We start from the raw sequence: 70,463 nt of genomic DNA on the forward strand, positions 1-70,463 counted from the left end.
ACCCTAAACCCTAAACCCTAAACCCTAAACCCTAAACCCTAAACCCTAAACCCTAAACCCTAAACCCTAAACCCTAAACCCTAAACCCTAAACCCTAAACCCTAAACCCTAAACCCTAAACCCTAAACCCTAAACCCTAAACCCTAAACCCTAAACCCTAAACCCTAAACCCTAAACCCTAAACCCTAAACCCTAAACCCTAAACCCTAAACCCTAAACCCTAAACCCTAAACCCTAAACCCTAAACCCTAAACCCTAAACCCTAAACCCTAAACCCTAAACCCTAAACCCTAAACCCTAAACCCTAAACCCTAAACCCTAAACCCTAAACCCTAAACCCTAAACCCTAAACCCTAAACCCTAAACCCTAAACCCTAAACCCTAAACCCTAAACCCTAAACCCTAAACCCTAAACCCTAAACCCTAAACCCTAAACCCTAAACCCTAAACCCTAAACCCTAAACCCTAAACCCTAAACCCTAAACCCTAAACCCTAAACCCTAAACCCTAAACCCTAAACCCTAAACCCTAAACCCTAAACCCTAAACCCTAAACCCTAAACCCTAAACCCTAAACCCTAAACCCTAAACCCTAAACCCTAAACCCTAAACCCTAAACCCTAAACCCTAAACCCTAAACCCTAAACCCTAAACCCTAAACCCTAAACCCTAAACCCTAAACCCTAAACCCTAAACCCTAAACCCTAAACCCTAAACCCTAAACCCTAAACCCTAAACCCTAAACCCTAAACCCTAAACCCTAAACCCTAAACCCTAAACCCTAAACCCTAAACCCTAAACCCTAAACCCTAAACCCTAAACCCTAAACCCTAAACCCTAAACCCTAAACCCTAAACCCTAAACCCTAAACCCTAAACCCTAAACCCTAAACCCTAAACCCTAAACCCTAAACCCTAAACCCTAAACCCTAAACCCTAAACCCTAAACCCTAAACCCTAAACCCTAAACCCTAAACCCTAAACCCTAAACCCTAAACCCTAAACCCTAAACCCTAAACCCTAAACCCTAAACCCTAAACCCTAAACCCTAAACCCTAAACCCTAAACCCTAAACCCTAAACCCTAAACCCTAAACCCTAAACCCTAAACCCTAAACCCTAAACCCTAAACCCTAAACCCTAAACCCTAAACCCTAAACCCTAAACCCTAAACCCTAAACCCTAAACCCTAAACCCTAAACCCTAAACCCTAAACCCTAAACCCTAAACCCTAAACCCTAAACCCTAAACCCTAAACCCTAAACCCTAAACCCTAAACCCTAAACCCTAAACCCTAAACCCTAAACCCTAAACCCTAAACCCTAAACCCTAAACCCTAAACCCTAAACCCTAAACCCTAAACCCTAAACCCTAAACCCTAAACCCTAAACCCTAAACCCTAAACCCTAAACCCTAAACCCTAAACCCTAAACCCTAAACCCTAAACCCTAAACCCTAAACCCTAAACCCTAAACCCTAAACCCTAAACCCTAAACCCTAAACCCTAAACCCTAAACCCTAAACCCTAAACCCTAAACCCTAAACCCTAAACCCTAAACCCTAAACCCTAAACCCTAAACCCTAAACCCTAAACCCTAAACCCTAAACCCTAAACCCTAAACCCTAAACCCTAAACCCTAAACCCTAAACCCTAAACCCTAAACCCTAAACCCTAAACCCTAAACCCTAAACCCTAAACCCTAAACCCTAAACCCTAAACCCTAAACCCTAAACCCTAAACCCTAAACCCTAAACCCTAAACCCTAAACCCTAAACCCTAAACCCTAAACCCTAAACCCTAAACCCTAAACCCTAAACCCTAAACCCTAAACCCTAAACCCTAAACCCTAAACCCTAAACCCTAAACCCTAAACCCTAAACCCTAAACCCTAAACCCTAAACCCTAAACCCTAAACCCTAAACCCTAAACCCTAAACCCTAAACCCTAAACCCTAAACCCTAAACCCTAAACCCTAAACCCTAAACCCTAAACCCTAAACCCTAAACCCTAAACCCTAAACCCTAAACCCTAAACCCTAAACCCTAAACCCTAAACCCTAAACCCTAAACCCTAAACCCTAAACCCTAAACCCTAAACCCTAAACCCTAAACCCTAAACCCTAAACCCTAAACCCTAAACCCTAAACCCTAAACCCTAAACCCTAAACCCTAAACCCTAAACCCTAAACCCTAAACCCTAAACCCTAAACCCTAAACCCTAAACCCTAAACCCTAAACCCTAAACCCTAAACCCTAAACCCTAAACCCTAAACCCTAAACCCTAAACCCTAAACCCTAAACCCTAAACCCTAAACCCTAAACCCTAAACCCTAAACCCTAAACCCTAAACCCTAAACCCTAAACCCTAAACCCTAAACCCTAAACCCTAAACCCTAAACCCTAAACCCTAAACCCTAAACCCTAAACCCTAAACCCTAAACCCTAAACCCTAAACCCTAAACCCTAAACCCTAAACCCTAAACCCTAAACCCTAAACCCTAAACCCTAAACCCTAAACCCTAAACCCTAAACCCTAAACCCTAAACCCTAAACCCTAAACCCTAAACCCTAAACCCTAAACCCTAAACCCTAAACCCTAAACCCTAAACCCTAAACCCTAAACCCTAAACCCTAAACCCTAAACCCTAAACCCTAAACCCTAAACCCTAAACCCTAAACCCTAAACCCTAAACCCTAAACCCTAAACCCTAAACCCTAAACCCTAAACCCTAAACCCTAAACCCTAAACCCTAAACCCTAAACCCTAAACCCTAAACCCTAAACCCTAAACCCTAAACCCTAAACCCTAAACCCTAAACCCTAAACCCTAAACCCTAAACCCTAAACCCTAAACCCTAAACCCTAAACCCTAAACCCTAAACCCTAAACCCTAAACCCTAAACCCTAAACCCTAAACCCTAAACCCTAAACCCTAAACCCTACACCCTAAACCCTAAACCCTAAACCCTAAACCCTAAACCCTAAACCCTAAACCCTAAACCCTAAACCCTAAACCCTAAACCCTAAACCCTAAACCCTAAACCCTAAACCCTAAACCCTAAACCCTAAACCCTAAACCCTAAACCCTAAACCCTAAACCCTAAACCCTAAACCCTAAACCCTAAACCCTAAACCCTAAACCCTAAACCCTAAACCCTAAACCCTAAACCCTAAACCCTAAACCCTAAACCCTAAACCCTAAACCCTAAACCCTAAACCCTAAACCCTAAACCCTAAACCCTAAACCCTAAACCCTAAACCCTAAACCCTAAACCCTAAACCCTAAACCCTAAACCCTAAACCCTAAACCCTAAACCCTAAACCCTAAACCCTAAACCCTAAACCCTAAACCCTAAACCCTAAACCCTAAACCCTAAACCCTAAACCCTAAACCCTAAACCCTAAACCCTAAACCCTAAACCCTAAACCCTAAACCCTAAACCCTAAAACCCTAAACCCTAAACCCTAAACCCTAAAACCCTAAACCCTAAACCCTAAACCCTAAACCCTAAACCCTAAACCCTAAACCCTAAACCCTAAACCCTAAACCCTAAACCCTAAACCCTAAACCCTAAACCCTAAACCCTAAACCCTAAACCCTAAACCCTAAACCCTAAACCCTAAACCCTAAACCCTAAACCCTAAACCCTAAACCCTAAACCCTAAACCCTAAACCCTAAACCCTAAACCCTAAACCCTAAACCCTAAACCCTAAACCCTAAACCCTAAACCCTAAACCCTAAACCCTAAACCCTAAACCCTAAACCCTAAACCCTAAACCCTAAACCCTAAACCCTAAAACCCTAAACCCTAAACCCTAAACCCTTAAACCCTAAACCCTAAACCCTAAACCCTAAACCCTAAACCCTAAACCCTAAACCCTAAACCCTAAACCCTAAACCCTAAACCCTAAACCCTAAACCCTAAACCCTAAACAGTTGTAATAACCCTCTATCTAACAACCCAGCCCACTAGTTCACTGCAACTAACTCTACAACTCAACCTACTAACTCTATTGCAACTAACCTTCTAACAAGGCCAAAGGCCCCTAATCCAATACCCAATATCCCTTATATTTGTCTCTTAAAACATTCCAGTGTAAGAAATATATTCTCGTTGGCTGAGCCAGGTCACCAGAGAGAACTGATTGGACAGCATTGCACAGTTTTCTTTTACAAAGAGGGGATTTGAATACGGACACTTCCCCATGTTCTAGAACAGGGGTCACCAAAGGCAAAATACATATATCAGCATTTAACACTGCTTTAAATAACGCATCTTCTTATGATCCTCACTTTACTCTTCTAGACTCTTCTAGACTCTTTCCCAATGACACAATATTGTCCGCTTTTGGCTCTCCCAAACCAGGCTTCCCAGGAGGTCACCCATCCTGGTACTACTCTTGCAGAAGCACCCTTAACTGCGAAGTTCTGATAGGTTCATCGCCATCACGGCTTTAAAACGCGTTGTGTCATGAAGGGTGGGTCGTTACAAAATATTGTCTGCTTTTTGCTCCCCAAATCAGACTTCCCAAGAGGTCACCCATCCTGAGATTACTCTCGCAAAAGCACGCTTAACTACAGAGTTCTGATAGGTTCATGACTATCACGGCTTTAAAACGCGTTGTGTCATAAAGGGTGCATTTATACATATAAGCACATCCCCATTCCCAGACGATGTGGGACGTCACAATCACCCCCTTTTTGGACCCAGCGTCCCCGCTGGCATCCCTCATTGGGCTTGTGCACGCTCCCACCATCTCAGGCTGGGCAATGGCTCTGATACCATTTGTAACGACCCACCATTCATGACACAACACGTTTTAAAGCCGTGATGGTTATGAACCTATCAGAACTCCGCAGTTAAGCGTACTTCTGCGAGAGCAATCCCAGGATGGGTGACCTCCTGGGAAGTCTAGTTTGAGGAGCCAAAAGCGGACAATATTGTGTCATTGGGGGTGGGTCGTTACACTTATGTTTCTTGTTAATCAAATCTCTATCTTTTTCTACCTTTCTCTATCCTTCTCTATTCTTCTTCTATATTCGGTATTCAATATTACAGAAAACAAGAAATACATTACAAATTTGAAGGCATTCACTTGTATCCTAACTTTGTATCTAGAAAGGACTAGATCCCCTTATTGCCTTGATTTGACACATGGGGATAACCCGTAGAACGAACACATGTAACGGGATATAATATCCCATTAATTACTCTCATTCTACAGTACTGCACTTCTTTAAGACGATATGAATAATTTTGTAAGTTGATGACCATAGGATCATATGTAACTGCTATTCATCTTATTATTTTAACATCATGCTTAGACCCTATGATAATCAAGCCTTCAAAGAGCTCATAAGTTTGTGGCCATGAATTCAATGACTCCATGAATTCAATTGCAACTAGTGCGATATGATTATCATTTCCATAGTGCCGGGTGGAAGTTTTGTCCCCTGCTGTACATCTCAGTGTTGTCTTATTTCTTACAGTGGTGCTGGAATATATCTTTTGTCTCTTAATGCGTTCAAAAACATAGAATTAATATGCTTCTTAATTACTTGCTTTTGCAGTTGTTCAGTATGAGGCACGCTGAAGAAGAGAATTGGGAAGGCATGTGGACAAATTGCATATAATCTTTCATTGTCTTCCGGCTTCGCTTCTGGCTAATTTTAACACTGTAGTGTAATGTGATCAATTAAAGAACTTCTTCCTTAATGAATGCTTTTCCATGCTGCATAAAACATACTATTTGTAATTTTTTGTTCTTAAATACATCTTCCTATTCTGGACTTCTGCTTAACTGATGCAATCCTCGCCTTTTCTTCAGCTACACAAAATGCTATCTATTGTAGTATGGTATAATTGGTATTCATCTGATTTTTTGCAGGGACAAGCTTAAAAGAATCCGTCCATTTTTCCTCATATATGGTACTGAGTAATGCAATGTTATACACCATCCTCTCATCTCCCATTTATCTCCTTAAACCCTATGTGGCGTGGTTCTTCAAACCAAAAAATCAATCTCCATGCATCAAATACTATGGGGGACCACGTGACGCAACATAGGCTTTAGAAGGATATGGGAGTAGTGTATAGCATTACTCATATGGGGCCATACAATACTCTCTGTCCCCCACCCTTTTTGTTTTATTTGGGCGTCCAGATTGCTTGTTTACATAAATTGTAGAAACTGACCAATCTCATGTCTATTTTTTATAATATAAATTGATTTCCATAGCAGTATCAAATAACTCTGTAGCGTTTAGAAATGACTCACTCCCTCTACTGACCGTTTGTTTGAACTTTTAACAAAAGCTGCTATCAAATTACTAGTATAAAAGAGTAATGTTTTTTATTAGATTAGTAATTGTCATACAATTTAATGTTATCATAGTGAAAATCTGTAATTAGATCAATACTTATAAAAACAATTAATTTTATTCAATAACTTCTTTTCACTGTCATGTTATATTAGTTGTATGATAAGGACAATCATATAGCAATCCACAAAATAACATTACTATATAGAAAAAATAACAAAAATTAGCTACAAACTGGTTTGTAGCAATTAACTATAAGGGATAATTGCATCATTGATCCCTGTGGTATGCCATAATTATTTTTCACTCCCTATGGTTTAAAAAGCTCATGGTAGGTCTTTATGTTAAGCAATAATTACAAATCAATCACTTGTGTCAAATTCCGTTAAAATTTTTGACAAATTTTGTTAAATGTCACGCCAGCGCCACGTCAGACCAATAAGAATGCGACACATGTCCATTTCAAAAAAAAATTATTAAAAAATAAATAAATATACCTATTTTAAAAAAAAAAAATTAACGGAATTTGACACCAATGATCGATTTGTAATTATTGCTTACCATAAGGACCTCTCATAAACTTTTTAAACCATATGGAGTGAAAAATAATTATGACATACCACAAGGACCAATGGTACAATTATCTCTAACTATGAACTAGTCTAATAAAATGATACGTATTTCTAAAGCATGTGAAAAGGCACATATTTTCTTATTAATATTATCCTTGAATGAAGTTTGTAAGAGAGTAATGTCACTTAACTACTTTACATAAATGCAAGGAATTATTTAAGTAATTTAGAGCTTCTTAATTAATGATTTCATTAAATTTAATAAATTGTGTGCCAAAACCTAGTAAAACAGGTAATAAAATATCAATTATAAGTAAGACAATTACTAAAAGGAAAAATTCAATTAACAAGTGCGTAAGGAAACCAAAAAGAAAAAGGATTCACGTTTAAAGAAAAAGATGTTGGGGGTGGGGGGAACATGAGCCTATGAGCCCAATTTCATTAATTAATAATAGGGAAAACTTTACAAAAATCTCTTACGAATTTTCACTCATTTTGAAATGATCTCTTTAAAGTTTAAAAATACTTAATTTCACCCATCAAACTTTTAATTTGGTGCAATATCTCATTCCGTTAGGGTTTGGCATTAAATCAAGCAGCAAAATAGGTGAAATGACATTTTATGCCCATGAAACTTTTATAAAATTTCAAATTTACCCTTACTTTTAATTTTTTTTAAAAAAAAAAACAAAAACAAAAAATGAAATTTTAAAAAAATAATAAAATAAAATAAAAGTTTAAAAAAAAAGACAAGACCCAACACGGTTACCTTGCCATGGGTTTTGTTGGTACAGTTTCCGATATGGTGTGAATCTGCACGTTCCTTTGATGTTCTTCACGCCTCTCAATAATTCTGCAAAACAACAAAAACTAGGGACCCTTCCGAGGGTCCCGCTCCGATGTCTAAGTTAGCTTCTGTGAGAAAATAATGCTCTATGCATAAAATTCTGAGACTTAGTTTATACCTGGGGTATGAGCCTATTTATAGACAAAGTGGTGGAGTCAAACCTGGATTAAAACTCCTGCTCCTTGTTGATCTAGAACTGCTGTCAAAGTTCTAATTGGACTTTAATCATTTATTAAACTTCTAATTAGATATCTTCTTAGACTTCTGATCTGATAATTCTTCTTATTTGATTGGACCATAAGTCTTATCTCAATTCTCTGATTTATCTGAAGTAGTTGTTAAATGTCTATCTCCTCCTTGGATCGGGTTGAGTGGAATTTATCCCCAACAGTTACCCCTCAAATTCCCTTATCCGAAGCTTGCTTGAATAATGGGAATTCCATGTCTAAGGAAACCCGAGCTTTGTCTCCTTCTGAAAACCTGCTAACCTGCAAAACCTGAGGGTTAAATCTTACCCCCCATTACCTTCTTGTTTTTCCTTAGGGTTTTCTCCTTGTTCTCTTGAAAAACCTGCAAAACCCGAGGGTTAAATCCGACCCCCCTGGCTCTCTTTATTTCTCTCTCTCGGCAAGGATTGATCCGAGAATGCTTTCTTCTTGCTCTCGGCTAGGACTGATCCGAGATTTTTCTTCTTGCTCTCGGCTAGGACTGATCCGAGACTCTCGGCTAGGATTGATCCGAGAGGCGCCTTCTCGGCTATGACTGATCCGAGAAGTTTTTTCTTGCTCTCGGCTAGGACTGATCCGAGAGGCTCCTTCTCGGCTAGGACTGATCCAAGAAGTTTCTTCTTGCTCTCGGCTAGGACTGATCCGAGAGGCTCCTTCTCGGCTAGGACTGATCCGAGAAGTTTTTTCTTGCTCTCGGCTAGGACTAATCTGAGAGGCTCCTTCTCGGCTAGGACTGGTCCGAGAAGTTTCTTCTTATACTCGGCTAGGACTGATCCGAGACTTTCGGCTAGGACTGATCCGAGAGATTTCTTCTTGTACTCGGCTAGGACTGATCCGAGAGGCTCCTTCTCGGCTAGGACTGATCCGAGAAGTTTCTTCTTGCTCTCGGCTAGGACTGATCCGAGAGTTTCTTCTTGCACTCGGCTAGGACTGATCCGAGAGGCTTTACCTACAAAATAAGCGACATCAACGGGTTCCCGGTCCCTAGACCGGGAACACTCCGATACTTAAGTCAGCTTTATTCATTTATTCTGAAAATACTTATTCCCAAAATCTGGAGAATTTTCTGTCTAGTCTGAATTAAAAATAAAAGTCTAGTTCTTTGCAAATATAAATGCTAAAAAATAAAAGCAAGCCTGAAATTCCCGAGAGTCCTTTTTATGGGATCACGGGCAGATACTGCTGTTGCCTTGGCTCTCTATGCCTAGGGCTTCTACTTCCTCGGTTTTCTCTTCTTTCTATGTCATCTCGGGGATCATTCTCTTGATACCTCTCACCTAGTTGAGGTCGGTCTCGGGGATAGTAATCCCGTGGCTGCTGATCTCGGGGCTGATAGTCCTGATGATTCCAAGGCCTGTTATTTCCTTTCTGGTTCCGTTTTTCTCCCAAGAACCGAACCAGCTTGCCATTCTTTATGAATTCTTCTAACAACCTTAGGGTTACGCACCCCTCGGTGTAATGACCTACTTGTTTATGAAAATCACAATATTTGCCTGCATTCCTGTAAGGAGAATTACCTGGTATCTTTTGTGGTTCCCGAAACGCCGGATCTCTCTTGATCTCCATGAGGACTTCTGATATCTCGGCATTGAGAGGTGTAAAGTTGTAATCTTTGAACTTCTTTACCTGCCTCTGCTCTTCCCCATCAGCTTTCCTGAATTCTTTCCTTTTCTTTTCTGGGGCTGTCTCTTGGGGTAGTCTAGAATTGGCCATAGACTTCAGCGTCTCTTCCTGATTAATGAATTCTTCTACCTTATCCATGAGGCCCTGCAAGGTACTCGGTTGCTTCCGGATCAACTTCTTCATCAAAGGCTCCTCGAGTGAAATTCCTTGATAAATGGCAGCAAAGACCATATCCTCGGTTGGATCTTCGACCGTTACCTTCTCTCGGTTAAACCGAGCCATGAACTCCTTGAGACTTTCGTTGCTTTGCTGGTGCAATGATAGCAAATATCCCGAAGGCTTCTTCCTTGTTCGGAAAGCTAGAAATTCAGTTAGGAATATTTTGGACAACTCTTTGAACTAATCAACAGAATTCGGGGGCAGCTTCCTGAACCAGTTCCGGGCATTCCCCGAAAGAGTAAGGGGGAAGGCCCAACACGCTACTTCATCGGGTGTCCCATGAAGGTCTAGATGAGCTCGAAAATTCTCTAGGTGATCTAGAGGATCTCCGTCTCCAGCATAACTTAGAATTTGGGGTACCTTAAACTTCTCAGGTAGCCGATAATCTGCTACTCGTCTGGTGAAGGGTGAGTCTGTACCCCTTAGGAGCTTATCCACAACTACAAATCTGCTTTTGCCATTCCTTTCCATCTCCATGTGTGTGCACCTTCTCTCTAGCTCGGCAATAACTCTGCTCAGATCTCCTTGGTGGTCATCCTCCCTCCGAGGATTAGTGTTGTTGTTGTGATCTTCTTCCTCACACTCATCCCTGTTCATCTCGGGATTGGGCTGTCTCGGCCTCATGCGTAACAATTCTGCATTTAAGTCTTCAATCTATGCTTCTAACGCTGCTATCCGATCTTGGTTTCCACCGGGCGGTGGAGGCTGTGGATCATTCTGAATAACCGATTCCTGTGGGGCCACGGGCTGTCGATTGGTCTGGCTTCTGGAACGTGTGTTCATCACCATGTTGGATCTTCTTTTTCTTTTATGAGGAACGAAACATCGTTCCCACAGACGGCGCCAAACTGTTGGTACAGTTTCCGGTATGGTGTGAATCTGCACGTTCCTTTGATGTTCTTCATGCCTCTCAATAATTCTGCAAAACAACAAAAACTAGGGACCCTTCCGAGGGTCTCGCTCCGATGTCTAAGTTAGCTTCTGTGAGAAAATAATGCTCTATGCATAAAATTCTGAGACTTAGTTTATACCTGGGGTATGAGCCTATTTATAGGCAAAGTGGTAGAGTCAAACCTGGATTAAAACTCCTGCTCCTTGTTGATCTAGAACTGCTGTCAAAGTTCTAATTGGACTTTAATCATTTATTAAACTTCTAATTGGATATCTTCTTAGACTTCTGATCTGATAATTCTTCTTATTTGATTGGACCATAAGTCTTATCTCAATTCTCTGATTTATCTGAAGTAGTTGTTAAATGTCTATCTCCTCCTTGGATCGGGTTGAGTGGAATTTATCCCCAACAGGTTTGGCTGTGGGTAACCTTGTGACCCAGCCGGTACCCATACCAATTTTTTTTTTCTAAAAAAAAATAAAAATAAAAATAAAAAAATTCTTGAGAATATTTTTGTCATTTTCCAGAGTGGCATTAGGATTTAACGCCAAATACTAACGAAGGGAGGACATTGCATCAAATTAGAAGTTCGAGTGGTAAAATTAAGAATTTTTAAATTTTATGAGGGTCATTTCAAAACGATGGAAAGTTCAAGGGTTTTAAGAAGTTTCCCCTTAATAATATAAACAAATAACAATAATTTGAAGAAGAAAAAAAAAATACTACACACACTCTCACTTTCATACTTTCAAGTACATACTTCCTAACGTGGCAGTCAAAATTATTATTGGATCCAAAATTCAACAGTGATCTATTTAAAATCTAATGATAATTTGTCATACCACATCAAGAGTGCGCACTTGAAAGTGTAGAAGTGGAAGTACCTATAGCATTTCTGGTTAAAAAATAATAATAATCATAAAATAAAATAATAATAATAAAATAAAATTACAGCAATCAAAGCATAATTTTCTAAAGTTTATACAGCATTCGCCACAAATAATTGCAGTATGATTTTGACGTAATTAGCAGTCGCAGGAGTGACATAATCAATGCCTGTAGATCATCCATTCCCTTCTGGGGCAAAGGTGTGCTATAAATTTTGTTCGCCTCAAAGGAATCTTACTCATGGAGGAAACACCAATTAGGAACACTAGAACACTAGTAAAAAGAGAGAAACATGATCTTGAAGGTTTAGAACTGTCCGCGTTCCTTTAGAGAATTGAGATTTTTATGGAACTCAATAGTTCTTGTAGTCTCCCACCAAACCTTCGAAAACTAGCAGTACACAGTTGGATATTTCAGATTGGCTTCCAATGTTACAAATCATATGTATGAGGCTGCTTTGACAGTAGTTGACTAATTAAACTCTGTCCCTCGTGTTCTTGGGACGTTATCTTGTCTGACTGTTTCCCGAATTCCTCTGTCTATATTGTTAGTATTGTAAGTCATTAAACGCTTAAGCTTTTCCTTAGGAGAACTTCTACAAGTTTCCATCATAATGCAGAATATGGAAACAGAGGGGGTGCGGATATCTTATCCAGGTGATCAATATCATCATCACTCAGATTCAGAGATCACTGAGAGTGAAAGCAATGTTTACAGTGGTCCACTGAGTGGACCTCTGAACAAAAGAGCAGGAATGAAAAGCAACTCCAGTGCTTCTTGCAATATTTGTGACGATTCTGTTGCTGCTCAAAGTGTTAAGACGTCTGCTGTTGCCTCTGATCTTGAAAAAGATCCCCAGTTGACTTCACCTGCCAGAGGCCTCGAGAAGAGAACCTCGTTTGGTTCCTCAGTCGTAAGAAGCGCTTCTGCACGCATCACGCAGGTCTCTCAGGAACTGAAGCGTCTCACCTCTTTCTTGAAACGGGCCCCTCCAGCTCGCTTTGATCGGACTAAGTCCGCAGCAACTCAGGCTTTGAAGGGCCTCAAGTTTATCAGCAAGACAGATGACGACGCTGGGTGGCCTGCTGTTGAGAAGCAATTCAACAAGCTCACAGCTTCCACCAATGGCTCTCTCCCTCGTTCGCTCTTTGGCAAATGCATAGGTGTGGCACAGCCTCACGTCTCTCTCTCTCTCTCTCTCTCTTTTTTTTTTTCTTTTTCTTTTTTCGTGTGTATCAGTTAATAAAAGAAAGTAGCTCTACCTCTCTTTTTCTACAATCAGTTTCAGCTCCTCACGCTGTACCTCAATAATCATTTGCCCTTGGAGCTTATATTTTCATTAATTCTTCAAAGATCTCTGATATGTAATGGCAGGAATGAATGAAGAATCGACGGATTTTGCGGGCAACCTTTTTGATGCACTGGCTCGGGAGCGGGGTATGAAGGGTGACTCCATCAACAAGGCCCAGCTGAAAGAGTTCTGGGACCAGATTTCTGAACAGAGCTTCGACTCCAGGCTTCGAACCTTCTTCGACATGTTGTTCTTTTTCTTTTCTTTTCTTTGTTTCTTCTTTTTCTTTTCTTCAATAAAAGCTTGCTTGAATGTCTCCGAAGAATTATTCCTTTATTTTTCATCTACTGCCTACTAATAATCAATGAGCTTACAATTAAATGCAGGGTCGATAAAGATGCTGATGGTAGAATCACTGAAGTGGAAATCAGAGAGGTATGGCATATTGGATGCAGGACTAGATAAATCCAAAGTGGATATCCCGAACGTTAATTAACTCCATGCCTTATTTTACAACTCCAGCAATAATAGTTAAAGTAACTATTAAAAAAATATAACTCTCTATTTTTGCTACTACTTTTTCTATATCTATTCTACTCTCTATTTGCATTTAAATATTATTTTGTGTGAGAAAAAATGTAAAAGAAATAAGAAAAGAGAGAAAGAGAAAAAAGGAAAGGGAGAGAGAAAATAATAAAAAATTCTTTGTAGTATGAATAGTGAATAAGCAAAAAAAGCCTATTTACTATTTACACTAGAAAAAAATATATATATATTTTACCTATTTTGCTGGAAACAAAAAATGGCTCATAATAGTCAAATTTAAGTATTATGAACCATTTACCTATTTTATTGGAGATACTCTTATATTTTGGCAATTAATCAAATTCATTATTTATATTGAAAAGAAATGTACTTCAGCAAGAAAACCAACTCCAGAATGTGCTTCCTCAGGATAAGATTGTTCTAAACCAAAGTGATAAATTACATTTACAGATTATCTGCCTAAGTGCTTCTGCCAACAAACTCTTAAATATCCAGAAACAAGCGCAGGAATATGCAGCCCTGATCATGGAAGAGTTCGATCCAGATCATCTTGGATACATCATGGTAAACAACCTGAAAAATGATCTTAAGATTAAATTAGGAGACAATTCATTCTTTTGGTTAATTATAGAATTCCCATTATAGAGAAATATTTTATGGTCATCTGACTTCACAGTTACTGGAACTGACAGATAGACGACCTGGAAATGCTTCTGCTGCCAACACCAAACCAGTCTTTAAGAGGTGGAGATAGCCAGAACTTGAGCAAAAAGTTGAGCAAGAAGCTCAAGTATACGAAGGAGAAGAACCGATTAAGGAGATGGAGTCAAAGCACAAAGTATTTCTTACAGGACAACTGGCAGAGAGTTTGCATAATCGCACTGTGGATTGGGGTTATGTGTGGCCTCTTTGCATACAAGTTTGTGCAGTATCGAAACAAAGCTGCATACGAGGTAATGGACCATTGTGTATGCATGGCCAAAGGTGCAGCCGAGACACTAAAGTTGAACATGGCCCTTATTTTACTTCCAGTTTGCAGAAACACCATCACCTATCTCAGGAATAAGACAACACTAGGTGTTGTCATCCCTTTTGATGACAACCTCAATTTCCACCAGGTAATTTTTCAAATTTTCTCATTTTTATGCGAGATGAGCGTGAAAGATCTCTGACTAGGCAGTAGGCACCAAAAGCTAAAGCCAAAACTGACACTGACAGCATCTTTCTCAGATGATAGCAGGGGGAATCGCAATTGGAACTGGAATACATGCAATTTATCATTTAGCTTGTGATTTCCCTCGCCTTATTTATGCAAGGAGTGACAAGTACAAGTTGATGGAACCTTTCTTTGGGGATCAACCATCAAGCTACTGGCGTTTTGTAAAGTCAACAGAAGGAGTGACTGGGATCGTAATGGTAGTGTTGATGGCAATAGCCTTCACGCTAGCTTCCCCTTGGTTCAGGAGAAGTGAGCTCAAACGTCTACCCAAACCCCTCAAGAGTCTCACTGGCTTCAATGCTTTTTGGTATTCCCACCACCTCTTCATCATTGTCTACATTTTGCTGATTCTACATGGTATTTACCTCTACCTGATTAAGGAATGGTACAAGAAAACGGTTAGCACATCTCACCTCACATTACAACTCTTTTTGCACGTTCTTTTGATTGTTTGATTATTACGAATCTGTGCGTATATTACACTTGGCAGACCTGGATGTATTTGGCTGTTCCACTAGCCCTTTATGTCTGTGAAAGATTGATTAGGGCACTCAGATCCAGCATCGAGCCTGTTACAATACTAAAGGTAATCATTATTTTTTTGTCACATATGCATATATGTATACATTTGGTTTATATCGCTAATATAGAAGAGCATCTCATTCTTTCTTACACTGAAGGTCGCTGTTTATCGTGAAAATGTCTTGTCACTTCACATGTCCAAGCCCGAGGGCTTCAGTTACAAAAGCGGGCAATACATGTTTGTCAATTGTGCTGCTCTGTCGCCATTCGAATGGTATACATCTCTAAAACGTTGTTACTAAATATGCTATACAGTGTTATTAAGACACACAAAATTTAACTTGCATGTCTGTATGATATCTGTTTCCTGTATGTAGACCTCACCTCTTTATTACCATATCCAGAATTAGAAATAAGGTTGCACTCATCACCACTTTATCTTGGTGTTTCTTTCCCCCATGTCAACAGGCACCCATTTTCCCTCACCTCTGCCCCTGGGGAAGACTACCTAAGTGTTCATATTCGAAGTCGTGGTGATTGGACGCAACAACTCATCACAAGGTTCTCAAAGGTGCGTTATCCTTTTGAGGAATCGGTGCCTCTTTTGCAGATAATTGAATCTGCATCAGCTACTCCATTTTTTAGGAAAAATTACCATCTTTATTTCTTGAATTTCCTTAATGCCTCTACACACCATTCAATAACAATATTGGTAAAAATTGCTGGTCATGTGGCGGTAGTATACTCTTTTCATTACTAAACTTTCTCTATTGCTTGCTTGTTTGTCTAATATTGCACGTTCCTTTCGGCACGATGGTAACAAGAAAGATGGTCTATAAATAGGAATACATGCATGTTGAGCGATGTGGCAAGGGATATTTAGAGTAGTATACAGATGAAATTGCATACTACAGATTAGGGAAGAGAGCCATCTTCCTGTAGCTAACGTCCCTTGAAATTGGTTGTTCTAGGTGTGCAAGCCACCTCCTAGTGGGGAAAGTGGACTCCTCAGAGCTGACTTCTTGCAAGGTGATAGCAATTCAAAGTAAGTAAATTTAGTTCTATCAAAAAATCCAATGAAAACAGATGTTTTTTGGGTAAAAGGCAAAAATCTATGTATCACTCGCTGTATAATATAACCAGAGCCTCCGAGAAAAGGTCATGATGAAACATCATATTTGCCAAAGACAGTTCCATAAGTAACAATAAATTTTATTGAGGGGATCAATAGGCTTATTGTACACGAGAGGCTTTAGGTCTATCTCAGGCTAAAGTGGGTGTTAGATGTTTGGTAGTTGGTACCACTCTTTCACGTTGTTGCTTTACACAAGTGAACCAAATTATTTCATCACTTTCTAACTCACCTTTGGAGGCCTCATTACCTGCTTTCACCCCGCTTTTATGTGGTCTATTCAGACTTCAGCGATGAACGCATTAATAATGTTCGAGTCACATATGTAGCCCTGCAGGCATAGAAAGGCGGGATCAGATAAGGCTGAACTTCATTAATCTTGCCCGTTAACTCAATGGCATGTGATGTGAGAAACCAGATGGGTTCATCCTTGAATCAGAAGGACAAGGATCTTCTCTATTTTTTCGTTTGAAATAAAAAGTATCTATTTATAGATAAAATTTAGCTAGTGTATCTAATGGTGTATTTAAATTTTTTAAAAGACGTATTAACATTAACTTTATATGCACTTTAGATATACCAACTTTAATTTTAAACTATGAAATAGATACTTTCTATTTCAAATAGATTAATAGAAGATCATATTCCTTGAATCAGGGTCTACCCATGAAAAAGTAGATGCTTTAATACGGCAGACCACTTTGAGCGAGTTTTCTTATCTCTAACCTGATTAATTTGGATAAGGGATTGAGAAAAGCTGTCAATTGCGGAGTCCACTTGGTCACTAATAACAACTTCCTTTTTGGCCTTATTTATTGTCAAGAGTATTATAATAGGTTACCAGATTATCAGCATTGTACGATTTACATAGACCATCTCCTAACCTATAAACAATAGGTTTACAGTCTAGGAAATATAAAGTGTGATTTTAATCTAATTACTGGGGCGGCATCCATGTCGGCTTTGGCAAAAGGTGTGCGACTTACAAATTCCCAGCTGCATCTTGAAAATTGTTATTAGGTTTATAGTCAAGACACAAAACTTCCAACAGATTGGTACACTAGATAGTCCATAGGTATATCGAAAAAATGCTTTGGTAGGGATCTTTTTTGGCAATCTTTCCGCAGCATAGATTGGAACATACAGCGTCAAACAAACGTGTGCATATATTATTGTCCTTGACGGGGTGTGGAAGGGCCAAAACTAAGATATACAAATTGTCATTTTCTTCTTAAGTTGCAGACTCCATGGCATTAGCCATTAGCTTTCCTTTTACTCGCTTGAGAGAAAAAAGAGTTGTCTTTATTTTAATAATAATGTAATAATTTGAATGACGATAAGGGTGATGGGTGATGAACAGTTTTCCAAAAGTTCTGATCGATGGTCCATATGGAGCACCAGCACAAGAATACAAAAACTATGAGGTGGTGTTATTAGTCGGGCTGGGAATTGGGGCAACCCCAATGATCAGTATTATGAAGGACATAGTAAACAACATCAAGGCCGTAAAGGAGGAGGAGGAGGATGCTTTAGAGAATGGAATGAATGGGAGAAGCGGTCAGACATTAAAAGCAACAACAGCAGAAGCAGTACCAAAAAGAAAAGCAGCAGGGTCAACGATCAACAACTTCCAGACAAGGAAGACATACTTTTACTGGGTGACACGGGAGCAGGGGTCCTTCGACTGGTTTAGAGGGGAGATGAATGAGGTCGCTGAACTGGACAGCAGGGGAGTGATTGATCTCAATACTTACTGCACCAGCGTCTACGAAGAGGGTGATGCCCGTTCTGCTCTCATTGCCATGCTTCAGTCCCTCAATCATGCGAAGAATGGCATTGACATCGTCTCCGGTACACGTGTCAAGTCTCACTTTGCCAAACCCAACTGGCACTGTGTCTACGAGCGCATTGCCTCTAATCACACCCATGCCCGAGTAGGTCAGTCCCCGGCCCCGCTTCACTGAATTTGATAGTTTTCTGCGTTGCTTTATGCTGTAACATCTATATTCCACTTCTTTTTGTGAACCAACTTTTTATCTTCACACCGACAGCGCTTTCAGCTTTCCTTTCCCTACAAAAAGGTGAATGATGGGTAAGTATGATTATTATACATGGCTCTAATGTTTCACGTCTAGAGTGCTTTCTGCCGTTTCCACAGGAAAAGATGAAAGATACGTAGATATTTTAGTCTATTAGAGCGCTTCCGTTTTGCTTTTGCTGATGATGATAATTGCCATGTTTCATAATTCATCACTTGTAAATGATATTTTAGTAAATAGAAATTGACGCGTGTGTGGGTGTATGCACGAACTCATGCAGGGGTCTTTTACTGTGGATCAGCAGCGCTTGCGAAAGAGTTACGCCAGCTCGGAAAGGACTTCTCTCACAAGACTTCCACCAAATTTGATTTCCATAAAGAAAATTTCTGACCACAATGGAAGGATTTGGCTTAGGGCTTAGGCCGCGCGTGCTGTAATTTAATTTTTTTTTTTAAAAAAAAAAAAAAAGAAAAAAGAAACCTACCGCACATAAGCCAAATCTACTACAGAAATGGATAAGAGAAGCACTAGATGACGACGAAGCCCTCTCGAGCCCCACCACGATCGTTCCACTTGTATCTTTTCTTTCTTTCTTTCTTTTTGGGTCATTCTCTGTCTGATAACCTATATATATATATATATATATATATATATATATATATATATATATATATATATATATATATATATATATGTGTGTGTGTGTGTGTGTGTGTGTTTGCTATGTATGCTTTATATATTCCGCTTTATACTAAACCAATAGATCAGCTGCATCAGCACATACTTGGGGCTGAAAAGCAGATGGTTCTTTCTTTCTTTCTTTTCTTTTTGGGTCACTCTGTCTGATATACCGAGTTAATTTCTTGTCGCTTTTGTTAATTTTTTTTCCCTTTCTTTTCCCACCCATGTTTGCTATGTATGCTTTATATATTCCGCTTTATACTAAACCAATAGATCAGCACATACTTGGGAATGAAAAGTAGATGCAGACATGCAGGCAAAGATACTGGGTTGGCCACCCACCACTAAACTTGGGGTTGGATAGTTGCGGCGTGAGCGAGATTCTCGTGCTTGTGCAAAGCGGTATGGGTGATTCAAACAGTTTTAATAGCAGAAAGTTGGAATGAAAATGATAACGTGAAATGCCAGCCATCCACCAACCAAATTGTTCACGCTTTCCATTTTAGGTTGATTGATTAAGATTATGTCTAAAATATTAGAATTTTGTATGCAAGCCTTTTCCTAAAGTATTCATGTTTAAATTTGTCTTACAATTCATATTTTTCTTTTCATCATTTTAACATTTAACATGACTTATCATCCAATTCAAAGAACTTGATCAGACTAGTCGTGATATATTTATCCTATATGTGTACTCCAAAACTGGTCAACATCAATGATATGGGAAAACAATAATCATATATCCAAGTTGATGCCATAGCTGGTTCCTATTGACATTACCAATCGTTTAAATGCTTTTGGGATGAAATTTTGTTGAAATATCACCTGTTCCTATCACAGATATGGGGCCTTCTGAATTCATTGCAGGCAAGCCGTTGAAATGCTCTGGGAAGAGAGAGATGCAAATATGAAAAGAATTCCTGTAGAAAGATCAGGCCATAATTACTCAAAACTCTTAGAAGCAGACAAAAGATTCAATTGCCATTGATTTATATTACTAAGTTCAAGGAAATGCTTTGAAGGTGGACAATTTATTAATTTAAATAAGCTATATTTGTATGTCAAGGTTGGTTGAGATAAATAATGCTGTGTTCTGTTGTATACTCTTTATACAAAACACATACATATGCATGCACGTGGACAGACGCACACATATGTATGCATATACAAACATGTATGAACCTCAAACCAATGTTGCTTTAATATATCAGCCTCCATGAAAATATTATGAGTACTTCCTCTCAGCACAGTTTGTGCATTCAGCGTGCTTCAGCACAAGAATGTTGGAAAAAAGGAAGAACAAAGCAAATAGGAAAGAAAGAAACAAGCAAACCTCATTGACCTTTTTCGCAAAGATACTCCATGCTCAACACTAGCAGCAGCCTTCTTTTCATTTATGTTTCCTTTTTAGTCTATGGAAATTTGGTTTCATTAGCTGGCTTGCAGTAGCATCAACGGACTGCAGTGGGGTAAGAGGCTTCTTCCTTGGAACGCAAGTATCCATCATCCCACTGTTTGTGGTAACAGGAGAAAATACTCTCTTTTTTAACTGTCTCGGGACCTCCAGTCTCTCTAAAATCCTTGAAGTTTTTACATCCAGCTGCCTATTACTATTTGCAGGCGATAGAACTGATTGATCCAACTTGGGTTTGGAAAGACAAGCTGGAGAATATATTTTTGGGACTTCATTAACAACCAGCTGCTCCCATTCTTCTGTAATATGGGCGCTGGTTTTGTCTTCTCCCATGGGCAGATCAAACTGCAGGGATTCCTCTTCCACAAGTACAACATCTAATCCAGAATTTGATTGTACGATCTCATGTAAAGAGTCAGGTTGAGTTATCTTCGGTTCAGAGGCCACCTCTTTAAATTTAGGATGTACTGACCTGCAAAATTCAAGTGTGCAAGGCAGATGACAGAGGAACCTTCACCATTTAGTTCAAATATTCATTCCGCTAAGCATGATTAATAATGATGATCCCAGCAAGCTCAGTCTTCAGACTTTTGTAAGCCGTAGAGTAATTGGCTAATTTTACTGTATTGCGAAGTTGAAATCATGTAATCAATTTCTATAAATAACTTTTAAAGAGCAAGAAAGTGTCAATTATAACAAACACAAACTAATTTATTCTGTGAAATTTTCGGTAGCATCTGAGCAACAATGCCACCCCAAATGGAGTCACTGCAGAATGCCATACTAACAAATGGCCAGAATACCATCCAAACTTTGTAATCTAGGGGTAGCTCTCAGCGGAAGACTGTAAGACTCATAAAAGTCATAATCTGGAATTTACAAAATCATTTCTTTTTCTAGCTTTGTCTAACAACTTGGACTGCAAATTCTGAAAGGCCATTGATGAGCGAGTGCAATGTGTAATTCTTTCAATATGATATGAAGGCTCAAGGTTGATGAAGATAATAATTACCCAAATAGTAAACTTTCTTTGACAAGCAAGTTTAGTTTTTGATGGAAGCCTCTCTCATGCACCACCGGATCATAGTCTTTTAGTTCAATCTGCAGGGAATTCAAAGGATGTAAGGGGGAAAAAAAATTGTAAAAGAGGGTAGAATGATATGACCCCATCATCCAGGCGTTTGATTGGGGGGGAGGGGGGTGATGCTAATCAGTAGCTAATTAGTTTACTGCAAAAAAACTTAATTTCAGTACGTGTTCAAGAGAACTCTTGCATAAATCTGACATAACTAAATGATCTCTACAATCACTGATGCATACCAAACAGCCGCCAAATTATTGAATAAAATTGGGCAGGAGGTTCTTGTTCGACCAAGAGGCAAGTCTCGATCGACGAGAATGCAGAGTGACTTCCAGTAGTAATTCCCGAGAGCCTCAGTCGATCTCTCGGCCTTAACTCGATCAACCGAGAATGTTGTATCAAGTCCCAAACAAAAACTTGAGGCACTAGGTCGATGGTTTGATCAACCGAGTGTGGTTCATTAGGATTTTTTAGGGTTTTTCATATTAAAATTAAGGTTTTTGTCGTATTGGCCCACAGCTCGATCGACCAAGCAAGTAGCTCAATCAACCGAGTTGTGGTAGGATAGTTTAGTCTTCTATTTTTGCATGGCTATGACCCTCTTTTCTATTTAAGCCTAATAAGGACGGTTTAGCCAACATGTTATGTTGTTTATTCTCAGTTTTCAATAAGAAACTCACCAAGGATGAATTTTCTTCTATTTTCCCTCAAAACCATGAATTTTTTTGGTCTTGTGGAAGAGTTGTGATTTGTGTGATTATTAATTTTGAGGAACTACTACGGCCAACTGCATCAGTTGGTATCAAAGACTAGGTTTTCTTTCCTACATCGCGCGTAGTGGACCACATGGAGGAAGAAACAGACATGCAGGCATTGGTGATGTGTATGAACATGAAGAGACAGTACGTAATGAACAACCGACGGCACATTGTAAGGAGGAGCAGTTTGACTGGCTTGGAGATCATTTTGAGGCAATTGGTGCACAAATTGGAGCATTAACCGAGCAATTTGCCGTCATGGATGGTGCAAATGGGCATCGTCGTCAACCAAATCCGCGATTTGCGAAGGAGGAAGACTAGTATAGTGTTGATAATGAGTCTATCAATCCTTATGCGGGGCGTAGAGCAGGAAGGGAGCGTCCCTTGGAGCAAAGCAGCGCTAGCATCTGGGAGTCAAAGTTCAAACTTGGCATCTTGAAATTCCAAGGTTGCTTGCAACCAAGAGTTCCTTCATTGGGTAGCTGCTGTGAAGGAAGTCTTGGATTTCAATGAGGTGCCTGATGATCAAAGAATTCCTTTGATGGCAACCAAGTTTCGGGGAAGAGCCGCTGCGTGGTGGCAGCAACTAAAGTAAAGCAGGGTGCGGCAAGGGAAGACAAAGATCAATTGTTGGGAGAAACTATTGAAGCATATGAGGGCCGCATCCTTGCCCCAAATTTGATTCAAACTAATTCACAAAGTTCCAAAATAAGAATGCAACCATAGAAAAATGCTTTAGACAAAATCTGACCAGTGACAAAGAAGATTGAATGGAGTTCTGAATTTCCTCGGTCACCGAAGAATGAATACATTGATTGAGGTCAGGAACACAAGAGACTTCCTCTGATCCCGCAAGACGCTGCAAATCTTATAGTAATTAGTGAAAATAGATACAACAGAGACAAAGATATGCATTAATAGATAAGATAAATTTGAACATGCCACGCATGTTAAGGCACAAGCACAGAGAATTGAAATTAGAACAAAATTTCAGGCAGTAACTACTGTCATCCAACAGAAAAGAATAATATTTTAACCAGTAAGAGAGTCACCCTGAGAAGCATTGGGCCATTGTCTGAAGGTTGAAGAATATAATAGCAGTGGAAAGCAGCCTCTTTCATGGTTTCCATATTACAACGGGAGGAGCATACCAAACCCTGGTCTAGCGAATATAAAGCGCTGCAAAGCCCTTGAAAAACTGCTAAATTATAGCATAACTCAAAAAATGGAAGAAACATGGAGGTCATAAAGAATTATTGACATATATATCCATGCTAAATCAAAATTCAGATATCCCATATAGTCTCTGATTAAACATTCAAAGGGAAGCCTTCCACATACGTTGAGCATTCAACTCTAACTGTTCTATGTCATCTGAAGCAGCTTCTATTTCATGACAAGCTGATGGAATTACGACATAGGAATCCCCCATTATACTACCTGGGTCAAAGAGAAAGAGATCATTAGAGTAAAAGCATGAAGAAGCCATCTCAGTGGAGATGTCAAAATAAGATACTATCTGTGATGAATCTGTAGCTCAATTTGTAAATGCACTGCACCATAAGAACGATCTTGAATATTTGCCATCATATATTATAGCCTCACCTATTGAGGACTCTTCAACAAAGGCAATTCAACTCAAACTCTCAACAGCAAAGCTAAAAGTTGAGGACTTTAAACTGATGCTGTAAATTGTCAAACAGACTTAACTCATCCTTATCAAATGAGATAAGCTAGAATAGAATTCAAATGTATAGATAAACTCTGTTAGAATGATAAGCTGGAGAATGCTAATCAATGTATACTTCTCTTAGGTTACAACTCTTGATAGAGTGTTTACAAGAGTTGTAACCTAAGAGAAGTATACATTGATTAGCATTCTCCAGCTTATCATTCTAACAGAGTTTATCTATACATTTGAATTCTATTCTAGCTTATATCATTTGATAAGGATGAGTTAAGTCTGTTTGACAGCATCAGTTTAAGAGTCCTCAACGATTAGCTTTGCTGTTCAGAGTTTGAGTTGAATTGCCTTCGTTGAAGAGTCCTCAATAGGTGAGGTTCTAATATCATATACCCAGAATAGGTAGGAAAGGAAAGAACCAGGAGGTCGGTCAATTAGGTTGGCATTTCTCCCAAGTCCTCAACCTTTGCAAAAGAAAATATGTAGACACCGCTAAAGTTTTTTATCCTCTAAATGTCTCGATATAAAATGAAGGAAATATTTGAAACATTGACATATAAAATGCAGCGGTTGAAAATTGATATTTCACTTCAGTTCTGACGTCTTACTCAATTGTTGCAGTATGAAGCACAGACCTAAAACATGAGGCATTCATCAATATGTTAGTGTGCAGCTTATGTGTAAATCAGACTTCTAGGTACGACCCGTATAAGTGATCCTCTTATATTTGAAACCAAGGAATAATGATAAAAAAAAAAACCACTTAAAAACTTGTTTTACATGCTGAAGCACGATTCCCTCACATCCCATGAAGAAACCTCAATAGCTGATAATTCAATTTAGTTAAGAAGGATGGGCACCTATAGAAATATGCAGTGAGCTGAAGACATTGATGGTGCTGTCAAAAATTGAATCTCAAGCTTAAGATCTACCTTCACTTAGAGACCCCAAGTTAATCCGCTCAACAACATTGAAGTCAATTGGTGAAGAAATTTTTTGAAATTTCATAGAGCTCTGGAATGACGGCAGAAAGAGCATTATATTTTCTCCAACCTTCACCGAATTTTCTATCACAGCATCTTTTCCAAGATCATGGCCAGTGGCTGGACAAGATGGTCCCTCTGTCCTGTTTCTTATGGCATCTTCTAACGGAATTCCATGACAACTGCATGTCTGTAGGAGGTACCGCCAATCAAAAAAGTGCTACTTTTGCCTTGATGTGTGAAAGTGGTAAAACAGATAAAGGGAGAATTATTGCACAACAATTAAAACATATAGATTCACGTCTTCCATTTTCCTTTCATGCATGGATAATGTAAAAGCAAGCATCAGAGCAGTGGCAGATATTATCAATTTAGCAATAGAACAGAGGACAATAAACCTTCCTCAAGTAATCCTCTACCAAAAGAAGAAACTCAATATATCCAGATATGCATTAAGCCATCTTTGGTCACTTGTGCTATTTAAAAGGTCTAGAACTACTTATCTGTTAACAAATTAGAGCTCCCTATCCTTCAATCTCACTAATTTGTTAGACTTTTTAGATCTTCGTAATTTCAGAGCTTAGTTTTTCTTTTTTCCTGCATTTCTTCTGCATATTTTCCATATACTATAGTTGCACCTTTATGTGCTTTTTAAACCAACTGTTACTTCACAGAGAAAAGGTCTCTGGAAGATAATATCCAATTATCCTTGCCCCATATTACTATAAGCATATAGGTTGGCCTTTTGAAGCATTTGGACTGCCCATCACAACACCTAACTCATTATACTGAGCTACAAGATAATCAACCTGTCTATAAACCAGAATTACATGCCTTTGAGCAGCTCATGACTACTTTCCCTGTTTGCTTTTGGATTTAAAGACTGGTAAACCCAGAGTGAAGTAGCAGCTACACTGACTGAAAACATCCAAGTCTTCTAAGAGCTTCAGACCCAATGCTGGGACTGCTACTGTTTAAAGTCCACATTTCGAACATTAAAGGTCCAAATAAATGTAAAAATCCATGTGCTCCCATGGTAAAATATCACTAATTACCCATGAGAAACTATGGCTTAAAAGGGGTATGCCAATCATCTGATGAAAAATCGAGGTTATGAACCACCAGAATCAATTGCTTAGTTTCTATTTTTTTCAATGCATGTATATGATCTAAAAAAAAAAAAAATTCCTTCAGCAGTTTTCATTCGGTGTCTTGAGATATATATGATGCTTAGCTGAAATTATCTACGTAAATATGGTTTCTTTCATATTAAGAGTTTCATCTTGCTGGCTAAATTGCAATGAAGTGGTTCTTCAATATGAATGGTGAACGAATGGATATTTTTAATGTAGACAAAGTAGTAGTCATATATAATACCTGGCAGGGACTGAATCCATCAATTATTTTATTGATAGATATGTACAAGTTGCAGGAGATCTGATTCACTGAGCCTACAAGATTGTTCTTAAAGAGAAAACGAGCTTGCAATGGTTCTTCCGCATCGTCCTCTAGATCCGCTTTCCATCGTTTAACCAGGCCATGCAACACTCTGACATCTGCAAGTTTGTCAAATATTTGAGGTATATCATATATCGTGTTCCACTTTAAGCAACCTTTCTTTACCTAGGGTATATGTTGACAACTATCCACACACGTAAAACCAAGTTAGTTGCAACAAGCATATATCACTAAGAAGGTTCTCCTTCTCTCCCGACCGTGTTTTCACCATCTAAAACCTGTACTATAGAAAATCTTGTCATTGTGAAATATTGGAATGAAAGATTGAACGTATAGGAATTGAGGGAAATAATTCTGAATGTCATTTCAACGAGCAGGTTACAGGCATATATAGGAAAGAATGCTATACAAGGGAAAGAAAAATAGTACAGCCGCAGAAGATCAAAATACCAAAATAACAGAAAGAATCTATACAACAGACTAAATAAGCTTCTACAATCTTCTATCAAGAGCATCTTTTATGGACACAGGAGTTGCCATGTAAGCAATCAAGGAGAGTGACATCTGTACAAAATAATCCAGTTGTCCAGCTGAGGTGTTTGAAGGCATATTCGTAATACTCCCCCTCAAGATGAATATATGTTAACTAGATTCATCTTGGAAAGCAAGTATTCAAAAGGAACTCGGCCAAGAGCTTTAGTAAAAATATCAGCAATTTGATGCTGAGTATTAATGTGCATGGTTTGAAGGAAGCCTCGTTGGATTTTATCACGAACGAGGTGACAATCGATATCAATGTGCTTAGTCCTCTCGTGAAAAACAGGGTTAGCTACTATGTGGAGAGCAGCCTTGCTGTCACAAAATAAAAGAGCTGGGTGAGAGTGATCAATATGAAAATCACAAAGAAGAGAGAATAACCAAGTGAGTTCACAAGTACAAGCCGCCATGGACCAATATTCTACTTTGGCCGAAGAACGAAAAACAGTGTGTTGTTTCTTGGATTTCCAGGAAACAAGAGCGTCTTCAATAAAGACACAGAAGCCAGTAATAGATCGTTTAGAATCAAAACAAGTAGCCCAATCATTGTCACAGAAGGCTTCAACTTTAAAGTCTGAAGAAGCAGGGTAAAAAAGACCTTGTCCTGGAGAACCCTTAAGATATCGTAGAAGGCTCTCGTAGCAGCCATGTGTGATTGCCGAGGACTGTGCATGAACTGACTAAGAACATCATCTCGAGAGAGTTTGAGATTGGATTCCATAGGAAAAGAAGCGGGCTTAGCAGCAAGAAGACCACTGTCCTGAATAATGTCAAGGCAATATTTGCGTTGGCTAACAGAGATGCCTTTAGCAGTATGGGCAAGCTCCAAACCAAGAAAATATTTTACTATCCCTAAATCTTTGAGCCGAAACTGAGAATTGAGAAATGCAGTGAGAGAAGAGATAGCATCCAAGTCGTTGCTGGCGATGACAATATCATCAACGTAGACAAGAAGAGCAACAAATGAAGTGCCCTGAAGTCTTGCGAAGAGGGAGTAATCAGATTTTGATTGAGTGAAGCCATGAGTGATCAAGGTAGAAGAAAACTGAGAAAACCATTGACAAGAGGCCTGTTTTAATCCGTACAAGGATTTGTTAAGTTTACAGACTTTGGACTCCCCCTGAGAAGAAAAACCAGGTGGTAACTTCATGTAAACCTCCTCATCCAAAGTACCATGGAGGAAGGCATTGTTGACATCTAGTTGATGAAGATGCCAACCTTTTGCAGTAACAAGAGCTAGAAACAATTTGACAGTGGTAAGCTTGGCCACGAGAGAAAAAGTTTCAAGATAGTCAATACCTTCACTTTGAGTGTATCCCTTAGCCACGAAACAAGCCTTATACCTTTCGATTTGACCATCGGATTTGAACTTGACCTTGTAAACCCATTTGCAACCGATGGGGGTCCTATGAGAAGGAAGATCAACCAAGGTCCAAGTGTGGTTTTCCTCTAGAGCAGTGATTTCAGCCTGCATAGCCTCTCTCCAATGTGGATATTTGATGGCTTGATGAAAGAATTGAGGCTCAAAAACAGACGAAATTGACAAGCTAAAACGACTGTGAGCATGAGAAAGCTTTTTATAAGAGAGATACGAAGAGAAAGGGTATGGTATACCTGAGGAGGGCGCAGAATCTCCAGCTGAAGGAAGAGGAGAGTGGGGAGAAGAACTAGCCTGCTGACAATGAAAATCCTACAAGTAAGAAGGGGGGTTTCAAAGTCTAGAAGATTTTCGAATAGAAGGGGAAGATTGTGAGGTTGAAACAGGAGCAGGAACAATATTAGGAAAAGAAAAATCAGGAATAGAATTAGGCAGAACAAAACAACCATCAGCCGTGGGATTCAACAGTTTAGAAAAATAAGGAAAAACAGTCTCATGAAAGATAACATTGCGGGAAATAAAGACAATATTAGTGTGAAGGTTAAAAAGTGTATAACCTTTAACATTAGAAGGATAACTAAGCATGATGCAAGGAGTGGCTCTAGAATCGAATTTGGTTCGAGTTTGAAGAAGGGTGGAAGCTTAACATAAGCAGCCAAAAACACGTAAATGAGTATAAACAGGGAGTTTATTAAACAAAATTTCATAGGGAGATTTGTTAGAGAGAATGGGGTAGGGATGCGGTTAATGAGATGAGTGGCAGTGAGCACACATTCACCCCAAAAAAAATAAAGGAAGGTTGGCTTGAAAACGAAGGGACCAAGCAACATTAAGTAAGTGTTGGTGTTTACGTTCGACAACAGCATTTTGTTGAGGGGTTTCTACACAACTATGTTCGTGGATAACCCCTTTAAAGGCATAAAAATCATGCATGAGGAATTCTTTACCATTGTCAGTACGTAAACATTTAATGTGAGTATGAAATTGTGTTTCAACGAAAGTAAAAAAGGATTAAAGAATAAACTGAGTTTGGGATTTATGTTGCATTAAGAAAACCCAAGTATATCAACTATGGTCATCAACAATTGTTAGAAAGTACTGAGAATTATTTGTGGATTTAACCGAGAAGGGACCTCATATATCACAGTCGATTAGATCAAAGACAAAGTTGCTAACAGAATTACTATCAACAAAGGGAAGCCGTTTCTGTTTAGCAAGAGGACAAACAGTACATATATGGTTCGGATTAACTGAAATAACAGGAACAGATTTATGTAAAATGGCAAGTCTAGATGATGATAAGTGGCCTAGGCGATAATGCCAAAGATCATCAGATACATTGTTAATGGAAAGTGCGGAAAAAACAGAGGAAACAGGTACTGGAGGATCATTGTGCAGCAAGTAAAAAAAGCCATCACGTTCTTCACCCACTCCAATCGTCCCCCAGCTGATTAGATTCTGTATAAAACAATGTTTATGAAGAAAGATAAGGCAACAAGATAGATTAGCAATTAATTTACTGACAGAAAGAAGGTTGAAAGAAAAAGAAGGTACACAGCACATTAGTTAAGACCAAAGTGGAAGAAAGGCAGACAGTGCCAATGTGTGTGACTAAGGCTTTTTGACCATTTGGTAAATTGACATGAGAAGAGACAACGGCAGTAATTGTAGTCAAAAAATGAATGGAACCCACCATATGATCGGTGGCACCCGTGTCAATGATCCAAGAATGTTTAGGAGTGTTTGTGGATGCAATGTGAAATGTTTGAGAAGAATAAAAAACAGAGTGTTTATTATTCAAACAGTGACGAAGAGCAGGAATGAGGTTACCTTTCATCTTAGAGAAAAGATGATCCTGGTGGAGGGAAGTACCTACTTGGTGAACAGAGGATTCGGAGGAAACCGGCTTGATCAAGGCCGGGAGCTGTTGACACTGTTTTGGTGTGATGTTCAGATGAGAAAGAGGAGTCTCGGAATCTTGAACATTATTGGCTGAATGGAAGCTGCCACCTCCTTTGATTTTGGTGAATTTAAAACCAGGAGGGAACCCATGGAGGCAGTAGCATTTTTCAACAGTATGGCCATGAAGTCCACAATGACTGCAGAGAGGCTTCTCCTTACACAAATTCTGAGGTTTTGCAAGGCGAGCTGGTGAGGAAGGGGCAGCCACCGGAACCTTACTCAACAAAGCTGCAAAGGTGTGATTAAAGTAACCAACGGAAGCAGATGCTTCACGTTGGCGTTCCTCTTGAAGAACAAGGGAGAACGCCTTGTTAATGGGAGGAAGAGGATCAAGAAGTAAAATCTGGCCCCGAATGTGAGAAAAACTGTCATTTAATCCCATGAGAAACTGAAAAACGTATTCATGATGAAAATAATCATGAATAGTTTTCATTGATCCACATGAACAAAAAGGGATTAGGCAATAATTACTGAGCTCGTCCCAAAAAGATTTGATGCAGGTGAAGTAAGCTCCCACAGAGAGATCCTCTTGAGAAAGAGAAGAAAGAGATTTCTGAAGCTGATAGGTGCGTGGGCCATTTTTCTGGGAAAACCTTTCTTTTAAATCAATCCAAACATCAGCAGCATTTTCAATATAGATGACACTGGAGGCTATTTCTTTGGAGACAGAATTTAAGATCCATGAAAGGACCATGGTATTGCAGCGAACCCAAGCACGGGACTCAGAACTAGAATCATCCAAAGGTTTGGTAAGTGAGCCATCCAGAAAACCAAGTTTATTTTTAACCGTAATGGCCATGACCATAAACCTACTCCATGTTTGATAATTTTCACCATCTCAAGGGAGAGAGACCAGGATAGACCCTGGACTATCCCCATTATGGAGATGATAAGGACTTGAAGGATCTTCATTGAAAGAAGAAGAAGAAGAAGAAGAAGGAACGACGGAAGCCATTAGAGAAAAAAAATCAGAGGTGCTCTGATACCATGTGAAATATTGGAATGAAAGATTGAACGTATAGGAATTGAGAGAAATAATTCTGAATGTCATTTCATCGAGCAGGTTATAGGCATATATAGGAAAGAATGCTATACAAGGTAAAGAAAAATAGTTCAGCCGCAGAAGATCAAAATACCAAAATAACAGAAAGAATCTATACAATAGACTAAATAAGCTTCTACAATCTTCTATCAAGAGCATCTTTTATGGACGCAGGAGTTGCCATGTAAGCAATCAAGGAGAGTGCCATCTGTAAAAAATAATCCAGCTGTCCAGCTGAGGTGTTTGAAGGCATATTCGTAATAGTCATGTTTCACAGCCATGTCAAAGCTATCAGCTTATTAAATAAAATTATTAAATTCATTCTTTGCTATCAGCTTAAAGTTTATGAGATGTGTGATAATTTAACTTGATATCAGAGCAGTTAAATTTGAATCCTAATTCCGTAGTTATCTGCTTAAACTTTTGGAATGAGTAGTTGTTTAACAGATTTCAAGCGTCTATATGCCTATGTGACTCAATTTTTGCATTTTTGGGGAGTAAACCACCCCCTCCCCCTTCATGAAGCGGGATAACTATGTACTTAAAAGGCACTTATATGTACTCAAAAGAGTTTACATGTGGGAGTTTGATCATTCATAATCATGAAGCGGCCCCAACTACTGCGAAGATGAACACAACAAACAAAGGAAAGGCTAAGAGAATCATCCTTGCTTATCAAAGTGATGTGTCCTTAAGAGTGAGAGATGACTTAACCTGGGAGATAGGTTTGAAACGAGCAATTATCTAGATCAGAGATATATCTGAAGAAATTGTTGATATTTTGCTGTGTATCAATGAGATGACCTGATTTTTGCTCAAATAACAGAAACTCGACTGAAACACACTTGTCTGCTGCATCCTGGAAGGAAAAGCCATACGAGTTCAAAGGTTAAGAGTTTCCCATTGACGAGAGTCGAGTAGATGCAAATAAATCGAAATGTTCAAATATTTGGCTGACCGCGAGAGATTTTCTCATGATAGAGTCTACATCTTCTGGAAAGCATGAGCTCAGAACTATCACTTTCCTCACGATATCCTTACCAGTTCCCCAGGAATATAAAAATTGATCACTCAACATAGTTGAAAGTTTTAGATCTGCGAGGTATGATTAAACGAAGCAGTTAATACAATAACATGTCAGATTATAGTTGGGAGAGAGAGAGAGAGAGAGAGAGAGAGAGAGAGAGAGAGCTACCCCCCGGATGACAGAGAGAGTCCGAATCATTGATTTGAGGAAGAAAAGCATCGGAGGGCAAGTGGTTAACAGCATGGTGGAAATCGCGTAGATTGAAGCTTTCTCTGGGACGGTAAGCGATTTTCAGCTGTTTTCAAATTGTGATATTTAATACAATATATACAGCCACACACAACCATGGCATTATGACAAATAATAAATCAGGGAACATCAAAAGAGATTATTACCTCATCAGAAGAAGAAAATCGGTTTTTAAAGACGTAGCACAAGCCAATCCTATCTCTGAGAGAGTTCGATTTACGCAAAAAAGAGGACGATGATGAAATGGCGTAGAAATTAGCTACCTGTAGTAAGGACTGACAATTTTCGACGAACGAAATTCGAGATCCATTAATAATTAAATTATTTAAAGCATCTGTAATAGGAAAATAATCTGATCCGACCCCTCACACAGCAATCAGAAAGGAAAATTTGCAGTTGAAAAGAGAGAGGACATCTAGATTGGGTTTTACCTGCTTTACGTCTCTAAGAAACGGAGGAGACAAGCTCCGCAGATCCAGCACGAAACACACCTGGACCATGTCCTTCGTCGTCGTCGTCTTCTTCTTCTTCTTCTTCTTCTTCTTCTTCAATTGCGCTCTCTCTCCCACACTAGTTTGGCGCGAAACGGCAAACAAACGTGTCGCCTATTGGGGAAATGAAATGAAATGGAATATTGGTAGAACTGTTTTATATTTACCCCGTCACCCCATACCTAGTGTTTTTAATATGAGAAATGTGCCCCTCAACTTTGTTGAATATAACAATGTTCCCGTTCCTTTTTTGCACTTTTCTTCTTATTTTTTCTTTTTATAATTTATACCAAATATCAAAATCTCATCTTGTGCCAGTGCTTGTAGAAAACCACTTTTGTGAGTAACGTATTTTTGAGCTCTCTTGAATTTCTTTAGTAGTATTGTAGCTCTGCTCTCTTTCCTCTTTTGTTTTCTTTTTTTCTTTTTTCTTTTTTTCTTAACAGCAAGTAATCTTTTGTCTAACAGGTTGAATCAATCAATCATATTCATTCATCCATCCAGAAGAACAAAAAGATAATGAGAGTTGGATCACAAATCCGACTAGTCGTGATAATTATTGCACTTACATTGCCCACAAATTCATGCCAGTACCAACAGAAACTTTTTGTATCAATTTTATTGTTAGACACATAAAACTACTGTCTTCGTATGTGGAGAATGGAGATGATACATTTTTTAAATTACTAACCGTATAGACCTGTGAACCCGGCCAGAGTCACATTTTCCATGCGATTAACCTTCGATCCTGAAGGAAAGATTAGTCGCCTCACTAGCTTATCTATTAAATCTGAATCAGGCTCGAACATGGCATCAGTGACTGTCACCACCCCTGGATTCTGGCTATTAAGCACTGAGAAAACTGTAGCAAGGTCATACCCAACATTAAAGCAAAAGTGAAGCAGACCCCGGGGAAACACAAACACGTCGCCTTCCCTTAGAACCTTTTGGAACATTTTGTTTCTGGTATCAATAAATCCGGCAATAATAGCACCGTTGCTGACATACAACATCTCAGAAGCCCTTGGGTGGGAATGAGGCGTTACCAGGCCATCCACATCTATATCAGTTCTAGCAATGGACAGGCCAAGTGTATTCAGCCCTGGAAAATCTGCAGCAGTGACAATGGTCACTGAGGAACGATAAAAATTGTCTGTATCGCCTACATGGTTCAAATTTGAAGTCTTGAAATCAGAAGCACTGACGCTGGCTGGATTCTTGCAAGTGAAGCCATTGATGAAGACTGTCTGTTTGCCCGGTGTCGAAGTTGGGCAAGTGTCCCGGAGATTATCGTAATCTCCTAAGGAGATTCTGATGCAAGTGCAGATGACAAACAAAATGGCAATGTGAAAGGGAAGCGAAGAATGCATCTTTGGTTGCTCTTGTGAAGTTACAACTGACTTATTTGGTCTTTATATTACGTGTGTACACATATTGCTTTGAGGATGCCAGAAATGAAAGTAACATTGAGACTTGGAGTTCACTACTGGATTTGAAATAGATTAAGTAGTAAGAAGTGCATTGCTTTGAAGAAAGATTATCTCCATTTACTCGGAATCTGTGTTGCCTAAATGTCATTGTGCTTGAAATACCAAGATTTTTCCGGGCTGATATTGCTCTTTATCTTGCAGGTCGGTGATGGGCAATCCTGGAATGGACCCCAGGCATTTTTCATTTCTTAAGAAATCTTTTATTGTTTTAATCATGTTTCCTGAACCTAAAGTCTTCCTTGCCATTACAGGAAAGCAAATGCCTGCACTATCTATCGCACATATCATAGGGCCATCGAGTATAACCTGGAGAAGCAATGTGACAATGGTCAAATCAAAACCATGGTGGCAAAAGGACATCGAAATTATTCAACTACTATTAGATAAATTCAAATAAGATACGCTGTCAATTATTAGGGGCATCACTGACACATAAAATCAAGCCTTAGCATAGTATGTACATGTAAAATATTTAAAAAGTGATTAGAAAGAGTTCTGAGATTAATTAAGAATTCTTCCAGGTTCCATCCTTATCCAAAAAATCCCTTAGGATTAACTCCTTTTCTCTCCTCTATTTCCTAGAGCTGCTGCAAGCTGTAGAATCATATTTATTTAACCAACCACAACCTATATAGGCTTTCTACTAAAATTTGGGAGTTTTTTTTTTTTTTTGGTCATTTTCTTAATGGTTTCCTAGGAAATTCCCAATCCGATTTGGCCACTCGAGATCTAATGTGTTTGGTAAAGTATTTTAGGTTTTGAAAAGTCTAGCATTCTATGCGGACAATACACTTTTGAAACATGTGAACCGATGAGAATCTTTATTATTATGCTCTACTTGCCACAAAGCAGAACCAGTTTGTGAACAGCATAAGGTATTCTTAGTAGACATGCAGAATCGAGGTTCTTCTGGACCATCTGCCATGATGTATTTGATCATGGCTGTGCCCTCAGAATTCAAAGATGCTTGTGCAGGATGCCAGTATTCAATCGACAGGCCAATTTTATCATGGTGTTATCTGCTTTCCATTCTTCCATTGATTGCACGTCTCACAGTACCCAAACACACTCTACCTTCTTTTCTTTTCTTTTCTTTTCTTTTCTTTTTTTTCTTTTCTTCTTTTTTTTTTTTTAAAAAAAAAAAAATGTTAGCAGTATAATGCGCATAAATGCAAGGACAGATCATGAGAAACTACATAGCAAACCATGTAGGGGGAATAAGACTGGTAATAGCATTGCGGGGAAAACATTTTAAGATCAATCCATTGAAACAGCCTCATCAATGTTAATAAAAATATAAGGCCCAATAAAGTAGAAAGTAATACAAGCCTAAACAGTACTTAGATTTCATAATCCCACAATGGAGCCACAGAGATGAGCCGCGGACTACACAGTGACGTGAGAAAGCCTATATCGGGACATCCTGTTCATTTCTGAATGTCACAACCGGTAAAAATATAAGGCCCAATAAAGTAGAAAGTAATACAAGCCTAAACAGTACTTTGATTTCGGAATCCCACAATGGAGCCACAGAGATGAGCCAGGGACTACACAGTGACGTGAGAAAGCCTATATCGGGACATCCTGTTCATTTCTGAATGTCACAACCGGTACAAATACAGTTCTTAGGGTCTGGCCAAGAAGCTTTGGTTGTATCCTCATCCGAGCAGGTCAGATCTCTGAGATAAACTTAATAAAAGAGCAGAGCCCACCCAAGAAGTTATGATCAATAATGCCCTTGCCTTCCACGACATGAGCAAAATCAACAAGTTTAACTTCAACACGGGAACTCCTTCCTTTAGACACTGATTCCTTATCATAGACCAAAAGAACTGAACAAGAATAGAAACGGAAAATGGTTTGATCCTCAAACCATTTTTTGAGCTCCAACAATTGTGCCAAAATTCCAGCAGAACCACCATAAACAGTTGATGCAAAAGAACAATCAGGGTCCATACCTGAATCTGCAGATGTGTTAGAAGAAACAAACTTCCTCAAAACTAACCTGACATCCTTGGCAGTAAAGTTCTGGATAAGCTTCTTATCAGGCTTCCAGAACCCAGATTCTTTGTTCCCATGTACCTGCAATCCAGATATCCTAAACCCGAGTGCAAGGCTGGTTGATTCTCTGTCTTTCTTAAAGCACTTCTGGATATATTCATCTGATGCTTCGGGATACCATGTTCTGGATCCAATCTTGATGTCCATGATAGATGGATTGAGGTAACTTGAGACAACATCTTGCAACACAAGATGAGGATGCAGGCCAGACCCATCAGATGCTTCTATAAGCTGAGTGCCATGAAAAATAGGGAAGAATTTACGGATGTGATTTGGAATCTTATTGTTGGAAGAGAACGATGTATAAAAGGCCACCTCTGCGGACCCACGTTCATCACTTTGAAGAGGCTTGTAGAAGTGCCCTGAATCATCTACCAAAGGACCAATCATTCCATCACAGGCCTGGTGGCCTGCAACCTGATGATCTGGGACCTTAAGCATGGTATGCAGTATAAGAACCTCGCACCAAAGTCACTATTTATTCTCTTCAACTTTGTTTATCCCATATTGATCCTGTTATATCAGTTTTAACCAAATGTAATTGAAGCATGCACCTCCTGCATATCCGAGTGGACATTCCGTCAGCTATCAGACATTTTATGAACAATAAATTAATGAAAACTGCACCATGACCAAAGGCAATGGTCTCAGCATAAAACCAGCGGCAAAATTGTGACCACCATTTATTGAAAATAAAGGAACAAATAAAGACGGTAAATTAAGTAACAATAACAAACATGGCTAGCAATGTCCCATTGAAATCCTAACATGCTTTTATGGAATGGACTTTATTGATGACAAGCAAGGTATCAACAATCACAAACACTTCCAAAAACGGATGGCCAAACGGAAGTGACCAACCGGACACTTGGTAACATGATCCGTTGTGTCTCCGACACCAAACCAAATAAATGGCATGTGGCACTTCCTCATGTAGAGTTTGCTTTCAATAGTATGAGCGACCGGTCCACAGGCAAAAAACCACTCAAGATTGTCTACACCAAGGCCCCAAGGCATGCCCTGGACTTAGTTCGTCTTCCAAAGCTCCCAGGATTGAGTGTTGCAGCAGAACACAAGGCAGAAAGAGCTTATAATATACAGGAAGAAGTACAAGCAGAACTTGGAGTGAGCTAATGACAAATACAAGCAGGTCGCCAATAAACACCAAAGAGCAGAAGTGTTTCAAGAGGGAGACTTGGTGTATTTGTGCAAGAATCGGTTTCCAGCTGGAAGTATGGTCTGTTTCGCATAACGAAGATCATTGATAATGCCTACATGGTGGAGCTTCCCGACGACATGTCCATCTCTTCCACCCTCAACGTAGTTGACTTGTTCAGGTACCATCATTCGGACAAGCCCTTAAACCCTGAAGGCAACTCAAGGACGATTTTTTTTTTTTAAGTGAGGGAGACTGATGCAGCACAGCTGGAGGGCACAAAATTGAGCGCTTGATATAGTGATCGAGTGGCCTCTACCAGAGAGGACTGCTCGAGACTTCCAGAATGGAGCGCTCGAGCGGTGATCCTTCAATTGATGCCCGATAGTTCCAGATTTGAGCGCTCAAGCACCTCTCCTGCAGCAGTCCGATTTTGGAAACTTTCTGAGTTTTGCAACATTGTGATTTGATTTCCTCACTGATTTTGGACGAATTTCCACCACCAACTCTTTCCATAATTATTCTAGTTTCCTTCTATTGATACCTATTCCATCTTAGGAGATTTTCTTATCTTTTGTAACCTTTGAACGTTGTTATAAGTTTAGAATGGCTGCATTGGAAGAGCAGTTTTCCATATCAATAAAATTTCAGTTTTTCATCATCAACGTGAGTGTTGATTTGTGAATTGAAAACACAGTTTTTTTATTCACTTCTCTCGCTTCTGCTACTTCAAAAGAAATATCAATTAATTTGTTTTTTGTTTTCCTGTAAAGAAAAGGAAATCTTCAAGTAATGCCAAAGAACTTTGGAGATACTGGATAAGAATACTTTTGATGTGTTCTCATAATCGCACACCCAAATCATTTTTGTTTTTTAATTTTTGCTAGCAATTATATACAAATTGTATGATTTGTCAGCTTTTGACTCATTCAAACCCAGAATGCTTTCAGTTGCGGAGAAAAATACGTTTACAATTATACTAATCTTAATCAAAACACAGAGAAGATTAACCATATCATTCATGAAAAAGAAGGGCTTTTGCCCCTAAATAATAAAGCCTCAACCGAATAAAGACACCCCTGCAAAATTCCATCCAATACAATCCGTTGTTATATAATATGAATAATGCGAACCTCAACAAATCAAAATGGCAGCGGCAAATTAAAGCATACAAGAAAACATAAATTATTCTAAGAAATGGGTAGAAAAGAAAAGAAAATCAAAATGTACCTTCGGGCTAATTATCAACCGGATCTAAGCGGAGATCGAGCTGAAAGGGCTGTAGTACTCGAAAGATTAAAAGGCGCCTGGATTATTGTAAAGTTGGGATTGGGATTCGATTCTGCGCCTTCATTTTCCCTTCGGCAGAGTAATGCGCCCCGATGTGAGAAATTCATCGATAAGGTATAATGTAACGGATCCGGCTTCCATAAAACTACCGTATGGGTGCTGCAGAGAACGGTACAAAACGGTGCCGTTTTCCACAAAAGGTACTGTTTTCCACTTAAAAAAATTTGCAAAATTTTTAATAAATTTAAAAATTATAAAAATAATAATAATTAAAAACAAAAAATATTAAAACCAAAAAAACACTTAAGGGGTGGCTGGCCACCCCCTTGGGAAACGCCGGCCACCATATTATTGGCCAAGGGGGTGGCCGGACCACCCCCTTGGCCGATCTGGGGTGGACGAACCACCACAATCGGCTTTGGGGGTGGTCGGACCACCCCCAAAAGGCCAAAAAAACAAAACAAAAAAAAAAGTTAGGAGTTTGGGGGGTGGTTCGGGCCTGGGGGTGGTTTCGACCATCCTATACGGCCGATATGGGGTGGCCCGGACCCAAACTTTTTTTGTTTTTGTTTTTGGTTTCTAGGCCTTTTATGGGTGGCTGGACCACCCCCAAGGGCCTGGGGGTGGTCCAGCCACCCCAAACCCCTAAAAAAAATTTTGTTTTGTTTTTTGGCCTTTTGGGGGTGGCCGGCGTTGCCCAAGGGGTGGCCGGCCACCCCTTAAGTTTTTTTTTTTGTTTTAATATTTTTTGTTTTTAATTATTATTATTTTTATAATTTTTAAATTTATTAAAAATTTGCAAATTTTTTTAAGTGGAAAACGGTACCGTTTTCCACTACAGCACCCATCCGGTAGTTTTAAACTACCGCATGGGAGCCAGATCCTAATGTAAAGGGAAATGCCAAAAAAAAAACAACAGTACACATCATGTGAAACCCTCCGGAAAGGCCACCACATGCAGATTCCACCTCATGTGGTGTGCACCGGTTGTTTTTCTAACACTCTTATAATAGCACCTTCATGTTTGTACTTAAGAATTTTAATTAAGCTCGGGGTAATTACATTTTCCCCCCATGAACTACCAAAAAATACGCAATGCTCCCATGAACTACCAACTCGACCAAAATAGAGCATTCAACTACCAAATAGGCAAATACAACCATTTTTTCCCCTTCCGTCAGTTAGATGGATTAAAAGAAACAGTCAACGGGTCATGTGCCGTTTTACATGGGGGCATGTTGGAAGATGGTGGTAGTTCATGGGGGGAAAAGAGGAAGATGGTGGTAGTTTATGGGGGGAAAAGAGGAAGATGGTGGTAGTTTATGGGGGGAAAAGAGGAAGAAAATAAGGGTAAAATGGCGTGTGACGGTCACGTGACCCATTGACCATTTGTTTTAACCCCTTTGACTGACGAAATGAGGAAAAATGGTTGTCTTTGGTAGTTGAATGCACTATTTCGGTCGAGTTGGTAGTTCATAGGGGCATCGCGCATTTTTTGGTAGTTTATGGGGGGAAAAGGTAATTACCCCATTAAGCTCTTAAACCTAAACTTATGAACCAATGTCATTAGGCCTAATAAGCTTAATAAATATTGGATCAAGCCCACTAAGTGAGATCATGAAAAAAAAAAAATTGAGTTCATAAATTAAAGATTTAATTTATATCATATGACATATAGAACAATATGAAATAAAACACTATGATTTTAATTATATTCATTAACTACTTTCAATCATGTTTAATTATAGATAATCCTTATTAATTAAATTGTATTGAAACCACAAATCACTTCATACATAAGACCACATAGGTAAAAAGAAAAAGTAAGCCTTACATGGAAATAACTAGTTAATAGGAGAAATCTTTCTTCATTTTGAGGGGCATGACTTCTTTTTGACTTCCCCAAAGTAAAGAAGCGTGTTCCTTGCCTTCAAGTCCTCATATCACACGTCCATACCTCTCCTTTTTCACCCCATCTCCTCTTGCATTTCCCTTACACTCTCAACTCCTTCAAGAGCTCATTTCACTCCTCCTCCATTAGAGAAACCCTTGAGTTCTAGTGTGATTTTGCCTTGACTTTGTAAGTAACCAATCTTCTCCTCTTTCAAGCTATCATTTATGTTATGCTTTAACTTGTATGTTATATTTTATTTGGGTATTTAAAATCATGTAATATATTACTTCAACCTAGATGAAATATTTTGTTTATGTTGTATGAATCTTTGTTTAAACCATGAAAATGTGACTATACTATTTTATTATGTAATTTAACCCATGTATTGTCAAATTTCTTTTTATACCATGAAAACACATGTTAAGAAGACATCATAAAAGCATGTGTTGTAACCAAACCTATGTACCTTATGCTTTATTTTCTTAAATCACACCTACCTTAGCTTAGATGACTAATAATTTTGTAAATGACCAAATGCATGAGCTTATAAACACCATAAAAATAATTTCATAATGACCTTAAAAATGACCAATAAAAATAATTTTGAGATTCTTAAAAAAAAAAATTAATTAATTAAAAAAAAGTATATTATTATTATTATTTTAAAAAAAAATGATTAAAAAAAAAAACTCTTTTAATAGGGGGGAAGGGTCAAGAAGGTTGTGTAAGAGATGACATACTCCTAATTAGGGTATTTGAGTATCTAGCTCTGGGCTAACCTAGAAGAACCTTATTGTTCAGGTCTTAGCAGATCTTCGCATACCTTACTGCAGTAGCAAGGTAAGTGATACTCCTTACCCCTTCCAAATGCATTTCATTTCCAATGACTTTCAATTTCATATTATACATGTTATGATGGATTATTTGGAAAGTTTAATTACCCTGCAAAGTAATGTTTCATTATTACCTTAAATATTTTAATAGCATGTACTTATTATTACATTTATCATAATTTGTTAGTGCTCTATATATGTTCTTTGTTTTTCTTTTCTTTTTTTATGTCATCATATGATTTAAAAAGCTCATTGTATCGGAATGATTTATAACTAAGTTGTCACTCAAAAGTGGGTATAAATGCTTAGTATCAAAAGGATAATTTCAAATGAAGGAAGTTTATATTTTCGTGATTTTTTCCCAAATGAAGAAAAGTTTCTATATATTGAAAGTTTTCATTTTATGAAACTTTCCTGATAATGAAAGTTTTACAGAAAGAAGTGATACCATTTTTACATACTAAGTTATATGATTACTGGAAGTTTAAAGAAGTAAAGAATAAGCACGTGTAAGGTGGAACCAAATTATGTAAATAAATGTTTTATGACACTTGGCCTAAGGAGAAGTAACACGGTACCGGGCTAGGATGGAGTGCACTACACTGAAGTTACGGTTGCGCGAAGTTGTGGTCATCACTAAGTTGTCATGCTGAGTGCACTCAGAAGTTAATCAGCTGGCATGGGCACCCCGCGGCCACGGGTGTTGCCTGATCCGATCCTTGAAGGTTTGATCACACAACCCCATGCACATGGGATGTAATTGTATGCGAAGCCATAAATGACAAGTGAAAAAGATAAAAAAAAAAAATTTACTCATTCAAGAATCAAGTCTTTATATCGAGTTTGATGAAAGAAGATGATTTATGAAATATTTCTAAACATATGTTTTGTTTAGTAAAACTAAAGAAAAATGTTTTGAGGATAGAAAAATGGAGTTTAATTCAAGTAATTACTTTATGTTAAATGTTTAAGTATTAGCTTCAAATTTTAATGTTACTTTATTTCAAAAAGTTCAAACCCAACCATTTTAAACCGGTTGGGAATATTACTTATTGAGCCTTACGCTCACCTCTTACTTTCTCCTCATTTTCAGGTTTTAAGGCAAATGGATAGGTGGCCGGAATGCTTAGGCTTTTGGGGGTTATCATATCATCCACTATGTTACTTTATTGCATTTATATTCTGTCAAATTATGTTCTATGTTAGTAAGTGCATCGGGCACAAAAAAATAAAATAAAATAAAATAAATTGGATCATTTAACTTGTTAAGTTGTGTTGTTATGTACTCTTTATGTTATTTGTGCTTCCGCAAAAATATTATTTTCTCATGCCATGCATAGTATTAATTTACAAGTGCTTTGGCATCATAATATGTAACTTTGGCGTCTTAATATATAACCTTGCGCCTCTGAAACTTTAAGGCTAACGGACTAAGCTCTTTTGGGTATAAGTGTTGCATATAAAAAGAGGGATTCGTCTTTAACTCGTAAAATATTGGATGGCCCAAATTTAACTAAAGTTTTTTTTTTCTAACTCAAACGTCATGTACTTGTAGAGCAATTCGTATGAAACAGAAAAGCACAAAGATTCGCATGGAACAGAAAAGTACAAAGATCATAGTGTAAGTGATACTCCTTACCCCTTCCAAATGCATTTCATTTTCAATGACTTTCAATTTCATATTATACATGTTATGATGGATTATTTGGAAAGTTTAATTATCCTGCAAAGTAATGTTTCATTATTACCTTAAATATTTTAATAACATGCACTTATTATGGCATTTATCATAATTTGTTAGTGCTCTATATATGTTCTTTTTCTTTTCTTTTCTTTTTTTATGTTATCATATGATTTAAAAAGCTCATTGTATCGGAATGATTTATAACTAAGTTGTCACTCAAAAGTGGGTATAAATGCTCAGTGTCAAAAGGATAATTTCAATGAAGGAAGTTTATATTTTCTTGATTTTTTCCCAAATGAAGAAAAGTTTCTATTTATTGAAAGTTTTCATTTTATGAAACTTTCCTGAGAATGAAAGTTTTACAGAAAGAAGTGATACCATTTTTACATACTAAGTTATATGATTACTGGAAGTTTAAAGAAGTAAAGAATAAGCATGTGTAAGGTGGAACCAAATTATGTAAATAAATGTTTTATGACACTTGGCATAAGGAGAAGTAACACGGTACCGGGCTAGGATGGAGTGCACTACACTGAAGTTACGGTTGCGTGAAGGTGTGGTCATCACTAAGTTGTCATGCTGAGTGCACTTAGAAGTTAATCAGCTGACATGGGCACCCCGCGGCCATGGGTGTTGTCAACCATTTTAAACCGGTTGGGAATATTACTTACTGAGCCTTACGCTCACCTCTATGTTACTTTTTTTGGGGTTATCATATCATCCACTATGTTACTTTATTGCATTTATATTCTGTCAAATTATGCTATATGTTAGTAAGTGCATCAGGCACAAAAAAATAAAATTAAATAAATAAATAAAATTGGATCATTTAACTTGTTAAGTTGTGTTGTTATGTACTCTTTATGTTATTTGTGCTTCCGCAAAAATATTATTTGCTCATGCCATGCATAGTAGTAATTTACAAGTGCTTTGACGTCATAATATGTAACTTTGGCGTCTTAATATATAACCTTGGGCCTCTGAAACTTTAAGGTTAACGGACTAAGCTCTTCTAGGTATAAGTGTTGCATATAAAAAGAGGGATTCATCTTTAGCTCATAAAATATTGGATGGCCCAAATTTAACGAAAGTTTTTTTTTTTCTAACTCAAACGTCATATACTTGTAGAGCAATTCGTATGAAACAGAAAAGCACAAAGATTCGCATGGAACGGAAAAGTACAAAGATCATAGTGTCGTTGATAGTAAGGGTCTATTTCTTGTTCTTCCTGTCTCAGATTCTTGCATTTTGGTGATAAGGATCGACTTTTCAAGAGAGGGAAAGTGAAGCTCCAATTCGGTCGTAACTATAAGACAGAGATAAGGTTTTGTTGTGAGACGTTTGCTCAAACAATGCAATTTTAGTTTTAAAAAAATGGATAATTGGATCACTGGTTCTTAAGGTTAGCCTAAATTACAAATTACTCTTTATGGTACAAAAAGCTAATGAAGAGTCTTTGTGGTAAACTATACTTACGAATCACTCCCTCAACCTATTTTCCGTCCACCAAGTTAACAGATTTCATTAGTTTGTTATATCATACTCAATAGGAAATCGATACGTGTCTATTACAATAAAAAAATATAAATATATTAAAAATATAAATAAATAAAAATTAAAAAATATTTTTTTTAAAAAAAAATAGTGAAGGGAACCGGCAGCCACCCCTTTGGGGGTGGCCGTGCGCCACCCCCGACCACGTCTAGGTGTGGCGCGCGGCCTTCCAGGCCTGGGCTAACGGGCCACCCTCGGAGGATTTGAACCAAGACGACAGAACAAATGCCCAATCTGTAACGTCACGAGAAACTACACCGGCGACGACCTCCAGTCGTTGGGCCCACCATTTCAGAACCGGAGATGGGGGTGTACCCCATGGATAGCAAATTGAGTGAAGCTTAGAGGATCTAAACTTCTTTTTCGAAAAGCATGCCTAAGTTGTAACATCACCGTAATCTGTGCCGGCGGCAGACTTCAGCAACTGGGCCAACCGGATCGAAAATGGAGATGGGGGCGTAACTCCTGGATGCCGATTCGAGTGAAGCACAGAGGATCTGAACCAAGATCCCAAGGCCAACGGGCCACTGGGGGTGGCACGCAGCCCACCCCATTGGTTGGTGGCCAACCGGCAACCACTCCTTTGCTATTTTTTATTTTTTTAAAAAAAGTTTTTATTTATTTATATTTTAATAGATTTATATTATTTTATTAAGATTGACATGTGTTGTCATCTTATTGGCGCTGACGTGGCGTTGACGCAGCGTTTAACGGAATCTGTCAAAAATTTTAACGGAATTTAACTCAAGGGAGTAATTTGTAAATTAAGCCAACCACAAGGATCTTTGAATTCATTTTGATACCAAAGGGAGTGATTCGTAATTTAGGCCAACCACAAGGACCAATGATGCAATTATCCATTAAAAAAAATGGTTAAACACCTTTTTGTCAAATGTGGTTTTAACTCTTTTATTTTTTGCCCTATGTGATTAATTTTATATCGCAGATGGTACCTTGGCTTTAGCTAATGACGGTAATGATACTTCCGTCCAAAAACTAACGGTTGGACGTAGAAAATAATCGGATATCTAATGTAGAAAAAACAATGAATGGTCAAGATTTAATAAGGAAAAACGACATAGCAAATGGGTAATTTTTGTCCGTAAGTACTCATAATGGTTTATGTAAATTTTTATGCAAAATGACTAATCACAACCCACTTTTGCTAACTTAGCTAACTACATGTCACGACTTTACTCCAACAGCTTATATAAACTAATTCTCTATTTTATTTCAATAATAAATTTTAGAATATTTTATTCATTTTAATTAGAAACTGATATCTACCAAAAAAACACCAAATAAAACTGTCATCTCTAGCAGCATAATCACCGCCCTATTCTCAATCATCACCAACACAGTATTACCGAAAAACCATCACAACTTGTTAAATCTTGTGATTCACAAGTAACCAAATAACAATCATGAATCATAGGATTTAAGAAGCAGTGGTCATTTTTTAGGATTGAAAAAGTTATGAGCCAAATATCACTCAAAACTGAAAAACTCTAAAAAAAAAAAAAAAAAGTATTTTGCTTGATGAAATAAACCAGCAGTACATTAGCTTTATATATAGGAGTTGAACCCCACAATTTTCCCTTATTGTCCTTTTTTTCAAACGTTTTTTTTTTTTTTTTTTCATACGAACATTTTTCTTACGGTCATATTTTTACGATAGTCATTTTTCCAACGCAATAATTTTTTTAACGGACATTTTTCTAACTGTAATTAAATTTCACTACAATTTTGCACCCTACCATAGAAAGAATTGCAATCCTTGGACTGTTTATACTATAGTGACCGAGTTCAATTAAAACTAATATCATCAATGAAATTGGAGAAAGCTATAAATGCCAACACGAGGTTTTTTTTTTTTTTTTTTTTGGTGTGAAGAAGTAAAAAATAACTACTAATTAATTATAATCACAACGGTGGGAAAGAAAAAAAAAAAAAAAAAAAAAAAAAAAAAAAAAAAAAAAAAAAAAAAGGAAAGAGAAAGAAGGAGAGGGGCCCAAACGAAATATTTTTTTTTAAAAAATGTATTTGTGAATAGTGTAACTTTACATGTGGAGTTACACTATTTAGTATTTACAAATTCAAGACAAATTTATTTTGCATTTTTAGGCCTCGTTTGGTTTGCGAAATGAATATTTCATTAGGAAAGAAAATAGTTATTACCAGGTATAAAAGATAGTAGAACGAAATAGGTATTCTTACTCGTTAGTTTGGTGACAATACAATAATACATATACTTTAGTTAGAATTGAATCAAAATTACTAAAAAAAATCTTACATTACTTTTTTGTAATAAAAAAAAATATAAAAGATATTGTCGGCCACTCACCTAAAAAGTTGGAAGTGGCAGCAATCACTCCTACCAAACAAAGTAATGATTATTCATTTTATTCCGACAACTTTTTTCACGAATTAAACGATGCCTAAGTAGATAATGGGGTGAAATGCTTTTTTATGATTTTGCTAGGCTATAAGCAAATGTTTTTTGTCTTCTAAGGGTCCTAACAAAAACAAAAAAGCATACGAGTAAAAGCTTGATTTTCTTTCTGATTTTCCTACTTTTTCTGGCGGACCAAACAATGCAGATTTGGACGATAAAAGAGATCACATCTCCATCACAAGGGAAACTGTTACAAAATCAAAACTCAGATCAAAGGAAGGCAGGGGATTTGGGTACTTCGACCCCATAAAAGATAAATGCATTTGTTTCTTCCATTTGCTTATATACCAGAAACCAATGGCCACTTCACTTGATTCTGCCGACTACAGCTACCTCTTCCTTTTCTGGATAAAAGAAAAAGAAAAGCTTCGATTTTCTTTCTGTTTTCCTACTTTTTCTGGGCGACCAAACAAATGCAGATTCGAACGCAAAACAGAAATCAACCCGAACACACGTGGAACCCACGAACAAGAAGCAATTAGCAGAGCAAAGTGTGACGGTTGATGGGTCTTTTCCTCTGTCTTTGTGGTAGATTGTAAGTACCCAGAACCCCGCCTTCTTTTGATCGAGTTTTGATTTGCAAATGTATATACTTTTGCTTAGCAACAAAGTCTTCCTTTCTTTATCATCCCCATTTCACCAAACCCAAAGCTCACAGGAACCTCGCCTGTTCACAGATGGCGGATTCGAGCCCTTCCACCAAGACCCACTTTCCATTTTCGGAGCTGAACAATGCAACCAAAACCCACAGCCACTGCCTTCGCTTCCGGAACAGACAAAGAACGACCCATTTGCTTTTGCCTTTTTTCCATTATTTTACACAGATTTCCGGTTATTTTGGTAAGAGATAAGTTACTTTGTAATTTTTTATTATTATTTTTTTATTACGTTAATGTGTGATATTTTATAGGGATAATTAGACCATTGATCCCGTAGTATGCCATAATTATTTTTCATTTCATATGTTTTAAAAAGTGTATGGGAGGTCCCTGTGGATTACAATAATTACGTTTTACTCCCTGGGTTAATTTTCCGTCCACTAATTTGACAGAATCTGTTAGCCCTACACGTCAGTGCCACGTGTCGCCAACTTATTGGCGACACGTGTCCATCTTAATAAAAAAATATAAATTTATTAAAAAATAAATAAATAAACATATTTTTTTAAAAACAAAAAAAAAATGAAAAAAAGGCAGACCAAGGGGTAGTTGGGGGTAGCCGCGCGCCACCCCTTGGCCTGCCTTTTTTTTTATTTTAATAAATTTATATTTCTTTTATTAAGATGGACACGTGTCGCCATCTTATTGACGACACGTGGCGATGACATGTAGGGTTAACAAATTCCGTCAAAATGGTGGACGAAAAATCGATCCAGAGAGTAAAACGTAATTATTGCATACCACATGGACCTCCCATGAACTTTTTAAATCATAGGGAGTAAAAAATAATTATGACATACCACAGGGACCAACGGTGCAATTATCCCTATTCTATAATTTATCATTGATTTTTTTTTCTTTTTAATTAAGGGATAATTACACTATTGATCCTTAGAGTTGTCTTAAATTAAAAAGTTCATAGATCGTCTTTGTGATAAACAATAATTACAAATCAGTCTCTGAACACGTTTTTCATTCACCAAGTTAACAAATTCCGTTAGTCAGCCACGTCACAATCAATAAGAAGTTAACACGTATTCATTACAATAAAAAATATAAAATATAATAAAAATAAAACATAAATATTTGTTTTTTTTTTTTTTAAAAAAAAAAAAATACCGAAGGAGTGGCTGCCGGATGGCTTATGGTTGGGCAGCCACCCCTCATAAGCGGCCAGAGGTGGTGGGCGGCCACCCTAGGGCCAGGGCCCAAAGGCATTTAGGGGTGGCGCGCGGCCACCCCTTCAGTATTTTTTTTTTTTTTTAAAACAAATATATATTTTTTTATTTATATTTTTATTAGATTTTATATATTTTTTTTATCGTAATGGGCATGTGTTAGCTTTTTATTGGGTGTGATGTAGTTGACTAAAGGAATCTGTTAATTTGGTGGATGGAAAACGTGTTCAAAGATTGATTTGTAATTATAGGTTACTACAATGACCCTCTATGAATTTTTTAAACCATATGGAGTGATTTGTAATTTAGGCTCTATCCAAGAGCTAATGGTATAATTATTCTTTTAATTAAAATTGATTTAAAAATGAATTAGCGATACCTCTACTATACAAGGGAAACAAATAATAAAAATATGTTTGAGTTTGGGATTTTTTAAAATGTGATTTAAAAAAAAAAAAAATTTTAAAATGTAGTCAAAGAGTTTCGTAAAATTTCAAAAAAACGTTATGTTGATGTTTATGTAATTTGTGTGGGGACAGGATTTTCTGGAGATTTTTAACTATTCCCGTCAGCATATAAATGCTATTATAATGAATGAAGATGGAAGTCCAGGATGGAAGTTTACTGGCTTCTATGGAAATCCTAATACTGATAGACGATGGGAATCATGGGAATTATTGAGGTTCCTTAAGACCCTTCAACCCACAGCATGGTTGTGTGTAGGGGACTTTAACGAGATTCTAGAACAAGCGGAGAAATAGGGTGCAGCCCTAAGGCGTAATTCTCAGATAAACAACTTCAGAATGGCTCTAGAAGATTGTGATTTAAGTGATTTGGGGTTTTCTGGGCCACGGTACACTTGGTGCAATAATAAAAGTGATGGAAATTTTACATAGGAAAGACTTGATAGAGCGGTTGCCAATAGAGAATGGTGTTCACGTTTCTATCATGTGGAGGTTCAAGTTTTGGAAGCTATTTCTTCGGATCACAATCCGATCCTTATTTTGTATAGTGACGTGCCCCCTGAGCTTGGTTCTTCCCATCGGGCTTTCAAATTTGAAGCCAAATGGCAGTTGGATCCTGAATGTCATGACATTATTAAAGCAGCTTGGGAACAAGATGTTTTCGAGTCAAATCAGTTGAAGGATATCCAGGTCCGATTATCAGCTTGCCAAAGAAACCTTACACGCTGGAGTAAAGTAAAATTTGGGAAAGATGCAGAAATCCTGAAGCAGAAAAGTAAAAGACTTCTTGAATTGCAAGGAAATAACAGCTCAGACCAAGTTGAGGTAGTCAAGCAGATTCAAAAGGATATTGATGACATTTTGGAGAGGGAAGAAGTCAAATGGAAACAGAGAGCTAAACAGAATTGATATTGTCATGGAGACCGTAATACTAAGTTTTTCCATGCTTGGGCTAATCACAGAAGGAAAGTAAACACTATTCGGTCAATCATTGATGAACAAGGTAAGACATGGAGGCGACAAAAGGAGGTATGTAGAGTTTTCATTGATTATTATGGAGATATTTTTACCTCTAACATCTTTACTGATTTTTCTCAATGCTTGGAAAATGTGGTGCCCCGAGTTTCGGTAGAGATGAATTCAAACTTGTTGAGGCCTTTTACGGAGGAGGAGGTTGGCATGGCTCTTTCCCAAATGCATCCTTTGAAATCGTCGGGTCCGGAAGGCTTTTCTGCGGGTTTCTTCCAAAAGACCTGGTGTAATGTGGGAAGGAAGGTGACAGAGGCAGTTCTATCTTTTCTTAATGGAGGGCATTTTGAGGCGGCCATTAATGCTACTAACATATGTCTTATTCCTAAGGTTCCCTCTCTGGAGTCAGTCAAAGATTATCGGCCTATTAGTCTTTGTAATGTGGTATATAAGCTGATTTCTAAGGTGCTTGCCAATATATTGAAGCTTGTGTTGCCGCATATCATTTCTTCGGAGCAAAGTGCGTTTATTCCGGGCCGGTTGATAACAGATAAAAGGTAGAAATGAGTTTATGGCTCTTAAACTTGATATGAGTAAGGCGTATGATCGGTTGGAGTGGGACTTTTTGGAGGCTATGATGCGGAAGCTTGGGTTTGCTGATAGATGGGTTCGGCTGCTTATGACCTGTGTTCGGATAGTTACTTATGCTATTCTTATTAATGGCCAACCCCATGGACATATTGTCCCTTCTAGAGGTATTCGTCAGGGAGATCCACTTTCCCCGTATCTCTTCATTATTTGTGCTGAAGCTTTAAGTAGTATGTTGAATCATGCTGTAGGATTGGGGAAGATTTATGGTGTTCCCATTTGCAGAGGTGGGACAAGAATAAATCACCTTTTTTTTGCTGATGATAGCCTTTTGTTTGGGAGGGCAAATCTAGAAGAATGGAGGCAAATTAAGGATATTTTGGATGTCTATGAGAGGGCTTCTGGGCAGAAAGTAAATATTGAATAGACCTCTATTTTTTTTTTTTCAGTAAAAACACTACGAAAGAGGAGAGGGTTTCTATTTTGCAGGAAACAGGGCTTCATCCCACTCAGCGTTATAAATCCTATTTGGGTTTACCAGCCCTTGTTGGTCGGTCCAGAATTTCCACCTTCAATTACATCAAAAGCCGAATCTGGAACCAAATGAATGGATGGAAAGAAAATTTTTTATCCCATGCGGGGAAGGAGATTCTTATTAAAGCTGTCCTTCAAGCCATTCCAACCTACACCATGAGTGTATTTAGGCTACCAACAACTCTATGCCGTGAAATAAATATGCTTATGAGTAAGTTTTGGTGGGGGCATATGGATAATTATGATCGGAAGGCTTGGATGTCTTGGAAAGGCTTAGGCAGGAGTAAGAACTCAGGGGGATTGGGACACCGAGATTTGGAGAGTTTTAATATCGCTCTTCTTGCTAAACAAGGGTGTCGACTTATTCAGAATCCAGTTTCCCTTGCAGCTCGGGTGTTAAAGGAGAAATATTTTCCTGAGAACTCATTTTTGGAGGCCTCACTTGGTTATAGGCCTTCCTATATCTGGCGTAGCATTTGGCTAGCAAAACCTTTTCTACGGGAAGGTCTAATTTGGAAGGTGGGAGATGGATCTAATATTAATATTTGGGGAGATCGATGGATTTTTTCTCCCCATTCTAACTCTATTCAGTCTCTAGTGCATATTTTAAACAGAGATGCTAAAGTAGCTGAAATTATTGATCAGGATAGTAGGTGGTGGAACATACCGCTTATTGAGCAAATTTTCCCAACCGATATTGTGGAAAAAATCTGTAGTTTGGCTATCAGTCCCGGTGTTGAGCAAGATAGGCAGGTCTAGGCGTTTTCGGCTAATGGTTTATTTTCTGTCCGAAGTGCCTATTATTTGGAGCTAGAAAGGAAGGCCCGCCAGAATTGCTGCAGCTCTATTGGCCTTCAACAAAGTCCTATTTGGAAGATAATTTGGAAGTTAAAAGTGCCTTGGGTAATTCATCTTCTTCTGTGGAGAGCTTGTAACAACATTCTTCCTACGAAAGAAAACTTATTAAGAAGAAAGATTGTCACTGACCCGTTTTGTCCCTTGTGTGGCCGAGAAGTGGAAACTTCTGGACATGTTTTATGGAGTTGTGTTGCTGCTCGAGCTGTTTGGTCTGAAAGTCCCCGAGCTATCCAAAATTGCGCAGTTGAAGCAAATGAGTTTAGCAGTATTTTTAGCCATTTGTGTGACAGGCTGGAGGAATAGGATCTCGAGTTAGCTGCCATTATTGCTCAGAGAATATGGCTTCGAAGGAATCAATGGGTCTTTGAGAATAACTTTATGCCCCCCAAGTGTTTGCTGATGGGTGCTAAGGAATCTCTTCAGAAATTTAGGGAGGTCAATACCTTCTCTTCAAGTTCCAACTCACGGAACTCATCTTCCCAATCCTCTTGGAATCCTCCCAGTGCTGATACCGTCAAGGTGAATTGGGATGCTGTCGTTGACAAGCAGAAGAATCTTATGGGGGTGGGAGTCATCGCTCGTAACAATTCTGGGGTAGTTCTCGCGGCTCAGTGTGCGGTTCAGAGGTTCATTTTGGATCCGGCTATAGCTTAAGCGAATGGTGCTAAAATGGGCGTAGAGCTTGGTCGTAGTTTGGGTCTCCATTCCATCTTCCTGGAAGGTGATGCTAGTGTGGTGGTCTCAGCTCTAAATCGGGAAGAGGAGGAGTTTAGCAGGTTGGGGAGTATTATTGTAGCGACCAGAAAGATTCTTAGGGAATTCCTTGTGTGGAAAGTTGGCTCTGTCCGGAGAAGCTGTAATAATGCTGCTCACCAACTTGCTAGGCTTGCTGTCAGTCAGGTTTTAAACCAAACTTGGACGGACTCGTATCCGTCTTGTATTTCTGAAATTGTATTTGCTGAGCGGTATTTGACTTTTGTTTAATGAGATTACAAGCACTTTTCAAGAAAAAAAAAAAAAAAAAAAGTGGACCGTTTACTTTCTCTGTAAGACTAATATCGCTCTCAAAAAGTGAGTTCAGACACACAAAAATAGATAGACAGTTTTGTATAACAAAAAGGGTAAAACTTATAAAAGAAAAAAAAAAAAATAATGTCACTTTTCTGAGGATTTTGGAGGGCTTTATCCACGTAATGGTATTTTTGGTAATTTTACCCTAAAAGGGGGGCACATCCGCTGTCAGCTTATCGTTTATATATATATATATATATATATATATATATATATGCCTCTTTTAGCAAATTCCGCAAGCTCTCCTCTTTTTTTCTCTCTTCGCTCTCCTCTGTCTCCTCTGTGTTTGTTCCGCCGCCCAACGCCTTCACAAAACAGAGCTTGCATCTCCGCTTCTCTCATATTACAGATCTCTGGCATCTTATTATAGTTAAATTGAAATCAAACCAATTGTGTTTTGATAGATTTGAAATTTTGTTATTTCGATAGATCCAAAGTAGGAGCGTTGGGACTTCCTCTCTGTCTGATCTGATCAAGGTATGGCTTGATACACGTCATTAATCTCCATGCCTCTCTGTGTAGTTGATCATTAACAGATTTGCATGCACCTTCTTACCTCTTCTAAATTCTTTCTCTCTCTCTCTCTCTCTCTTTTTTTTTTTTTTTTTTTTTTTTAATAATTAAGATGTTTGTCTTCTCGGTTGATTGGCTTGCTCAAATGACGGATCGACCTGTTTCTTGCGCTTGCTGTGATCAATATGTCAATGCTTCATCGATGCATGTGCTCATTTTGAACAATTACTAGTGCAGTCAATGTTATGGATCTCAATGCTTTCTTAATTCAATAACATGCAGTTCGAGTTTTTTTTTCTTTTTTCTTTCTGGTTTTGATTGCCTTCTATATATACACACGTAAACTCCCGACCGTTTAGAGCATTTTGTCTCTGGTAGATTTCAATTTGTCTAAAAATTAATGTTATGCAATTCGGTTGAGCTTCCGTTATCTTAATCTATTTAATTATTTTTTGGTTGTAGGTAATAGCTGTTGAGATGGCGTCATCAACAGCTTCAGGTTGGTACAGAGGAAAAGTGAAAGCTGTTCCTTCAGGGGATTGCTTGGTTATTATGGCCATGACCGCCAACAGGCCTGGACCCCCACCTGAGAAGACCCTTACTTTGGCATCTCTTATTGCTCCAAGACTGGTACCCCTAATTCACTTTGAAGCCCGACCCTTTTTTTTGTATATATTATTTTGTTGTATCCTGGTCTGCTTTAAGTATCCAGTTGTTTCCTTCTACTTGGCTTTATCACTCTCATGTTGATAATTTTGTTTCATTTGCATGATGATGATTTTTAACCAACTTGGGATTTTAATCATCCACTGTCATATTCTGCAGTTTTCTTGATAGAAGTTCAACATTTTGTTTATAATCGGCCTCTTTTCCAATTTTCCTTTACGTAGTTTTTCTTGATTCTTTTCTCCTTGACTAGTTTTGTTGATCAGCATTTAAGAGACCAAAGAAAAAAGTATTAAGATGATCATTATCATGATTGTGATTATAGTTATTGGTGACAAGAACCTTTTTTTCATAAGTAAAAAGAAAGAGAATAAAGATGTGGGTCGCATCCAGGCCCCCAAATCAAGAACCTTGTTATAATATTCATGTGAAATTTGTTTTTTTTTTGGGTACTTATATAAATTCCAGTTTGTTTAACACTATTTTCGCTACATGATTTTGAATGCTATGTCTTCCCTACTCCTAGGCCCGTAGAGGTGGTGTTGATGAGTCATTCGCCTGGGAGAGCAGAGAGTACTTGCGGAACCTCTGCATAGGAAAGGTGCCTCTTCAAATTATTTCACTAATCTTTGGTGAGATCAAAACAGGCTCGTTATGGTAAGCGTGTGACATCTAACTCATTATATTGCTATAGGAAATCACCTTCAGAGTGGACTACACTGTACCATCCATAGGTCGGGAATTCGGCTCTGTTTTCCTTGGTGACAAAAATGTTGCTTTGCTGGTGGTTTCTGAAGGCTGGGCAAAGGTTTATTCTTTTTGTTTCTATAGATAGATACTTCTAAGATGTGACTTTTGATTTCTCTGCATGGGCATTAGCTGAATCTTGTTTCTGCAGGTTAGGGAGCAGGGTCAACAGAAAGGAGAAGCGAGTCCTTTCCTTCAAGAACTGCTACGTCTGGAGGAGCAAGCTAAGCAACAAGGTCTTGGTCGCTGGAGCAAGGTCCACACTTCAAGTTCTTCCCCCCTCTTGTTTTATAGTGGTTTAAATTGCTTCCTTATGTTGTCTGTTCTTTATCTATTGTTTCTTATTTTCCAGAGGTCTCCCTTATGTCCTCCCCTGAATTATTGGTCTTCTTCTGGGGTATGACAGTACTGGCCTAGTGATAAAAGCATCTTGGGATTTTGTGGTATCATCAAGATGACAACTTCGTTAATTATTTGGCCATGATGATAAAAACAGAGCATTGAGGAAATATAAGAAATGTTGTCTAGATAAATTAATATTTTACCTCAGATGAGTTATAATGTATGTATGTATGTATGGGATTGGTTTGGCGATTGGGTGCACCTGGTTTACCCTTGTGTTGTTGCTATTGGTATTTGGTTTGAACCCAATTGGATGGCATTAAATATCTGTTAACTGTATTGAGTAATTAGCCATGAGATTTTTTTTTTTTCAAAATCAAGGGGTACTTAATATTTTTTTTTTCTTACGTTACGTTTCTCTAGTTAGGCGTTTCCTTTTGTATACTCTCAGTGTACTAAGGGGTGCCTCACGCTTTTAATGAGATTGGCTTATTACTTATAAAAAAAATAATTTCTTATATCAACTTCTACCACTGTCTTGGAGAAAATCCTGCTTCCCATCAGCTTTAATAAATAAAGGAGGGATTATAATGAGAATCACTTGCATAGCATTTGCAGTTGTCTTGTTTGAGGAGATCTGATGCAAAATTGTTGTGAAACAGATTAATATACGTTACTTCTACTCCTGATTGCAGGTTCCAGGTGCTGCTGAGGCAGCCATCAGGAAACTACCGCCTTCTGCTATTGGTGATCCTAGCACCTTTGACGCCATGGGTATCTTAGCTGCAAACAAGGGCAGGCCCATGCAAGGTATTGTTGAGCAAGTTCGCGATGGCAGTACCATTCGGGTCTATCTGCTTCCAGAGTTTCAGTTTGTCCAAGTGTTCGTTGCAGGAATTCAGGTATGCATTCTATGCTGCGATTAGCATCTGTCCACACAAATTTTTTAGCTGGTGTTTACTTTTTCAAGAATAAAAAATAAAAAATTGCTGGTGTCAATGGTTCCTGCTTATATATATATATATATATCTTGTTCCCTGTTTGATATTAGGCCCCATCTATGGGAAGAAGAGCCATAATTGAAAGTGCCAGTGAAACAGAAGGGAACACTGAAGAACGAAATGGAGATACTTCTGTTGAATCTCGAGCGCCTTTAACATCTGCACAGAGGCTTGCAGTCTCAGCAGCATCATCTGCTGAAGTTTCTCCTGATCCATTTGGTGCTGAAGCCAAATATTTTACTGAGCTTCGTGTTTTAAATAGAGATGTATGTAATTTGCTGCTATAGGTTATCTTGCATATTGCCCTTTCTTTTTTCCTTTGAAGTTGTCTAAAATCAAGATGGATGTGTATAGGTTCGTATTGTCCTGGAAGGTGTTGACAAATTCAGCAATTTGATTGGGTCGGTATATTATCCTGACGGAGACTCAGCAAAAGACCTGGCCCTGGAGCTTGTCGAAAACGTATGTGTCTAAATTTTGTTAACTTTTAGTATTTGAGTAATGATTCTAATGTTTCTTGCTACACTTTAGGTCTTTAGTGTTACTTCTTGTGTGGTTTTGGCTTGTAACAGTTCTATAGCTAAGAGATTCATAGTTATATAGAGTAAGGCTTCTAAAGGAGATATTATGGAACCATATAATCAGCAAAGAAATATCAGACGTTGAAGTCTTACAAAAAACCTTATTGTTTTCATGCTATATTTGATAAGTTGCCTGGTGGTGTTGAAGGTAGAGTAAGATGAGGCTTAAACTGTGGCCATAAAATGGACCATATCGAAATGGCAATAATTTGATATTGAATACTACTTGTTACATCTTTTTTACTTTGTAACTTCATTTTGATTTGTTGTTTGGAAGTGCTTCTGGTTGCGATTACGAGGCTTGTTCTGATTGTGCTCCATCTGTATTGCTATAATGTTTGTCTATACTGCCTTTTTTATCTTTAAAAACGTGTGGTGTCTTCTTTTGTGTCCATGTGAGTTATTTTATGCCTTGAGTTTATTTATGTGGTAGAGGTCTCTACCTGGCAGCTGCTAATAAAGCCATTTAAGAGGATGAGTGCTTGCAGTGCTAATAATAAATATCTCCTCTCTGTCTCTCTCTAGGGTTTAGCTAAGTTTGTTGAATGGAGTGCAAATATGATGGAAGAAGATGCCAAGCGGCAGCTGAAGGCTGCAGATCTTCAAGCCAAGAAAACCAGGTTGAGGATCTGGACAAACTATATACCTCCAGCTACAAATTCAAAGGCAATCCATGACCAGAATTTCACAGGAAAGGTAGTAATTAGTCCAAGCTATTCTTATCTCAATTTATTTATTCTCCATGTCATAAGTTTATGCTATAGCATTTGGCTTTTCCAGGTGGTGGAGGTTGTAAGTGGGGACTGCATTATTGTGGCTGATGATTCTGTCCCGTATGGAAGTCCATTAGCAGAGCGGCGAGTCAACCTGTCAAGTATTAGATGTCCGAAAATCGGCAATCCTCGCAGAGATGAAAAGCCAGCTCCTTATGCCCGTGAAGCAAGGGAGTTTTTGAGGACACGACTTATAGGCCGACAAGTATGAACAGTCATTGTTATACCTTATTTCTTATGGTAATATAAATTTTGATTTTATAATCGACTCTACTGTTAATTTTTTTTTTTTCCAGGTGAACATTCAAATGGAGTACTCTAGGAAAGTTAGCCCGGCAGATGGATCTGCAGCTGCTACTGGGACTGCAGATTCCAGAGTAATGGATTTTGGTTCAGTTTTCCTATTGTCTCCCATTAAGGTTGAGGGTGATGATACCCCCTCACCTGCTCCACCTGCTCCTGGCAGCCAGCCTGGGGTGAATATTGCTGAGCTTCTGGTTGCTCGTGGCTTTGGCACAGTTATTAGGCATCGAGATTTTGAGGAGAGATCAAACTTTTATGATGCCCTCCTTGCTGCTGAATCCCGTGCCATTGCTGGGAAGAAAGGTATCCATTCAGCCAAGGATCCCCCAGTCATGCACATAACAGACCTGCTTACGGTGAGAATATTACCATTATGCTAAATTATTTTCTCGCTACAATCACCAGCTTACAATTTTATTGTTTCTGTATTTATGTGTATCATTTAGGCATCGGCCAAGAAAGCTAGAGATTTTTTGCCGTTCCTGCAACGGAGTAGGAGAATTCCTGCCGTTGTGGAATATGTCCTCAGTGGTCATCGTTTTAAGTTGTTGATTCCCAAGGAAACATGCAGCATTGCCTTCTCATTCTCTGGTGTCAGATGTCCTGGTCGTGATGAGCCCTATTCAGAAGAAGCTATTGCACTGATGAGAAGAAAGATAATGCAAAGAGATGTTGAGGTATTCCCCTACCTTTTAGAACTCGGTAATTTGCCTCTTGCTTGCTTTCCTTGCCCTGATAAATTTGTATTTTTTATGCAGATTGAAGTCGAAACTGTTGATAGAACTGGAACTTTCCTAGGATCCATGTGGGAATCAAAGACGAATCTGGCAATTTCGCTTCTTGAGGCTGGGCTAGCAAAACTTCAGACTTCCTTTGGCAGTGACAGGATCCCTGACATTAACCTTCTTGAACAAGCTGAGAAATCTGCCAAAAGGCAAAAACTGAAAGTAAGAAGTAGAACCTGCACTATAATACGTCTATTCTTCCTCTGTCAATAATGCTAAATGGGGATAATCTTTCAGATTTGGGAGAAATATGTTGAAGGGGAGGAAGTGTCCAATGGTGCAGCTGTTGAAAGCAAACAGAAAGAAGTGCTAAAGGTGCTTGCAATACGAGTGCATCAAGTAATAGCCTTTGCATGTGTTGTACAATTGTGAATGACTTGTCCCATTGTTATTAATTTTCAGGTGATGGTTACGGAAGTCTTGGGTGGTGGTAAATTTTATGTCCAGACAGTGGGGGATCAAAAAGTGGCCTCGATTCAGCAACAGCTTACTTCTTTAAGTCTTCAAGAAGCTCCTGTAGTTGGCGCATTTAATCCTAAAAAGGGTGACATAGTCCTTGCTCAGTTTAGTGCTGACAGTTCCTGGAACCGAGCAATGGTGAGTCACTGTTCTCGTTCTCTCTCTCTCTCTCTCTCTAAACTACTTTCTTAACATTAGGAGCCACATTTCTATTTTGCCCTTTTATAGTGATTACTATTCAAGTATTTCAGCACTTGGCTTCTCCAGGCAATCTGGATGAACTGCCACAGGGATGCAAGACTGGGTTGCAGGCAATCTGTATGGAATATGCATGTTTTCAAGATGCTCTACAGAAATGTTTTAGGAAACGTGTTTAAGATACTACACATAATAGCTAACCTCTAACATCTTTTATTTTTATTTTTTCTCAGTATTCAACTTTTTTGTCACTGCCTGTAGAACTTCATGCCTCTCTAAAGTTTCAACACAATTACCTGTTGCAAACTTCAGAAGTGTAGATTACTAAATATAAGGGGTCTTTGGTCTGGTCCAAATCTCATCAATGTAATATGTTTACTTATTATGGGGGGGATCAACTAACTAGATAAAAACTTGCCTTTTTAATGCTTGCGGATCTCTTTTCTCTTTTTGTCCCTTTCTGCTGAAATACATTTCAGTATATGATTTATATGCCTTACTTTGTTCTTAATCATTTCTTTTCAACTTGTAAAGATTGTCAACGCACCTCGAGGAGGCGTGGAATCCCCCAAAGACAAGTTTGAAGTGTTTTACATCGATTACGGGAATCAAGAGGTTGTTTCTTACAGTCAGTTACGGCCTCTTGATCCTTCAGTGTCTTCTGCACCTGGTCTTGCTCAACTATGTAGCCTTGCATACATAAAGGTTCCGAGCTTGGAGGAGGATTTTGGTCAAGAATCAGCCGAGTATCTGAGTGAGCACACATTGAACAGTTCAAAAGAGTTCAGGGCCAAGGTTGAGGAAAGGGACACTTCAGGAGGGAAAGTCAAAGGACAGGGAACTGGGACAATTGTTATTGTGACCCTTGTCGCTGTGGATGCTGAGATCAGTATAAATGCTGCCATGCTTCAGGTTTACATGCTATCCCACTTCTTTGCCTTGCTTTTCATGTCAAGTTAGATACTCTTGACAGTATTTATCTTCATTTCAGAAACGTGCAATTAATTGAACTGACATATCTCACCTGTTATTCTGCAAATGTAAATTTCACATTTTCATGGAAACTACACACTGAAGAAATTAATATTTACAGTTTGTCACCTGAGCTACCCAATTCTACTTGGTATATCACAGTTTACCATCTAAAAATGAGACAAATAACCACGTAGCTTGGTCAAACCTTGAATTGCAGAGAACCTTTTTATGATTTACCTTTTATTTGCAACCTGAAATTATGAACAAGCTTTCCACTATTCGCCTTTTTTTTTTTTCTTTTCTTTCTTCTTCTTCTTCTTCTTCTTATTTATTTTTTTTTATTTTTTATTTTTTATTTTTTTGAGTTTGGTTTATTCAACAGCCCAGACAAGTAAGTCTTCTCAGGCTTTAATTCTTTGTTTGTCTATTGTTTCGAGGGCTCAGCATTTCTACCCATTTTGAGGCAGTCATTCAATTGATTAGAAATAGAATGCTTAGCTTAGCTATACTGCTTATGGCTTTTCTGAATTTGCAGGAAGGACTTGCTATACTAGAAAAGAGAAAGAGGTGGGACAACAAGGAAAGACAGTTGGCACTCGATAATTTGGAGAAGTTCCAGGAAGAAGCGCGGACTGCTAGGCGGGGAATGTGGCAGTATGGAGATATCCAGTCAGACGATGAGGATACAGCTCCTGTTAGAAAGGCTGGTGGCCGGCGATGAATATGATGGTGGTCTGTGGTAATTTAAAAGATAATTCAAGCAGCCTAAGACCAGTTAAATTATAGGCACCATTGGGTGCTTCTAGTGTATGATGAGAGAGCAAACAAAAGACAGCATAAACTTGCTTAAGTTTTGTTTTGTTTTGCTTCCTTTTTCCTTTTTTTCTTCCCAATTTATTGCTAGTTGCGGGGACAATTTTTTTTACACATGCTTAATAAGGTGAATGTCATCCAGTCTCCTTGTGGAACATCGCAGACAAATTTTCCTATTAAAGTTAGAAGGCTGTGTTAGTATTGGGGTCTCTATTCTCTACCAATATATCATACATCCTTACAATTTTATAACTTGTATATTCGTATTTAGGGGATATTCTGCTAGGTACAATGTCTACACCCATAAGCTACTTCTGTAAAGCTGCATAGCAGAGCTACTCCAGCTGCAAGGGGTGCTAGCAATATATTGTCAACCTCCTGGAGGCAAGTGTTTGACAAACATGCAGAGCATTGAAAAACATTAGAACCACAGAGGCAAAATCAGTTAGGGATAGCCGTGGGATGGGTTTGGTGGGTTTCCCAGAAACCCATCCTGATGATAGGTTTTTAATGTATTTTAGATGGGTTTAAGCGTAAATTTCTGGAACCCGATAGGGTTTGTGTTTTAGGCCAAACATAGGAGGGATGGATTTGAAAAGAACTTCTAAACGGAATGGGTTTGGGCTTGTGAAGACTTTTTGCCTCAAACCCGACCCATTGCCATTGCTACGAACAGAAAACTATAAAGCATCAAAAACATATTGGGGCAAGTGTTTTTAGCATTATTAACTTACAGTTTGCAAATGTAAATCTCATATCAGCAAACAAGGCAACCTAGGGTAAATATAAGCTGCCCAAGCCAGTTTAGTGACTTTGCAGTGATCCCACTTCTCGAATCTTTGAGCTCATTATCTTTCTGCATGTTTGTTAACCATTAGCTCTTTCCATATCTATACAATCTTATTCAAGGGATGTTAACCTAGCCTGGCGCTCCAACAAATGACTTGGTAGCTTTATGTTTGGGGTAACCCAAAAAAAGTTGACCCCGTAAATATTGCTCTGGCCAGACTGTCAAGTTGGGAATATATGTTACTTTCAGCAGTAGAAAGTTTGGTTGGCATCTGGTGCAGTTCCTTTGACATGTCTGCCACAGAGGGCAGCTATATATATAAATGGTGAAACCCAGATGTAGCTGGTTGGTCATACGTTCTGCAATTCTGAGATAGAGGAAACTGAGGATAGCTTGGGACTTCGGTCCAATATAACACGGTCACGGTGCATGAATATTTCTGTTCTAATGAGGCAACCAAATCTTGTTGCCATTTGTGTTTAAGCTACGTCTTTAAGCTTGTTCGGATGCAGGCTTGGTAGCCCTTTTATTCTTCTGCACAAAATCTAATATTTTCCGGAAAAATAAATCTAGTTACACCTTTGATCTGTAATGAGCTCTTCTTAAAGAGAAAAATAGGAAGTGTTCTGCAATCTAGTGTACATCACTTACTGAGTCAAATTCTTCATCGGATGGCCAGAAATAAAAGCCCATCATTGCCAGCTTCCGGTGGCCACGGTGGGGTGCAAGTGTGTAAGGGATATAATATAGTGGGTTAATAACAGTAAGTTTATTTGTATAACTATTAGTTAAGGGGGAATTACTTGTAAGGGTATAATATGCTTTCTGTTAGTTTTTTAGAGTTTATAAAAAAGGGAACCAAAGCTGTAAGGGAGGCATGAACTGAAATATACAGAAAAGGATTCCTTAGAAAATTTGCTGTTCTCGAATCAACTAAGAGACCCTTGGGCTTCTCGAATTGCACATCCTATTTTACAATCCAACTATTCCATTTCAATTACGACCATTCATCCATCCGATTTCCATCCATTTACCCATCAGATCATTCATATATCCACATAACAATCATCCATCAAGACAACACGTTACAATTAGTATTAGAGCCTTGGATTCTAACCAACCTAGCTAGCTTCCAAATACTCACTAAGATCGCCAATTTTTTTTTTCCCATCTCTCACCCATGGTTGAGACGTTGCTAGTCCGAACCAACAACAAGAAGCAACTCTGAAGAAAGCAAGAAGAGAAAGAAATGCGTATAAACAGAATGAACTTTCCAAGATTTATAGGTAAAAATCCTAATACCTGATTTTTTTTTTTATGGCAAACAAGTTCTTTGAACATCACCAAACTCCTGTTTGGGACCGAATCCCTATTGCTACATATCACATGAAAGAGGAAGCTGAAATTTGGTTTAGCAATGTTTAATGTTTGGGGCTACTTTCCAATTGGGAATCATTTGTTAGATCGTTGCAGTACCAGTTTCGAAAGGAATTACAAGAAGAACAGGAAGCAGATCGAAGGTTGCATCAAGACCTTTCCGATTTTGATTTTGATCATAGGCATCTAGAAGTAGACTTGTAATATCCGAGATATTAATTAGATGTTTAAAATGTAAATTAAATTGAATAAATAATTAGAATTGGTAAAATGGCAAGAAAACATGTTGAAAACGCTTAGAAAACGCGCAAAATCAAGTTTCGAACGTCTATGTCCGCACCATGTCTGGACACGCAGGGGACGCACTTGGCAGAAAGTACGCGTATGGACATGCACGGGACACGCTTGGCAATAAGTTGCCTTTTGCATGCATGTCTGGACAACCACTTACCCCGTCCGGACAGCATGCGATATAAATTGAAAAAAAGCTCATTTCTTCTAGAATCTTCCTCCCCCCCCACATGATTTTCTCTTTGGTTTTCACCTAAAACCCTTGATCCATGAAGAACCTCAAATCTAACCTCGAAAACGTGATTTACGAAGCCTGATCTACGTTTCTACCGATTGGTTTGAGGTAATCTCGTAAACCCTTGTCTTTTGAAATTTTGAGTTCAATCTTAAAATGTTTGAGTTTAATCTTCGTTATTATTTAGGATTTGCATGTTTTGGAGCTTCCTAAACGTTTCCCAAGCTTCGGGTTGTGTTTGGGTGAATTTTGGTAAGCTTCCAAAACCCTAGTTTTTGGGTTATTGTTCAAGTTGTGTTTTCATGTACCTAACCCTAAGATTATCTTATAGGTTACTGTTTGTTGTTGTTGGAATGTTACATGGGAACCTAGAATTCTATGAGTATTCCATGGGTTTAGCTTTTGAGTAATTTAAGAGTTAAAGTGTGAATGTACAGTTAGAAATATAGTGTTGTTGTTAATGTATCATGCAATGTGTAAATGCAGCGATACATTAATTCACAATATTGTGAGGCTTTAGTTGATGATTATTCCACTAAGCCACAAACCTTGCATCCAAGTGAATATTTTATTCATTGAGAAACCTTATGAAATTTTATACAAGAATTGTTATGATTTGTTGAACCATGAGCCAATTCTATTTTAACAAATGTGGTTGTGGATAATTTCAATGTTTTGAAAATTTTGAGAAAGGCTTTAAGATTGAATTGAAAATTTTAGATATGATTACAAAATGATGTTTGTGAAATGCTTTGAGAATTGAATTGTGAATTTGAGATATGATTACAAAATGATGTTTGAGAAATGCTTTGAGATTGAGTTGTGAAGTTGAGATGTGATAATGAAGTAATATTTGAGATATGCTTTAAAGAACATTGTACTGAGTTGAGTTTTCATGATATGTTGAAAAAAATGTAGAAAGAACATGATCCTAACATGATATAATTTGCATGTGTGATAAAATGGACACTGAGCACAAGTAGTCTTGATGCACTAGCATTACGAAATCATGAACGATGGAACGAACCCAGTGGATTGATGTCCTATGAGTGGAACATGAATAAGACTAGAGTTGATGTTCATGGCTTCAGAAACAGTATAATCATAGAGTTGGCTTCAGAAACAGTATAACCATAGAGTTGATGCTTATGGTTAGGGAATGAACCCTACGAGTCGATGCCTTACAGGTAGAGTTTGAGTATAACCATAGAGTTGATTCTCTTAGTTAGGAAGTGAACCCTGCGGGTCGATGCCTTACGGGTGGAACATGTGTAAGACTAGAGTTGATGCTCTTAGCTACAGAAAAATAAGTCTAGAGTGGATGCTCTTAGCACCAGTTAGTTGATGCTCATGCATTCTATGTGTAAGACTAGAGTTGATGCTCATAGCTACAAAAACAATAAGTCTAGAGCTGATGCTCTTGGCACCAGTGAGCTGATGCTCCTGGATTTTAAAACAAGAAATAGAACATGAGCATGCATTGCATAATGATGTGTGTTATGATTTGAAAATGATGTATTGATGTCATTGATTTGTATGCTTAGAAATACATGTATGCCTGTGTTATTCCGAGATGTGGAATTCTTGTATACATGTATAGCTGAGTCACTTGATATATGTGTGTGTGTGTGTGTGTGTGTGTGTGTGTGTATGTACATATTGTAAAGAGATTATTCTGGTTTTGAAATGCCTATGTTTACTCTATTAGCTATAGAACATTTTCAAAACAAAGGTATCATATTATTGGTAGCTGTTACTGTAAATGTACGGTAGAAACAAAAGATTGGCTCAATGTGAAAATCAGTGTGTGATATACTCCTGAGGTGGTGAACTTATACTTTCACCTATGGGAACGTGGCTAACACCACGACTGTGTAGACATTGATGCTTTGGCTGCAGATACCGCAGATGTCGACGACGACCATGTGGCAAATTACTTGATATACTACGAATAAAGCTCGTCGCTCGGGTCATAGATGGGTTGGACTTGGATGGTCCCTTTTGGTGTATATTTTGTATATGGCTAGTGTCGCCTATGACATATAGTGGATAGCTATTCTTTTGTTGTGTAAATAACTTTATGTCTAAACTTTTAATAGATAGATGTTAAATAGATCTTTTGTGTAATTAATAGCTTATGTTTATAGACGTTGATTTCCGCTGTTTAGATTTGTATTTCACTGCATAGTTATAATTACTCTGATATATCAAGTACAGGTTATGGAACTTGTACTATGAATTGGCTGAGTGACAAATAGTCATGCCATTGTAGTAATCCATTTTATGTGTTTGTAAAAACAAATAAAAAAAATAAAAAGGCTCGTCACTAGACTAGCAAACGTTTCCCAGAATATTATGGGCAAAATACCTCAGCATGGATAGATGTCGATCCACTGCTGAAAACGATACTGAAGATGTTGAAAGAACTTCAAGATTCTCTTACTCTTTTCTTTTGGGCCTCAAATTAAGATCATAGTCTGCCTAAAAGATGTTCATAATATAGGTACAATTCCCTCAAACCATTTTATGGTACGCCATTTCATGAGAGACTCATCTCTCATTTAAACATTTTCATTTTTCTCCTATCTTTTATTAGATTTTAGACACCTATATCAAAATAGATGTCAAGGTTTAAAATATATCCACATCAGTCACCAGCCCATTAATACTCATCTGATGCTGTTCAGGCATAAACGACCGGTCATCTCTCTCCACGATCACAAATCAATCATTTCGCATCCTCAAGCCCTCTTCTCTCTTTCAACCATCACCAACAAACATGGTGGCAACACAAAGCCTAAGCCCTTCCTAGCCCAAAGCTTAGGACCATGTCCACCTCTTGGCTCAACAATTAGCCCCCTTCTAGCCCTCAAATTGAATCATGTACGTATAGCTAACAACAAAAAAGCCAACACATCAAACAACAATGATGACCAAGTGAAGCCTCAATACTTTGATAGAGAGACAAAGGAAGATGCAACGTCGATGACTAGGGCTGGGGGGGGGGGTTGTTGCAGAAAGAATAGGTTCAACAGGATTTGATGTTGGTGGAAACAATGGAATTTTGCCATGGGATTTTTTTTTTTTTTAAAAAAAAAAACTTTAGCGATGAATCTAATTGAAAGAATTCTTAGATAAAAGAATGAGAATGGTTGGAGGGCTCCTGCATTCAATGATGACAAGATCAGGAAGTACGTCACGGTGGTTTGGAAGTCTTGGACATTGGGTCTGATGACGAACCTTGTAGGCAGTGAGGTGGGCTTTGGAAGCTGTCCCTGCCACAACAGCGAGTATGTAACCAAGGGTGGTGGCCAAGAAGATGTCTAGGCCATGGCCATTGGCAATTCTACTCTTAAGCCCCTTCACCCACTTTGTAGATAAAAGTTAGTTTCATAATCAATATTGTTACTTTATGCATAAAAATATAGTTTTGATAAGCATAAGTTTATGTGAATAAATATATCATAAAGGATTTAAAATCCTATGTTTATACCGTTTAATTATATTTTGTCCCCAAATTTTTTTTTTTTTCAATCCTAACTATGACGACCCATTTTTTTTTTGAAAACATAAAATGAGTCATTACAGTAGCACAATTACATGTCGCTCAGCCAACATATGGTACACATTCCATAACATGTATCTGATAATTAGAGTTACATCTACGCAGCGGATAACACATAATAACATTATCAACATAGCGGAAGGTACATATCTATAAACACCAGTTAATTACAACAAAAGAGCCATTAATATGTCTATCTATTTAAGACTTCTATATAGCTATTAAATACGTGCCAACAATCTGACTCATAATACAACTGTCACATCACATGCGACACGAGCCATAAACAAAGTCTACCAAAAGGCGGACAGCCCATGGTCCAACCATTATAACTGTCGCGTCGGGCTTTAGTCATAACATCCCAAGTACTGTGCTACGACGTCATTCAATAGATCCACTGAACCTGCAGTCAAAGCATCAGAGTCTGTACGGTTGTGGGATTAACCACATCCGTACAGGTGAAAGTATGAATTCACTACCTTAGTAGTATAAGACTCATTAAGTATACAACATACACAAACATAAATGCATGCATGGTTCAACAGCGTTATTCACAAATTATTAAGTTCGCACAACACATTATCAAGTACAAGTTACGATGTTCATCACACACTATATTATCACGGTTTCCATTAACAATATTTCACGCATACCATAAACAATATTCCACACATCTCACAAGTGCTAGCACTTCAATGCTAGGCTTACCGTCAACAACGTCCGTAAAGCTACGACCCGCAGGTCAACAATACACAAGAGCTAGAGCCACATACCCTAGACTTACCTTTAACATCGCCTGTAAAGCCACATACCCGCAGGGCACCAATACACAAGTGATATAGCCACATTCCCTAGACTTACCTTTAACATCGCCCGTAAAGCCACATATTCGCAGGGCACCAATACATAAGTGCTAGAGCCACATACCCTAGACTTACCTTTAATACCGCCCGTAAAGCCACATATCCGCAGGGTACCAATACATTAGTGCTAGAGTCACATATCCTAGACTTACCTTTAACACCGCCAGTAAAGCCGCATACCCGCAGGGCAATAGTACACAAGTGCTAGAGCCACATACCCTAGACTTACTTTTAACACCGCCTGTAAAACCACATACTCGCAGGGCACTAATACACAAGTGTTAGAGCCACATACCCTCAGGGCACTAATACACAAGTGCTAGAGCCACATGCCCTAGACTTACCTTTAACACCGTCTGTAAAGCCACATACTCGTAGGGCAATAGTACACAAGTGCTAGAGCCACATACCCTAGACTTACCTTTAACACCGCCCGTAAAACCAAATACCCGCATGGCACCAATACACAAGTGCTAGAGCTACATGTCCTAGACTTACCTCATATACAAGTACTCATAACAATCATTATCACAATACTCATTCAAATGCCAACAACCACAACTCAATCACCAATACATATCTTCATCAAAATTCCATAACTATATACAATCAAGATTCATTAACATTCATTTATCCATACAATTTTCAATCCAATATATTCCAACTCAATCACAAACAATTTTATCAACAAATTCCATAATCATAAATACAACCAAACACTATTAATATCAACTTATCATCACAATTCCCAATTCAATCACATATATATATATATCTAACATCATGTTATCCATTCACATGTAGCTTAATGCATATCTCTACATTATCTCATTATCACATTTCCATTCACAATACAAGTCTCATGCATTCTTCAATATCAATTCATCAACATGTATCATATTCACAATATAGTTCATAATTTCATATACCAAATTATCATCATCAATTAAACCAAACACATCAATTCATATATCTAAATTCCTAAGGTCCCTCAGTGAGTAGAATACTCACCTTGGCTGCATTGGACTCTTGATTCGAACATTTCCCCGTGTACTAGTTACTTGAACTCTACATTGGAGAGCCAACGAAAGTCTTCAATAATGACACATTCCTGCAAACATTTATGAGGTTAGACTAGACTATTGAACCTCATAATCTATGACACAGAAACTACCCGTGAGTTCACACGTTGCATTACCCGCTTCTAGACTAGCTAGGTTTCCTTAGCTACTATTAGGCTAAGCCTTGATTTTAGGTTCGTGTTTATTTCATTGTTAGCAATAAGATGTATTTACTATTTTCATTTGTTTATATATCATTGTTACATCACATTATCATTGTTAATCCATAAATGACTAGTTGTTTA

The 70,463-nt window shown here is 38.3% G+C and overlaps 7 protein-coding genes across 12 annotated transcripts; 4 read left to right on the top strand and 3 right to left on the bottom strand.

Moving 5' to 3' along the window:
- Positions 1–11,813: 11,813 nt before the first annotated feature.
- Positions 11,814–19,003, top strand: LOC133875743 (respiratory burst oxidase homolog protein C-like). 2 transcript variants are annotated; one of them, XM_062313963.1, is made up of 12 exons: positions 11,814–12,751; positions 12,963–13,125; positions 13,266–13,314; positions 13,876–13,989; positions 14,118–14,543; positions 14,656–15,042; positions 15,135–15,230; positions 15,325–15,440; positions 15,635–15,737; positions 16,138–16,211; positions 17,659–18,236; positions 18,618–19,003. In XM_062313963.1, the coding sequence occupies exons 1-12, from the start codon at positions 12,202–12,204 to the stop codon at positions 18,725–18,727; spliced, it is 2,766 nt and encodes a 921-aa protein (XP_062169947.1). In that variant the 5' UTR covers positions 11,814–12,201; the 3' UTR covers positions 18,728–19,003. The 2 variants fall into 2 exon arrangements, with proteins under 2 accessions (XP_062169947.1, XP_062169948.1); XM_062313964.1 differs by having other exon boundaries at positions 13,933–13,989.
- LOC133875744 (uncharacterized) lies at positions 17,704–33,198 on the bottom strand. Of its 5 annotated transcripts, none has more exons than XM_062313968.1 (14): positions 33,023–33,198; positions 32,738–32,866; positions 32,511–32,637; positions 32,274–32,410; positions 32,120–32,174; positions 26,316–26,494; positions 24,888–25,128; positions 23,613–23,711; positions 23,324–23,469; positions 23,023–23,130; positions 21,445–21,533; positions 20,352–20,904; positions 19,844–19,938; positions 17,704–18,369 (listed from the first exon to the last, which is right to left on the bottom strand). In XM_062313968.1, exons 1-12 carry the CDS (start codon positions 33,089–33,091, stop codon positions 20,409–20,411), a joined length of 1,875 nt encoding a protein of 624 aa, XP_062169952.1. In that variant the 5' UTR covers positions 33,092–33,198; the 3' UTR covers positions 17,704–18,369; positions 19,844–19,938; positions 20,352–20,408. The 5 variants fall into 5 exon arrangements, with proteins under 5 accessions (XP_062169952.1, XP_062169951.1, XP_062169950.1 ...); XM_062313967.1 differs by having other exon boundaries at positions 20,361–20,904; positions 32,030–32,174; XM_062313966.1 differs by having other exon boundaries at positions 32,030–32,174.
- A 428-nt stretch (positions 33,199–33,626) lies between these two features.
- Positions 33,627–34,482, bottom strand: LOC133875536 (germin-like protein 11-1). Its single transcript, XM_062313703.1, has one exon. It carries the CDS (start codon positions 34,450–34,452, stop codon positions 33,769–33,771), a length of 684 nt encoding a protein of 227 aa, XP_062169687.1. The 5' UTR covers positions 34,453–34,482; the 3' UTR covers positions 33,627–33,768.
- Positions 34,483–35,781: 1,299 nt separating this feature from the next.
- LOC133875784 (inositol polyphosphate multikinase beta-like) lies at positions 35,782–39,204 on the bottom strand. Its single transcript, XM_062314022.1, has 2 exons — positions 39,020–39,204; positions 35,782–37,190 (listed from the first exon to the last, which is right to left on the bottom strand). Exon 2 carries the CDS (start codon positions 37,072–37,074, stop codon positions 36,244–36,246), a length of 831 nt encoding a protein of 276 aa, XP_062170006.1. The 5' UTR covers positions 37,075–37,190; positions 39,020–39,204; the 3' UTR covers positions 35,782–36,243.
- Positions 39,205–49,994: 10,790 nt separating this feature from the next.
- On the top strand, positions 49,995–50,709 carry LOC133875039 (uncharacterized). Its single transcript, XM_062313022.1, has 2 exons — positions 49,995–50,018; positions 50,233–50,709. Exons 1-2 carry the CDS (start codon positions 49,995–49,997, stop codon positions 50,707–50,709), a joined length of 501 nt encoding a protein of 166 aa, XP_062169006.1.
- Positions 50,710–51,340: 631 nt separating this feature from the next.
- Positions 51,341–51,784, top strand: LOC133875040 (secreted RxLR effector protein 78-like). Its single transcript, XM_062313023.1, has one exon. It carries the CDS (start codon positions 51,341–51,343, stop codon positions 51,782–51,784), a length of 444 nt encoding a protein of 147 aa, XP_062169007.1.
- A 2,270-nt stretch (positions 51,785–54,054) lies between these two features.
- On the top strand, positions 54,055–62,187 carry LOC133874781 (ribonuclease TUDOR 1-like). Its single transcript, XM_062312645.1, has 17 exons — positions 54,055–54,297; positions 54,796–54,963; positions 55,526–55,600; positions 55,694–55,807; positions 55,898–56,002; positions 56,784–56,990; positions 57,140–57,355; positions 57,444–57,551; positions 58,196–58,366; positions 58,451–58,648; positions 58,740–59,102; positions 59,193–59,423; positions 59,505–59,693; positions 59,769–59,846; positions 59,934–60,128; positions 60,723–61,100; positions 61,699–62,187. Exons 2-17 carry the CDS (start codon positions 54,811–54,813, stop codon positions 61,882–61,884), a joined length of 2,967 nt encoding a protein of 988 aa, XP_062168629.1. The 5' UTR covers positions 54,055–54,297; positions 54,796–54,810; the 3' UTR covers positions 61,885–62,187.
- The last annotated feature ends 8,276 nt before the right edge of the window (positions 62,188–70,463 follow it).

This window comes from Alnus glutinosa, chromosome 8 (assembly GCF_958979055.1).
Source record: "Alnus glutinosa chromosome 8, dhAlnGlut1.1, whole genome shotgun sequence".
Taxonomy (NCBI): Eukaryota; Viridiplantae; Streptophyta; class Magnoliopsida; order Fagales; family Betulaceae; genus Alnus; species Alnus glutinosa.

Bases quoted from the DNA above. Each gene is read 5' to 3' on its own strand.
- LOC133875743 (XM_062313963.1), top strand. From the start codon at position 12,202: ATGCAGAATATGGAAACAGAGGGGGTGCGGATATCTTATCCAGGTGAT. The intron at 13,126-13,265 runs GTTGTTCTTTTT...AATTAAATGCAG, and splicing joins CTTCGAACCTTCTTCGACAT to GGTCGATAAAGATGCTGATG. The intron at 13,990-14,117 runs GTAAACAACCTG...TGGAACTGACAG, and splicing joins ATCATCTTGGATACATCATG to ATAGACGACCTGGAAATGCT.
- LOC133875744 (XM_062313967.1), bottom strand. From the start codon at position 33,091: ATGGTCCAGGTGTGTTTCGTGCTGGATCTGCGGAGCTTGTCTCCTCCG. The intron at 25,129-26,315 runs GTATTATATATG...TACCTCCTACAG, and splicing joins ATGGATTCAGTCCCTGCCAG to ACATGCAGTTGTCATGGAAT. The intron at 23,470-23,612 runs GTATGTGGAAGG...ATAATTTAGCAG, and splicing joins GTTAGAGTTGAATGCTCAAC to TTTTTCAAGGGCTTTGCAGC.
- LOC133875536 (XM_062313703.1), bottom strand. From the start codon at position 34,452: ATGCATTCTTCGCTTCCCTTTCACATTGCCATTTTGTTTGTCATCTGC.
- LOC133875784 (XM_062314022.1), bottom strand. From the start codon at position 37,074: ATGCTTAAGGTCCCAGATCATCAGGTTGCAGGCCACCAGGCCTGTGAT.
- LOC133875039 (XM_062313022.1), top strand. From the start codon at position 49,995: ATGGGAATCATGGGAATTATTGAG. The intron at 50,019-50,232 runs GTTCCTTAAGAC...AATTTTACATAG, and splicing joins GAATCATGGGAATTATTGAG to GAAAGACTTGATAGAGCGGT.
- LOC133875040 (XM_062313023.1), top strand. From the start codon at position 51,341: ATGGCTCTTAAACTTGATATGAGTAAGGCGTATGATCGGTTGGAGTGG.
- LOC133874781 (XM_062312645.1), top strand. From the start codon at position 54,811: ATGGCGTCATCAACAGCTTCAGGTTGGTACAGAGGAAAAGTGAAAGCT. The intron at 57,552-58,195 runs GTATGTGTCTAA...GTCTCTCTCTAG, and splicing joins CCCTGGAGCTTGTCGAAAAC to GGTTTAGCTAAGTTTGTTGA. The intron at 59,103-59,192 runs GTGAGAATATTA...TGTATCATTTAG, and splicing joins ACATAACAGACCTGCTTACG to GCATCGGCCAAGAAAGCTAG.